Here is a 72,089-nt window from a genome sequence, read left to right on the forward strand (position 1 = left end):
TTGTCTGACATGGTTGTTACTACCCTATTGCTCTAATTGTGATCATGTTACTTAACCTGGATTTGACCTAGATTTGTAAGGCGGGTGTCGTCAGTGAAGAAGACGCTTACTCTCCGGAAACACGTGGTCGTACTCTCGTAGTACTCTACTGAAGTTTCTCATGCCCTCGTTTGATCGATTTTGAGATAGAATTATGGTTTCGTTAATATATCAGCATTCTTTGTTGTTCTTGAAACGTATTCATCTGAGTTAGATTTCATTTTAAACTCTCATAGACTGAAATCTACCTAGTTTATATCGTGGCTTTACATTACAGTAAAGGAAATATTTTGTTGTGTTTTCACGAAAAATTTAGAAAACGCAGCTAATATATCGTACACATTATAATTCTGAGAAGTCAACCCCTACACAAACACTAGTGTTATTTACCAAACATCATTTAGATAAAAAAAATAATTATCATTTGTGTGCTTTTTGTGATGTACACGAATGACTTATGGGGTGACAAACATTATACATCCCGTGAAAACTTTATTTATATATCTAAGATATAGTCATTTTGTTTTAGTGATGATGAAATATGATTTTATTTGAAACCTTGTGATCTTTATTGTAAAACTTGTGGATGGTATTCTTAAATATTGAAATTTTTGTTCATTATAATTTGTATGATGTAACGTCATTGTTGGTCGCTCATTGACTATAGACCTATATCAGACGGCCAACTCTTTCACTAATGTACTATTTCATATTTTGTATATCAGTAAATACACACACATGTATGACAGACGACTCGGTCGCTTCAGTCATGGCAGACGTAAAAAAACGGATAAATATAAGACAGCTTCCTACATTGGATTGCAAACCTGGAAAGTTTGAGACTCCAGATAGAAGTAGATAACTTCCACAATCATATGGCATGTGATCACGAATTGCATTTCTATGCAAAACTTTCAAAGGCAAGGTAAGAGTAAATATAACCATAGAACAAGGGTACATTATTTCGCACAGTACGTACATTCGCACACCTGACGATTTTTTGTTTTTTTTTCTCCCAAGTGGTCGAGGACTGTGTTTTTTTTGTTTATATGTTGACTAATGCCAAACTTTTGTGGAACTTTTGCCGTTTTAAATACTTCTTTACAGATTAAGTTCGTTTTGAAAACAAAATTTAACTTTAACGACTCTCCTCCGATAAAATGGATAACTTCGGGTGATTAAATATCTTATTTATAATAATCCCAGTTGTTGATTCGGATGTGAATATACAAAAATTTAAGGAAAATATCATTTGATCAGATCATAATCAAAACTGAATACAAACCTACTAAAGTATAACTAATAACAGCATTGACCTGCAGACATCCCGTCATTTTCACCGCCTTGTTTACATTACCTCCGAAGGGAGCGGTCATTATTCAAAGCAAAAATGGCGGTAAAATGACACTTTCTAATTTTACATTATTTTGATTTCAAAGATTAATTCAATCATGGCATTCGGCTGTATCTTAGTTTAGGATGTTGTTTGTCTACAAAATGGATGAAAACTATTTTTACCAACAAAATTAAAGAAGTTAGATGGGTGTGCGAAATTACGTTCCCGATCGTATTCAAACCCAGCAATAAACACAAGTTAACAACAGCTCCCACGCGCAGTGATACGTGTGCGCACATCAGGTTACTCACTTGTATGTTCCGAAGCATTTGTACATCTAACAATGTCAGGTATTCTTTCTCGATTTGAACTTAATTTAATGGAAATGTATTTAGATACATACCGAAAGTGTACGAAATTACGTACCCCCACTCTATGATTCTTACAAAAGGTGTCATGTAAACTTTTGCTTTAAAACAAGTAAAATGTCATTTAATAAAACAGTTATCAACCTTTTTTCAGTTGAATGCAAGGATTCATCAACCTTCGAAAGAGATATTTCCCTTAGCCTCTATTGTATAATGCCGATGGATTACACTATCCGAGCTGACTTGTACCATATCGATGAGATGTATACTCTCAAGATTAACAAAGGATTGGAATTAAAATATCGGACGACCAACTCTTTCGACCATGTACAGAAAATGTACTATGTTATATCAGACGGACAACTCCATGTACTTTGTAATATGGCTGGAGTGTTTGCTTAGTTTTCATTGGCCGATTTCCTGTTTTCCTCACAAGGACATATCAGTAAGTAGACGTGTTCGTGCTAAATATAACTCAGCTGGGAAATTCACCCAGGCATTGCGAACCTGTTCGTGCTATTTTTACCATGAACAGGTCGTCAATCTTTGTCTCCAATCACGCGACGCAACGTGTTACTTTGGACAACAGCCAATCAGAATGCTGGAAACAAAAATTCGGCATCACTTTGTTTAAAATATGGCAGACCAGATACCCCAACAACGTTTCGCTACAATAGACGAAGAGGAACTACAAGATGTTTTAAAGAAAAAAGACTTGTTGGACACCCGGAAAAATATTTCAGGTGCAACAAAACTATTCCGTATGGCAAGCCAAAGTGGAAAAAATCACTATTTACGGATATCCATAATTCGTCTTGAATCATAGATATCCATAATTCATTAATGGATATTAGCAAGAGATTTATGAACATTAAAAATGAATTATGGATATCCATATATCCAATATTTAAGTGCCAAATGTCAGTCTGCATGCAGACTTTGAAAAGCTAAATCAACATGATTTGGACAGGAGTCTGGGTTTTTTCTTTTTTTCTTTTGTTTTAGTTAGCCATATTACAAAAGAGTTATTGCCTTTTGTGTTCTGTGTAGACAAGACTACATCTCGCTCTACGTCTCCGATGACCAAACTCTTGACCAGGTTCTTATAGTCTCGTGTACACCTCAGCAAAATGCAATTCCTGTTTTCTAATATGGCCATCTAAAACAAAGGAATAAAAAAGATTGTAGAATAAATGTTATAGCAGACGGCCAACTGTTTCGACCATGTGCTCTGTTATATCAGACGGCCAACCCGTACGATTATATCGCACAACTGTGTGGTTTCTCAATATTGGAGAAACGACAAAATACGGAATGGGTCGTATCAAGGATATACATGCATATATATATATTAGAATCACAATTTAATTTGTGTATTAAATTTTAGTCCATATGAAATAGAAAATGAAGCTTTAATTATCTGCATAGACCTATACAAATATAACAGCCGCGGAAGTGTTTCCCCTACGTTTTAGAGAACAAAGAAATGCGACGGATTTGTAAGACTAATGTAAAGTAATTATACTCAGTTTCTTACTGGTCACAGGACAGGTAAACCCCTATAGGTGAACTCATTTACAGCCTACCGCGGGCCCGTCGTCAGCGAATCTAATGTTTATCATCATTTAGTTATCAACACAACATTTCGAGAATAATTTCATTTTTAGATCGTTCCTTCGAAGAAGAGGGAAAGCTAATGTCACTATGTATTGGTATCCTATTGATTTATTTAAGGAATCTTCTTTAACTGCGGGATTTGTATGTAGCTGGGCCAGGTATAAAAACATTCAACGAAGCCCGTCAAAAAGGGCGTTGTTGCCGGTATTGACTAAATCAAACCTTATCCAGTTACTGGTTCATTGTATTAGATTCTCTTACAAAACACTGCTGTAAGACACTTTTTACATTTTCTCCACTAAAATACTTCCTCTAACCAAAGAATCTCGTTAATTTGAATATCGCAAAAGAAAAATCCACAACCAACATTAGGACGAGCGTCAGAATGTTAATGAAAATGGGGAATTACTCTTTTTAGAATTTTACTAACGGACACAACACAAACTTATTCCATGTAATAAGTAAGCTTCAAAATTTTGTTTTTGGAAATAAATTTTAAAACGAACAAAATGCGACCAATTATCATTTTTCTGGTTGTTATTTAGCTGCAGTTTTTTTCTGTAATACTGCGATACGTGTTTGTGATGGTAGTAGGTGCATCGATAACTTCAACTGGTGCAATTTCTGTATAGAGGTTTATAATATCAGTTATTTTGAAACAAAATGCTGTAGAGTGACCAAAAACAAAAGAGGATATATAATGTATGTGATCTAGTGGGGTAAAACTGTGATATTTTTCACGAGTGCGAAACACGAGAAAAGAGAATATCAAATCAAATTCAATGTCGCCTATCCAACCATATAGATATACATAACATAGTCATTGAATGTTTTTCTTTATATTTAATTTTCTTCTCAACATGAATTTTTTTCGTATAATTATCACACAGTAAGCCGCTAATATAATTTTTCCTTCGGAAGATATTGTACAAGTAGATGACAAGCCAAACGTATTTGGTCACACTATCTTTTTACTGCATCATTTATTTTGACATTGAATCTATTTTGAGTTTTTGCCTGGATTGCCTCCCTTATTTCAATCGTAACTACATTTTAATTTGAGAGTTGCCTGGATCGCCTCCCTTACTCCAATCTCAGGGACGAATCTACACACTCCTATCACCTATCTAGCAGAGACCCTCCTATACACTGTACTTTTAGCCATTACTTAAACCTTGTTCCCCGTACAACTCGAAACTTAACACATTAATGTCAACTTTATTCATGATTAAACGTTTCAAACATAATGCCCCCTCCTTCTGTCTCATAACGCCCCCTCCTTCTGTCTCATCACGCCCCCTCCTTCTGTCTCATCACGCCCCCTCCTCCTGTCTCATCATGCCCCCTCCTCCTGTCTCATAACGCCCCCTCCTTCTGTCTCATCACGCCCCCTCCTCCTGTCTCATAACGCCCCCTCCTTCTGCATCATCATGCCCCTCCTTCTGTCTCATCATGCCCCCTCCTCCTGTCTCATCACGCCCCCTCCTCCTGTCTCATCACGCCCCCTCCTTCTGTCTCATCACGCCCCCTCCTTCTGTCTCATCATGCCCCCTCCTTCTGTCTCATCATGCCCCCTCCTTCTGTCTCATCATGCCCCCTTCTTCTGCATCATCATGCCCCCCTCCTTCTGTCTCATCATGCCCCCTCATTCTGTCACATCATGCCCCCTCCTTCTGTCTCATCATGCCCCCTCCTCCTGTCTCATAACGCCCCCTCCTTCTGTCTCATCACGCCCCCTCCTCCTGTCTCATCACGCCCCCTCCTTCTGTCTCATCACGCCCCCACCTTCTGCATCATCATGCCCCTCCTTCTGTCTCATCATGCCCCCTCCTCCTGTCTCATCACGCCCCTCTTTCTGTCTCATCACGCCCCCTCCTCCTGTCTCATCATGCCCCCTCCTCCTGTCTCATGTACCCCTCCTTCTGTCTCATCATGCCCCCTCCTCCTGTCTCATCATGCCCCCTTCTCCTGTCTCATCATGCCCCCTTCTCCTGTCTCATCATGCCCCCTCCCTCTGTATCCTCATGTCCCCTCCTCCTGTCTCCAAGTGTTGAATTTGATAATTAAATGCGTGCGAGAAAAGAAAGAAAACAGCAAAATACAAGTCTGATACAGTGTCTCGTTTTTTTAGTTTTACTAATAATAGCATCGTAGTTTACTATATATATACAAGTAACATGTATAAAAATAGATAAATGATGTAAATGAGGTTTCTATAGTTTGAATACACGAGAAAAAAATAAACACAAAAAATATTATGCTTTTCACGATTATGCATACATTGCAAGGTAAACATAAGATATTTCAACAATAACAAAAGCAACCGTCCGTGAATACAGTATTTCTAACGGGCGCCTCATGTGAACCAAGAATAACTGTATCTATCGGAAGCGCCCCGCGTGAATTTAGAATACAGTAACTGTATCTATCGGAGGCGCCCAGTATGAACTTAGAATACAGTAACTGTATCTATCGGAGGCGCCCAGTTTGAACTAAGAATACAGTAACTGTATCTATCGGAGGCGCCCTGTATGAATACGGTAACTGTATCTTTTTGAGGCGCCCCGCATGAACCTATACAGTAAATGTATCTCTAACGGAGGCGCCCCGTATAAACTAAGAATACAGTATTTGATTCCTCGCCATCATATAATATCAAATTGTAAATGAAATATACAAGATACATCTAACTATAAATTTGTATCTAAATTAGTGTCATCCTAACAATTGTTGACAAAATCACCAAGATAACTTTATTATAAAGGTAAATGCCAGATCACGTGTTCTAGCTACTAAACAAGGGACTGACGTAAATATATAAGCACTTGAGCCCTTCATTGTCTTACGCACGTTTTCTTTCTTATTACGATACATGTAGACATATGCATTTAAACAACCATTCCATTTTTCACGATACATGTGTACATATTTAAGTATTTAAACATCCATTTTTCAATATTACCTCTATTTCAGAATCTACAATTTCAATAATATTAGCTCTATTTCAGAATCTACATTTTCAATCTAAGATTTTTATTTAACGTTCTAAGGTATTTATTTAAGGTATTTTGATTTATTTTGCGTTATTTGGTTTACAAGACAAACTAAATATGCACACTTTTTACCTTAGTATTCCTCAGTGTACAAGTATACTAAACATATATACTGGGTATATTACGGTACATAGGGACGCGTGTCCGGGCTGTCGTACATCGGGTCTCCCATTTCACCGAATGGCTCGGAGTTGTACCCGAAAGGCATGGCCATTGCTGGTCCAGGGGTCATGAATGTACCCCCCATGGGTTGGCCCGCCATGTATGCTCCACCAACCACACGCTTGCTCCTCCTGGAAGTTCTCGGTTCTGTGACGATGTACGGGCGAGGTGAGCGGACGTAGACCGGGTCTGAGACAACCACTGGGGGAGGTGGAAGAGAAGGAAGACGGATGGGGATGGGCCGTCTAGCCACCATCATGGGAGCCTGTTGCTGTACGACGATTGGCTGGGGTTGTGGGACTGGTACGGGTACAGGCCGGTCGACATACTCCTTGATCACCTGGCGCTGTATGACAGGCTTCGGAACCTCGACGTACCTTACTTGTGGTGGCATCATTACCGGCTGTGGAACCATCACCGGTTGTGGCACCGGCACTTCTACAACTTGTGGTGGCGCTTGAATCATCCTCATCGGTTCCGGTCTGGCAACGGTATAGATGGGTTCGGGCAGTGCAAGAGGCTCTCGCTTGGAAAACTCGGATTGGATGGTCATCCGGTCGTCGATGTACTCGATTTCCTCTACACGTCTTTTCACCACGCTATCTCTGGTACCGATGAAGAAATTCCTTACCAGCAAAATGGACATAATTAGTGCAAAAAATATTGCTAGCACACAGGCAATGGCTACCAGTGCGAGGGAGTATTCGGCTACGATGGCACCGCCCACTGCAATCTGTCCCAATCCTTTCATATTCTGTATAACAGCCACGCCAAACCAGATCACGCATATCAGCAAAAACAGGCCTGAAAGATAAACCCTTTAATTACATAACGGCCACACATTTCTATTTCTAGTCCCGGTTTCATTAGTATTTTTTAACTAGGGGAAATCCCTTAATGTTTTCTTCTTCTTTTTTTTTCATATGAAAGCATTATTGGATTAAAGGAAAGTGTCTAAAGAAAAACTTTTCCTTAAATCAAAATAATGCTCTCACGCGGAAAGTTTTAAGATAAGGGATTTTCTTAAGTTTAAGGAACTTTGATGAAACCTGGGCGAAATCAACTGTATTATACTTGTTTGTTCCTTAAACAATAAAACTGTGTTACTTTTAGCTTATGTTTTTAAGTGGTTTTTTTGTGTTCGTATGATAGGCTATGATGGGACAGGTAAGTCGATAAATTTTACAATGATGGGACAGGTTAGTCGATAAACTTTACAATGGTGGGAGAGGATAGTCGATAAACTTTACAATGGTGGGACAGGTTAGTCGATAAACTTTACAATGGTGGGAGAGGATAGTCGATAAACTTTACATTGGTGGGACAGGTTAGTCGATAAACTTTACAATGATGGGACAGGTTAGTCGATAAACTTTACAATGGTGGGACAGGTTAGTCGATAAACTTTACAATGGTGGGAGAGGATAGTCGATAAACTTTACAATGGTGGGACAGGTTAGTCGATAAACTTTACAATGGTGGGAGAGGATAGTCGATAAACTTTACAATGATGGGACAAGTTAGTCGATAAACTTTACAATGATGGGACAGGTTTGCCGATAAACTTTACAATGATGGGACGGGTTAGTCGATAAGCTTTACGATAACGGGGCTGTATTACAAGACAGACTCTTACCTGCCATCAGAGTTAACCATGTGACATGGAGGAACTTTCGCTTGTCTGTAAAGCAAGCCACGCAGCCGCAGACGTCTGTTGGATCCCAGAGGGTGAATACACATGTCACTATGGCGGCCAAAAGGAACACAATGCCCAGGATATTAAATATCATACATCCAATAAAATTGCCTGAAAAAGATAGCAGAATAATAGAGACTGGTATATACAGGTGTACACAAATCATTATAAGAATACAGAGTCTGGAATATAAACAGGTGTACACAAGACATTATCAGGGACTGGTATGTACGGCACAGTATACTTTCCCAAAAACAAACCAAAAACTCCACTTGAGTACCTGCAGGTAGGGCGAGAGAATTGTTCCTTTTGCCCAAACTGCATGATCGTAAGAGGCGACTGAATTTGGGATATTATCGCTTCTCTTCCTTCTAAACGACTATTTTCTTCCTTATGTCTCCCTAGATACCGTCTCTTTTTTGACATTTGAATGCGCGTTCGTCCTTGTAATGGAGAGTTCGGGGTCTGTCCACGTGCTGAGATATACAGGGGTCTATAATTATAGTAGCCGACTAGCCGCTACACTCAATGTTTAGCCTTTTAGGACCGGGACGACTGATTCGCCAGTTGTCAGTATAATGTGACCGGGTGGAGTGGGACGACTGATTCGCCAGTTGTCAGTATAATGTGACCGGGTGGAGTGGGACGACTGATTCGCCAGCTGTCAGTATAATGTTACCGGGTGGAGTGGGACGACTGATTCGCCAGTTGTCAGTATAATGTGACCGGGTGGAGTGGGACGACTGATTCGCCAGTTGTCAGTATAATGTGACCGGGTGGAGTGGGACGACTGATTCGCCAGCTGTCAGTATAATGTGACCGGGTGGAGTGGGACGACTGATTCGCCAGTTGTCAGTATAATGTGACCGGGTGGAATGGGACGACTGATTCGCCAGTTGTCAGTATAATGTGACCGGGTGGAGTGGGACGACTGATTCGCCAGTTGTCAGTATAATGTGACCGGGTGGAGTGGGACGACTGATTCGCCAGTTGTCAGTATAATGTGACCGGGTGGAATGGGACGACTGATTCGCCAGCTGTCAGTATAATGTGACCGGGTGGAATGGGACGACTGATTCGCCAGTTGTCAGTATAATGTGACCGGGTGGAGTGGGACGACTGATTCGCCAGTTTTCAGTATAATGTGACCGGGTGGAGTGGGACGACTGATTCGCCAGTTTTCAGTATAATGTGACCGGGTGGAATGGGACGACTGATTCGCCAGTTTTCAATATAATGTGACCGGGTGGAGTGGGACGACTGATTCGCCAGTTTTCAATATAATGTGACCGGGTGGAGTGGGACGACTGATTCGCCAGCTATCAGTATAATGTGACCGGGTGGAATGGGACGACTGATTCGCCAGTTTTCAGTATAATGTGACCGGGTGGAGTGGGACGACTGATTCGCCAGCTATCAGTATAATGTGACCGGGTGGAATGGGACGACTGATTCGCCAGTTTTCAGTATAATGTGACCGGGTGGAATGGGACGACTGATTCGCCAGCTATCAGTATAATGTGACCGGGTGGAATGGGACGACTGATTCGCCAGTTTTCAGTATAATGTGACCGGGTGGAATGGGACGACTGATTCGCCAGTTTTCAGTATAATGTGACCGGGTGGAATGGGACGACTGATTCGCCAGTTTTCAGTATAATGTTACCGGGTGGAGTGGGGCGACTGATTCGCCAGTTTTCAGTATAATGTGACAGGGTGGAGTGGGACGACTGATTCGCCCGTTGTCAGTATAATGTGACCGGGTAGAGTGGGACGACTGATTCGCCAGTTGTCAGTATAATGTGACCGGGTGAGGTATATACGACAGTATAATGTGACCGGTTGAGATATATGGCAGTATAATGTGACCGGGTAAGGTATATACGGCAGTATAATGTGACCGGGTGAGGTATATACGGCAATATAATGTGACCGGGTGAGGTATATACGGCAGTATAATGTGACATGGTGAGGTATATACGGCAGTATAATGTGACCGGGTGAGGTATATACGGCAATATAATGTGACCTGGTGAGGTATATACGGCAGTATAATGTGACATGGTGAGGTATATACGGCATTCTAACACGATTCGTTTGCAACGCGTGTTTTGATTGGTTGCGGACCGACTTCTAATCTGCGATAGAACCATGACATATCGTGTTAAGCCACGCCCCGTTTCTAATCAAAACAATATGGCGTCAAGTTCGACTCGTAGCGAAATTCAACACTCTGCACCATTTATGATTGATGACCCGTGATATTGGAATCGAAAGTGAAGAAATCGAATAGAATGAATTAACTTAATAAATTTAACAAAAATCGTTAACTTCATTCTTACCGTCATTTATCGATTGAAACGTTCATTTCGTCCGTGTGTAAGCATCTAAGGTCAAGTAAAATCCGAAATGAAATGGAACAAGTGCACATAACTTTCACATAACGATTGAGCCTATAGAAACACATCAACTCTGACTTTGTCAAAACGCCCATGTCGTTATGCATACTGCATAAATCCAAATATGTCGTTAAATCTTCTGTAACAGGACTTTCACAACAATCCAAATACACCGCTTCGTCAACATACAGATCGAACTCTCGCCAGTATGGGCGTGGCCAATTGACCGACTTTGAAAGCTTCTCTCTGATTGGTCAATCCGCCACAGTATGACACGTAACTAGCGGAGGTCACAGAGTACTTAACAGCGTACTTGTAGCGATGTAAAACAATGTATCTAAATATATGCGATAGTAAACGTGTTAGAATTACCTATCGGTCTCGAGTTCAAACCAAATTTCATGTTCTAATCGCCAGTATAGCCACTCAAAACAACATACTATCCCCTAAGTATTATGTGACCGGGTGAGGTACATTGTATATACGGCAGTATAATGTGACCGGGTGAGGTATGTAATAGATACATAATGGGTACGAGTGATGTATCGGATATATCACACGAGTGCGTAGCACGAGTGTGATATATTCGATACGTCACGAGTACCCATTTTGTATCTGTTTTATCCAATGACAGCCGAGGTTTTGTCACCCACGTGCCTAGGGGTGGAGCTATAAAATTGATAAAAACATGTCACTGTGATATGTTTCCCGCCAATTTCTGACACGTTTCATTCTGTCACAGTAGCCTATTCATTTCTAGTGAGACTGTCAACCATGGCGGATCAGGTACTGATCATTGATGTCGATGTGTTTACCGACCTCGACCAAGTATGAGTAGGAACTGGAAGATAGTGACACGGTAGCTACTGACATTGGATTATTTGATACCAAGGAATTAACGCAACCAATTGTTGTAAATAAACTGAATGGTAATGTGAAAAACATGTGAAAGACTGCAGGATTCGAGGGAAATTACACAAACGGTAACTGCTCCGGAAAGAGGACCTGCGCTACTTCCCTTTACCAAAGCAGGTAAGTCTAAAATCATATTGTTTGAACAAATTATGAAATGAAATATTTTTCGTAAATTTCGACGTTCACGATGTCACGAATCTTACAAAGTCCATGAAATTGTTTAAATACATCGATGAATCGGTTAATCGGCATTTTTATCCACTCGTCCTGTTATCATTTTCATCACTATTTTGTTTATGATAAGATTTTTGTGCAACGAAAATGTATGATTACATTTGGCGTAATCTGCATAACCATTTTTTTTAAATGACTGAAATTGTATATGTAATCATGAATGCGGTTTTTTTTTACTGATCTGTTAAAATATATACTGAACAGGGTTTTATATTCTGTTTCGTCAGGTTATGATGAACAACTCAATATGGACAGGACGGAACATCGCAGCACGGCTGTACGTTCATACAAGGTGAAGAAAGAAGACAACAAAGAACATTTCTAAACGGCACTCGTATTTCATTAAATTTTGTTCAAAATGTATTTCCTGTCTTTGTTCATTTGTCACGCCCACATTTGAAATTGGCCCCGCCTCAAGACTGAGGCATGGACCAATCAGAAATGCCATGTGATATTTCAGATATCACATATGTGATATTTGAAATATCACATAGTATGCAATATATCGCCAACAAAAGATCAAAGAAAAACCGAGGCGTCATTGGATAAATACGGCAGTATAATGTGACCGGGTGAGGTATATACGGCAGTATAATGTGACCGGGTGAGATATACGGCAGTATAATGTGACCGGGTGAGGTATATACGGCAGTATAATGTGACCGGTTGAGATATATGGCAGTATAGTTTGACCGGGTGAGGTATATACGGCAGTATAATGTGACCGGTTGAGATATATGGCAGTATAATGTGACCGGGTGAGGTATATACGGCAGTATAATGTGACCGGTAAGTATATACGGCAGTATAATGTGACCGGGTGAGGTATATACGGCAGTATAATGTGACCGGGTGAGGTATATACGGCAGTATAATGTGACCGGGTGAGATATATACGGCAGTATAATGTGACCGGGTGAGGTATATACGGCAGTATAATGTGACCGGGTGAGATATATACGGCAGTATAATGTGACCGGGTGAGGTATATACGGCAGTATAATGTGACCGGGTGAGATATATACGGCAGTATAATGTGACCGGGTGAGGTATATACGGCAGTATAATGTGACCGGTTGAGATATATGGCAGTATAATGTGACCGGGTGAAGTATATACGGCAGTATACTTCAGTGGGATAGCACTATAAAGTTGACGTCAGTTTCGCGCTATGAGACAAACAAGAATATACCTCAGCCTCCCAAAACACACACAAATACATTACACGCATGAATCGTACACACAGAGGTGGCCGTCTTTGTATCGTACAAACAGAGGTGGCCGTCTTTAAATGACTATACCTATTGATAGGACGCTAAACATTACAAAACCAAACCATGAATTCTGGACGATATTCTTACTGTACACTAAGTTTGGTGAAAGTTAAACATAACACTTTTTGAGGCAAACCTTAAAGTGAAATATTTTCGACAGTACCACGATAGTCTCGGCGAGACAATACATCAATGGATGAAAAAGAGAAACGTGTTTTAGAATGATAAGGAAACCTACGTAATGTACTATTGGAAGGGATTGTTCCAAAGAAAATACTGGGAACTACTGCAACTTTATTGTTTAAGTAACGATACAAATTATAGATTCTGACACAAACAATACTGAATTATTCTTGATAATTTAAAGTTACGTTTCTAGTCGGATGACCAATCTTGTTAATGCATATTCCTTTCAAAACATTTAGTAACTTTCTACTTCGTCTAATAGGGCTCAGGGAACATTTCCACTAAAAACGAACGTATACCGATGAATGCATGATACATTGGAGGTCATTAAATGAAATAATACCTAATAACAGAAAATTTCTTTTGAAGCTAACAGTTCTGCATCAACATTGTTATATTATATAAAATGTACCAGACATTAGGATGTATTGCTTGACGGCAACGTTCAGGTGAGATTTGAGTGTCATAACCCTTCTTAAAATCAACAAGAGTAAGACACAACATTCCAAGCAATAAACAACAGTGTAACACAACCCTTCTTACAATTAACAATAGTGTAACACAACCTTCTTACAATTAACAGGAGTGTAACACAACCTTCCTACAATTAACAAGAGTGTAACACAACCTTCTTATAATTAACAGGAGTGTAACACAACCTTCTTACAATTAACAATAGTGTAACACAACCTTCCTACAATTAACAAGAGTGTAACACAACCTTCTTACAATTAACAACAGTGTAACACAACCTTCCTACAATTAACAACAGTGTAACACAACCTTCTTACAATTAACAGGAGTGTAACACAACCTTCTTACAATTAACAGGAGTGTAACACAACCTTCTTACAATTAACAAGAGTGTAACACAACCTTCTTACAATTAACAGGAGTGTAACACAACCTTCTTACAATTAACAGGAGTGTAACACAACCTTCTTACAATTAACAAGAGTGTAACACAACCTTCCTACAATTAACAAGAGTGTAACACAACCTTCCTACAATTAACAAGAGTGTAACACAACCTTCTTACAATTAACAGGAGTGTAACACAACCTTCTTACAATTAACAACAGTGTAACACAACCTTCTTACAATTAACAAGAGTGTAACACAACCTTCTTACAATTAACAACAGTGTAACACAACCTTCTTACAATTAACAACAGTGTAACACAACCTTCCTACAATTAACAAGAGTGTAACACAACCTTCCTACAATTAACAACAGTGTAACACAACCCTTCTTACAATTAACAGGAGTGTAACACAGCCTTCTTACAATTAACAAGAGTGTAACACAACCTTCCTACAATTAACAAGAGTGTAACACAACCTTCTTACAATTAACAAGAGTGTAACACAACCTTCTTACAATTAACAACAGTGTAACACAACCTTCCTACAATTAACAAGAGTGTAACACAACCTTCCTACAATTAACAACAGTGTAACACAACCTTCCTACAATTAACAAGAGTGTAACACAACCTTCTTACAATTAACAAGAGTGTAACAAAACCTTCCTACAATTAACAACAGTGTAACACAACCCTTCTTACAATTAACAGGAGTGTAACACAGCCTTCTTACAATTAACAAGAGTGTAACACAACCTTCTTACAATTAACAACAGTGTAACAAAACCTTCCTACAATTAACAAGAGTGTAACAAAACCTTCCTACAATTAACAATAGTGTAACACAACCTTCCTACAATTAACAGGAGTGTAACACAACCTTCTTACAATTAACAACAGTGTAACACGACCTTCTTACAATTAACAAGAGTGTAACACAACCTTCATACAATTAACAAGAGTGTAACACGACCTTCCTACAATTAACAAGAGTGTAACACAACCTTCATACAATTAACAAGAGTGTAACACAACCTTCTTACAATTAACAAGAGTGTAACACAACCTTCTTACAATTAACAAGAGTGTAACACAACCTTCTTACAATTAACAAGAGTGTAACACAACCTTCTTACAATTAACAAGAGTGTAACACGACCTTCTTACAATTAACAACAGTGTAACACAACCTTCTTACAATTAACAAGAGTGTAACACAACCTTCTTACAATTAACAAGAGTGTAACACAACCTTCTTACAATTAACAAGAGTGTAACACGACCTTCCTACAATTAACAACAGTGTAACACAACCTTCCTACAATTAACAAGAGTGTAACACAACCTTCTTACAATTAACAAGAGTGTAACACAACCTTCATACAATTAACAACAGTGTAACACAACCTTCTTACAATTAACAAGAGTGTAACACAACCTTCCTACAATTAACAAGAGTGTAACACAACCTTCATACAATTAACAACAGTGTAACACAACCTTCTTACAATTAACAAGAGTGTAACACAACCTTCTTACAATTAACAACAGTGTAACACAACCTTCTTACAATTAACAACAGTGTAACACAACCTTCCTACAATTAACAACAGTGTAACACAACCTTCTTACAATTAACAATAGTGTAACACAACCTTCCTACAATTAACAACAGTGTAACACAACCTTCTTACAATTAACAACAGTGTAACACAACCTTCTTATAATTAACAACAGTGTAACACAACCTTCCTACAATTAACAGGAGTGTAACACAACCTTCTTACAATTAACAAGAGTGTAACACAACCTTCATACAATTAACAGGAGTGTAACACAACCTTCATACAATTAACAGGAGTGTAACACAACCTTCTTACAATTAACAAGAGTGTAACACAACCTTCTTACAATTAACAACAGTGTAACACAACCTTCCTACAATTAACAGGAGTGTAACACAACCTTCTTACAATTAACAAGAGTGTAACACAACCTTCATACAATTAACAGGAGTGTAACACAACCTTCATACAATTAACAGGAGTGTAACACAACCTTCTTACAATTAACAAGAGTGTAACACAACCTTCATACAATTAACAGGAGTGTAACACAACCTTCTTACAATTAACAAGAGTGTAACACAACCTTCTTACAATTAACAATAGTGTAACACAACCTTCTTACAATTAACAACAGTGTAACACAACCTTCTTACAATTAACAACAGTGTAACACAACCTTCATACAATTAACAAGAGTGTAACAAAACCTTCCTACAATTAACAGGAGTGTAACACAACCTTCCTACAATTAACAAGTGTAACACGACCTTCTTACAATTAACAATAGTGTAACACAACCTTCTTACAATTAACAACAGTGTAACACAACCTTCCTACAATTAACAAGAGTGTAATACAACCTTCCTACAATTAACAACAGTGTAACACAACCTTCCTACAATTAACAAGAGTGTAACACAACCTTCTTACAATTAACAAGAGTGTAACACAACCTTCATACAATTAACAAGAGTGTAACACAACCCTTCTTACAATTAACAGGAGTGTAACACAACCTTCTTACAATTAACAAGAGTGTAACACAACCTTCATACAATTAACAAGAGTGTAACACAACCTTCATACAATTAACAAGAGTGTAACACAACCTTCCTACAATTAACAACAGTGTAACACAACCTTCTTACAATTAACAAGAGTGTAATACAACCTTCTTACAATTAACAGGAGTGTAACACAACCTTCCTACAATTAACAAGAGTGTAATACAACCTTCTTACAATTAACAACAGCAGATAGATATAATTATTGACCCTCTATTCTTAATTTGTCTCATTAAATTTTTGATGCTCCAATAATTCTATTGTCGAAACACCGAACATCATTGTTTAAACCACATATTATATCACACTTTCACCGTTCCTGGATCACAAAACTTTTGGACACATCCAATGCTGTTTATCCTTGACCGTTAACTCTATAACATTGTATTGTTCTAGAAACACAACTTATAACTCCAAATGAACTATATAACCTAAACCGATTTACAAAAACTCATTCAATATCGTATTTTCTGTTGCGCAATTCCACAGTATCACTCTCGTTTTAAGAAAGCAGTTTCCAGACAGAGTAATTTGATACATACTCGTTCTATCTACACCCTATGACATGCAGTGTACCATTACCTATGGACAGCGAACTCTACAATCTTTATCTGAAGAAAAGCTAATCCAGTGTCCCATCGATGTTAATAAACCATTGATCAACAATGTTGAAATTAAACACCGATTGCTCTCGTCACAACCAATGTCCAGACATGTATTATTCTATGTATGATACCGCCCAAACAATGTTTCATGTCATCGCTCTCGTCCAAATTTCTGTCCAAACAAATATCATTTTATGTAAGATACCGTCCAAACAATGTTGCATGTCATTGCAATCGTCTACCTTTAGGTCCAAACAGATAAAACTATGTAAAACATCGTCAAAACAGACCATGTGGCACGACGTCGCTCTCGCGTCTAAACTATTGTCAAACAGAAAATGTCATTCGTCTCTTCAAACTACCGCCCTAACAGGCATTTTAATGTTGTAATTAAGTTAGATATCTCTCCGTAAAAAAATAAGGTATATTATTTGGGCGACAACCTATTGCATATTAATGCTCTGTAACCATACAACCATTAAAGTACATAGTTTGTGAACATGTAAAAGAATTGTGCTGTCGGACGTGACGCGACTTCTCATACACATCACAGTTCACACAATTTAGTGGGGGTCTCAAAATTATGCACAATTTATTACACGTAATGATACAATTTAACCTACTTCTACTTGTTAGGTTTTAGTAAGTGGCAAAACACTGCCACATGTGGCGATCGCACCACACGACCTGGTGCTATATGTCACACCCTTGGAATATGTAGTGAAAGAATACATCAAGGCAAGTTCAGCAGCAGTAGCAGAAACAACAACAGCACAACCCCAACAACAACACACCAACAACAACACAACACCAACAACAACAGCACAACACCAACAACACACCAACAACAACACAACACGACACCAACAACACACCACCAACAACACAACACCAACAACACACACCAACAACAACACAACACCAACAACAACACAACACCAACAACAAAAACAACAACCAAAATAAGTTGAATTCTTCCAACGTAAGAGGACTGGGTGACGCAGCCGACGTGTTATCAGGAAAGAGGCATATTTTATCTGTTCAACCAGATAGTATTTTTAACACAACTCGATTTAACAAAGTATTTGTCAGACATGTATAAAGTACATGGCCGCTGTGTGTTTAGTGTGTGGTCAGCTGAACTGTAACAAACCCTCCCAAGGTCGCCGTGAACACTGGCTCAATACGGGTATCCACGATAATGGAGAGGGACTCTAATAATCCAGTGGTAATTACCAGTAAACTGTCGACTCACAAGTCCTTGTTACAAATAGAACCAATTAAGGTTTGGGTCAACTATGGTCAGTAGATATACATTGGTATAAGGCTATTGGTTAAATCTAGAAATCCCACAAGGGTATTTTGCACGACAGGTTGGTCTCGAAACTACCGTGTACAACCAATGGAAATATGTAGTATGTGTGTCTAGTATCATAGGTCACTAGGCAAAAAATAAGTTTCGTCTTATCTCGCTGCTATTACAAAGGTCACTTATTTTATTGCTCAAATGCACATTTGGTCAGTCACTTAATATGTGCGATACCATTGGTTCTCATACGTGCTTTGCTTTTACATATTATGTACAGTGTATACAGTAAATATTGAATTGTCGATACCAGAGGTAAACAGATAAAGTAACGTAGCATTTTCATGTTCGACAAACTATATGACGTCCGTGCGCATGCTAGTTTATAAAATATATCGATAAATATTTAAACACCACAACATCAACATCATCACAACTATCGAACCGACCTCCTGAATCCAAATTCTGAGGGATTCGGACTCCAAAATGAGGTCGTCACATGCTAAATATATTATTTAAGTATTTGACTTGGCGTTATATTAAACAATTTGTTGGAAACAAACCCTGGAGCCGGTAGAGTACGTGTGTCGTTGTGTGTGTGAATTATTTAAACTGCTAGTGTGTGGTAAAACACCAATCGAATTTTTCTATATTTGGCTATAAAGATCGCCAGTATTAGGCCTAAAAAAAGTTGTGTGTTTCTGGTTTCAGCTCCTCAAAAAGTTAGGGTCGGTAGGTAGGTAAAAGTTTTATTTTTATTAAATATTTTTAAACAGATTTTATGCTTTGAATTACATTATACTTTTAATACTGGAGTAAAAGATGTTTAAGTTGTAGGGCTATTTAATATGTGTTAACTGTAGACTTTTACCATCTGAATACTTGCAATTACACACAGATTTAATGTTCCGCTGAGGAGAGTAGCTTGCCAGAGTACAAAATATGTTGATGTCGATGATATTGCTATTTTATATTAAAACAGAAAATGGTTGTTTTCCAATAAACAGTTTTGAACCACTATTGTCTTTATAGTCGTTTTGAATATTCTGCTAAAAACAACAACTAAAAACGGTTATTTCAATGGTTTCCTGTTCATCACACGTAAATTCAATACATCTTACTCCGAATCGATCCTATAACATCAGATATTGTGAGACCTGCGCTCAGTTCAAACTTATGACTTTTTTAAGGACGTTTTTCCTTTCGCTATGCATCTCACTGCCTTCCCCGCTCCCTCATGGTAGCGGCGGAAGACGTCCTCAATAAGCATGTCGTTAGGAATGACTGCCATCAATGCTTTTTCTGAAGAATTACAGCATTTATTTATTGTTATTGCGATCACCGTTGATGCCTTACAGTTAGCGGTCGCCATGTTGCATCATATGGGAAACCCCAAATTCTGGGTCTTTCTAACGCTTGGGCGATCTCGTTGTGTAGGCAAACGTTTTGACGACAATGCTCGGTGACTCGAATAAAATCTTAAACGTTCATCGGGTCACGGAAAACCGAGAAAATTTCTGAAGAATGTCTAAAAACTTTTGGGTCGGCGTTGATTTGTTGGGGGCGGTCGGGAAACCGGAAACACACAACTTTTTTTTTTAGGCCTTAGTATCATCTCTTTAAATCGGTCAAGATCACCTTACCCATTTCTTAAGCTATTGACAATAGAGGCCTTTATGCGTGTTGCCGTGTGAAGTTATAACAAGTAAAACCCGTTTCTCTTCACAGCTGATTTACATATCTATATATATATATACCGTATCGTATGACACGCTTGTATGCTGATCTGCAAATATTATTTTAAGAAAAAATGGTTTCTTCGACGGAAGATTTTAAAAATCTTACCACTTTTACATCCAATCAAAAAGATTCTAAAGTTAGAGAAGGTCAATAGGTCAACATAACAGTTCCATCCCGTTATAACAAGTAGAGCTACAAATGTCCAAAAGTGCTAAGTGTCGGGGTGAAGGTAAAGGTCATTAGGTCAGCTGTCGAGTTTTTTTTTTTTAGTTTAAACATATTTTATTTGAAAACATTTCAAAAGGAATTGGACACAAGTTTTACAACTTATAATTGTCCTCTTCCATAAACATGAATATAATGGTATTAACAAATGGCAGCATTTACGATACAATATAATGATATTTTACACAGAACACAACATTAATATTTATTGGTTGAAACAACGACGTGTGCCATACCAGTTACCAAAATTACAATAGTGTTATGGCTATTAAGTAAATGATCATGACATAATATTAATAAGTAAACATAAAACAAAATGTACAATATGGTAATAAAAATGTTGGTTTACATGTACTATCAACAATATAGTTTCGATATATATAGTCTATCGATGTTATATATATCAGTATTTTGCATAATATATATGTCATATATAATTTATTTTGCACAAATTGATATAGGAGTTGTATAGTCTATTGTTCATGACTTACAATTATGACATAAATGACATCAGATTAATAAAAACGGTTAGTATTTTTTATACATTCTTGAACAATCAACCGTATATTGTCATTGTCAATTTGACTAAGTCTATCTGATCCAATTAAGTATCAGATTTAGATCTATATGGACATTAAATACAGACAATTTCCTCAAAAACATGACACGATGATCGTTATATTGGTGACATTGTAAAACATAATGTAGCGCATTTTCCAAGGGAAATGAACAATTACATGAAGGGTTCAGAGTTAAATTATCTTTAAAAAGGTCTGAATTTAATGAGCTACATCCATGTCGAAGTCTAGTGTGAATGACATCAAGTTTTCTGTCACCAACTCCTAGTCTTATTGCTACAGGTATTTTTCGTTTTATTTGTCTTTTACATTTTGCTATTGTTTCTGAAGATCTTACAGTGATGTCTAATGAATTCCATGTTTTTACTGTGCTGGGAAGAAATGATTTTTTCATATAGAGACAGACGACATCTAGGTGGTACATAATCTTGGTTATTTCTCAAGTTGTAAGTAGTGTTTTCATTAACTCTGTTGGGCAAAAGGTCGTTCAAATAAGATGGCGCCATATTATAGTGCATTTTATAGAATAATAAAAGTTTTTTCTGCTTTCGCCTTTCTAATAGTGTTTCCCACCCGGTTTCTATATATAACTGTCGAGACTGAAGGTCACTATACCGGGTGTCCAGGATGAAGGTCACCAAGATCAGTTAAATTCCATGATTCCACATGTCAATGTCAGAGTGAATATTAAACCAGTCGAACGCAAATAAATACTGGTATTCCCCGAAATTACCAAAAATTACTAGAAAGACTCTTCCATAATCGACGAGGTCTACACAATGTCACAGCTTATCTATTATAATTCATGGTACATGCAGTGATTTACGAAAGATCAAAGAATTTGTTATGTCTAACAGACACAACTGTCATCATTCTACAGGGTTCCGTGGATGTCTGATTTCCATATTGGTGGGTATTCGTTTTATTTTGAGGTACTGTATACAGATAATGTACAGAAACACATACCAGTCTAGCTAGTATACGTTTCTGGAAAAAAACGGGGATATTTATAGGTCAGTATTAATTTAAGGGTGACAGGCAAACTAAATTTTAATGAAAATGTCAACTCAAAAAGAAATTTCACCAAACGGCGTTATAGTAGGTGGGAATAAATAATGTTGATACTAGAATTTAAATACTTACTATCGTAGGCGTTTAGACTCGTATAGGTCAGGTACGCTGTACATTGGGACGATGTGCAGGCTTCGAAAAATCCAGCAGTGTACTCGTAGGGAGTGACACTAGCTACCCGGAGACGGTACCAGCCGGGGGTACCAAACCCCACCACTGCCAGAGCCAGGATCACCAGCAGTATACACAACACACACCATTTCTGTATCGCCTGCGACATGTTGGTTCCGTGTCCAAGCCGACCTTGATACGTTACGTTACACTAGGTCCGGACACACAGAGCACCTGTAATGAAACAAACAATTAGCGAATCGTCTGATGACAGTAAAATTAAAGAAATATTTATATTTAAGACTTAACAAGCCAGGCATAAGAGTGAAATAAACATGATCGAACGAACGATAAACTGTAAACAAACAGGGAAATTAATAAATATCACTTATTAGCATTTATTAACATCCATAATGGATGTAAGCGTGCAGGATGTATGTCCATATTAATAAACACAGTATAATGCGAATGTAGTTCGGGGTATTTGTTTAGAGCGTCCGTCTAGAGTTTGGAGGTCCCGGGTTCGAGTCCCGGTCTGGTCGTTGTATTTTGCCTTTCCTGTTATATCTGGCGCCTAACTAAATACCCGCTGGTGTGGTATAGAGCTCGGGTGTGTCATCGGGGGCGAAGATTTTGTTGAAAGAGGGAGGGATGTAAATGTGGTTGCCCAGACTAGGATAAATAAGGCCGGGCGCACTTTTGTTGCTCTTCTCCACTGAATCAACATAATTAATACCAGCATGCATCAACATGTATTTCGGTTAACTAAGAAAAACATTACAAGATCACGAACATTAAAGATAATACTAATTTACTAAACATCTGTCATCATTAATTTACTTAACTATGGCTGAGACTGAAAACCGGTATTCTACCCTAGTTACATTGTATAATAAACACACAAAATGCGCAATAATTTCATGGATAGTTATACATTAAAGTTGAAACAATGGACACCGTGGGAAATATTCCGCTTATAGAATCCATACAGTGCCCAGGAGTAATCGATGAAACCTGTATTGTGTTACATATGTGTGCGTGCACAATCACAGACACCCTGATCAATTCACTCACACTGTCAATAATATCGCGCATAGAAAACCGGTTAGTAAATTATTACCACTGATAAACAAAAAGCAAAATTATATAGACTGCAAAATAAAGATTTCCCGTAATTAAAAACTCACCTGTCTATAGTTTCCCCAAGACCTGTCCCGAACTTTCCGACATGGACACACCCTAGTACAACTCCCGCTACGATAGACACATGTGTGTTCTCTACCTATTCAATACACCCGTCTAACACCAGTCATTGTAGTAATAATCATTCTCCCGTGTACACATACCTGTTTGGAAACCTCGCCAACCCCACAGTGTAAATAAGTCTTCACATTTGTCGATCACTGATTACCAGTGAATGTTCTAAAATCTCCACGCCCCAATGAGTTTTGTGAATGACTACCCGGCTGGAGTGAGGGCGAAATAAGACAAACGCAACTGGTTTGGTGACTTAGTATTTGACCATCTTTTGTGTGGAGTTCGATTTTTGTTTTCTTTTCTTTTGAGCAATATAACAGGTTCTGCAAGGTTTATTTTTAGACAAGAATGTGGCACTTCACCTTTTACCAGTGACAATTAATATTCGTTGGAGTTACTCCCCCTCCATCGCACACTAAGAATAACTCTTTCTCTGCAACCGGGTCTATAGTGTTATTAACATCATATACACGATGTGTATATATTGGCCACTACAACTTTACACACTTGATACTTTTGCTCAATAAAATCATGATCCAAGTTTGCGCACAATTGTGCATGCAAGTTGTCATCATTCATTAACTCAACTAACATTCTAGCTGCATTTTTATGACCTATCCGTTTTACCCAGATTCCGTCCGTCACTCCACATATACAGATATACCGCTTAAATCTGGATAGGTTTCGCGACTCATCCGTGGAAATGTTTTCGTTGCCTACAGGAGTCGAAATTTAATGCAAATTTGTGTTTTTCTCCACAGCGCGCCTGTTTTTTTTAAAGCGACGGAATGAACGGAATAAAAGTGAAATTCGTATCAAAATTAACAAGAAATATCTTTAAAAAAGATAAACGGCATAGTTTTAATGCTGATGGTTATAATGTAAAACTGATGGTGTAATAAATTAATGAGCTAAAGCGTTTTAACACGAATAACAGAATTATATCAGTTTAAATCATTTTTGGTAATAATAAGGCTGCATTTGAATCTGCAATATGATTTTATTAGTGTGTCATTTAAAAAGATCTTACTTACATGTAGATCTACTTATTCAGCTTGCATTCAATCTGATCTTTGTTTCGTTTTTAACTGTATTCTGTATTTTGCATTTACCGCTACATTGACCAATCACATACTTCATCTTGACCAGTAATGCCACCTGTCGCGTCATATCCGGAGCCAAAAGAAAGTTATACGGCTATGCCGAAAAACTGTGCGTTGCACCTCACAAGTTATTGGACAAAAGAATGCGGCACACAATTAAAACGCGCCCGTACGTCCGCAATATGGTTACAGTTTTCGGCAAATTCTTCCCGATAGAGAAACCCGGACAGGGATTTTTTAAATTGTATTGTTGTAAGAGAAATGTTAATCTTTGCAACGAATATTCACACAAAGAAATTGACCAAGTATTGAACAAGTAGGTAGATTAGGCTCAACAGACATTGTCTGTCCGGTTGAATGCGAACCCGGTCGCTAATGAGTTACTAAGTATCAAGGGCAAATACGTGTACATGGGTTTCACGCTTTTTGCGCCGTTAATCATCTTCCTTACTGAGATATTGGTATGACCTGTCTGTGATATGTAAATCGGGTTGAAATCAAGAACAGGTTTTACTTATACCGCCATGTTGACTTTCTCTTCCAATTATGCAGTGGTGTCGGTTCAATAAGACAAATAAGACAAGAATAAGTATGTGCTAAAGCTTTGCAATTTATTTATAAAAGAAATATTTTGTACTGAATATAAAAAGATCCGACCACATAATTTAGAGAGAAATCCGATTTGAACTAAAATGCCCGGCAATTCTTCATGATAGCTGCCCGGCAGGTAGGGCGTAAGAATTGTACCTACTGCCCCCATTGCATGATCGAAGGAGGCGACTAAACTTGGGATCTTATCTTTTCTTTCTGAACAACTTTCTTCTTCGTTATGTCTCCCTTGACAATGCCTCACTTTTGGCCTTTAGCTGAGGGTTCGCCCCTGTGAGGAAGGCTTTGGGTTCTGTCCCCTGGCCGAGACATACCCACTGTGTATGACCGACACCGGAAATAGCTCCAGCCTGAAGCGAGAAAAGGCGAACATACAAACTGGCAGCAGTAAGTAATTTTGTAATATTTCTTGGTAAGCAACATTATATTTGCAAATTGATTGATCACATAATAGGACAGATGTTTGTGTTCTGGATACCAATAATGAACTTTATGAATGAATGGAAAATATATGTTAATTTAATTAAAATAAGGTGCTTATTACCGACGTTTTCGCTCGACCAAATATGTTTTTTAGCTGTTTAACATGTTTTGATATAAACATATTTTATTCTCAAAACACAAATGGGATTAGACACAAGTATGAAACTTATAATACGTCAACATATGTGTCTACCATATCTAAACGTTGTGTAAAACGGAAGATACAGATACAAAAAGTTGAAAACTTGTAATCATTAACATCTTATATCATAATTTATGGCCAAATATTGCTAATATGACAGTAAAATGACATGTATGTCTTTACTTATTGTACGGCGAATATCTTTTTTGTGTACGGCGTATAGATAAAAAAGAAAACTGATGTGTACGGTGTAAAGCGATACTTTGTTTTGGAAGTAAAGTTGCTATTTGTCTTATTTTTAGATATGGTATGGTTCAATTGCTTTTACTGTACTCAAAAAGGTCAAGACTTCGAAGATATAATTTCCCATCTGATAAGCAATCACGAGACAGTTGAAATAAAGCTTTTCCGAGTAGAGGAATCAACATGAAAGACCATTAACTATCGACTGATTCCAGAAATTTGTCGACAACAAGGGAGGGCAATTTCGGTGAAAGGTGATGTGGAAAAAGTTAATATTTCTAGACAAAATTTCACTCAAAAAGACAGTCCCTATAGCAAACAAGAGGACAACACAATGACTACTGACGATGTTTATTGTAGCATCGAATGTCCAACAGAGGACACCAAACAATCTGAATGTGATGTACTTGTGGGCCTTCTTCCTGGAACCCTGGAAGAAATGCGAAAAATAGGAAATATTGACGAATATGTATCGTTTCATAGACTGGCGTCAGAAGGGAGATCTCCTTTAAATATCATTGCATTTATGCTAATTTTAGATGTTGTTGGTTGGTTCGGTCTTGAAGGATCAACTTCTACAATGAGATACTCTGATGAAATCAAGATGTTCTGGCGCACTGGACTACGGTTATTTCACGGCAGATTCTTACGCGTTATGAGTGGACCGAAATGCACAGGAAATATCGTCCAGGGAGGCGCACTTGATGGTCTTACCAGAAAACTCGAATGTCAATTTCATCGTTCCTGATAGAAAACTACTTACAGATGAAAAACAGTTTGTGAAGGGAAATACTCCAGGTATTCTTTATGAAATGATAGATACTATCACCGATTGTAACCCTGAACAAACCAATACATTTAAACTTTGTGTGGACGGAAAGAAAATTAACCCTAGTTCAAAGGGCGAGGTACAATACATGGGGATATGAAGACAAACCAACATTTGCTGAAAAGCACGAAAGACTACAAAATGAATCCGACTTTCCTCAGTCTGTAAAGGATACACTAACCAAACTGGCGTCATTTGGTCACACAGAAATAGCAACATGTGACGACGAATACAAGACTTGCATAGCTGCTAACTGCAGAAAAATTGTTACTCTCCTTAGTGAACGACTTAAAGACGTACGACAGTTAAAAGTTAAGAAAGACATATTTCGGCAGATAATGTTGGAAAAGTGTGAAGCAGAAACATGATTACCAGCAGCATCAAAACCAGTGTTTACAGAATAAAAAAAAATGCTATCGAAGATCTACTCAGTATAAATGAGTTGCTATGTCGTCAGACCGCCTTCATCAACGAGGTATCTGCTTTCATGAGTCACACCAACCTTATTCCTCTCATTTCGCAAGGTAACTGTGTGTGCTTGGGAGAATCTGGTTCAATCGATTGTCCAGAACTGTTAAAACAACGATCAAAAGATTGGCACACTATGCGAAACAAAAGCGTCGTTACTGGAAGCAAAATAAATACTGCTTTGGGACTAGAAAGTTTGAAAAAATAGAAAGAGTACTTTTTAATACGATAGCCGATCTATTTAACGATTCATCCATCTGAAAGAAAAGGGATACATAAGTGTAATTATCATTGGAAAAATATCAACATCACATGGACCTGGCAAACTTAACATCTATACACCGTACACTTGTGAAACTATACGCCGTACAGCAGAAAAAGACATACCTACTATACGCCGTACACAAGTGCAAAATGTGTTTGTCATTTTTTTTTTACAATACAGGCTCGTCACAAATATTGATTCAACATATTACCTATGATATATTTATCAAATCTCGACCGATACTTTACATGTTAGCACCTTAGTTTTTGCGAATTCCAGGTTCATGTCCACGGAGCTCACAAAATTTACCGGTAGTACGTACATGTTTCACATGTTTATTTATTTCTGTGTACGTTATTTGAATCCCTTTGTGCGATGAAATGTCCACTGACATCTGTCCTACTATATGAACAATCAATTTGCAAATATAATGTTGCTTACCAAGAACTATTACAAAATTACTTATTGCTGCCAGTTTGTGTGTTCGCCTCTCCTCCCTTCAGGCTGGAGCTATTTCCGGTGTCGGTCATACACAGTGATACCAGAGTCTTTCAAAATGGTAGTGCTTCTCCTGCTTAGCGCTCAGCATATTTGGAGTGGGACGATTGCTTCCCCCGTTGTCAGTATAAAGTGACCGGGTGGGGTGAGCTGCTGGGTGTCTTCGGCAGTATGCTTCAGTGAGATAGCACTTTAAATCGACAAAAGTTCCGGACTATCAAAATAAACCAAACCAAACCAAACCAATCTTCATGATAGTGTGATCCTTTCGACGGAACAGACATTATACTGACAAATTGATTGTTTCATAGTTCGATAACTCTATATTACTGCTGTACGTTGGTTCTATTGCCAGGGTGGATTTTTCATTATTAGACCATACCCAAAAAGGTTCCCTTTCAGCAATGTCCCATCTCTTTGATAGATGTTCTTTATATAAATACTGTCGCAGAGTGTTGATGACAGTCTGTCAGAGTATGTTTCATCAGATAGATTTGTTTTCATTTGTTCGAGTTGCATCAGTAACAAGGCCAGAAAGGAGTTTTTTTCTGTCTTGCATGTAATCTTTTTTTCCTCAATGACATCTGAAAAAAGGTTATCGTGGTTTACAAATCGTTACGATTGTTGCTCCCGTGCCGTAGTAGACTTACCGATGGGAAGACGGACATTACATTTAATCACGTCATGCGGCGTCTGCCTCTTGTTACTATTTACAGAAACAAATAGAAGCCCTTAATTACTACTAATATATTAACATGGTGCTTGATACACTTGCAAAACCAAAAGTAGGGGATGAGCTTCGATTCAGTTTGAATTTCAGTTCAATCCTTATATTCATGGTCATCATACATGTAATTCGTCTGAGTGTTTGAACGTGTTGATGTGTCCATGTGTGTTGATGTAGTGTTATAGTCTGTCCGTGTGTGTTATAGTATGTCCGTGTGTGTTATAGTCTGTCCGTGTGTGTTGATGTAGTGTTATAGTCTGTCCGTGTGTGTTGATGTAGTGTAATAGTCTGTCCGTGTGTGTTGATGTAGTGTTATAGTCTGTCCGTGTGTGTTGATGTAGTGTTATAGTCTGTCCGTGTGTATTGATGTAGTGTAATAGTCTGTCCGTGTGTGTTGATGTGTAATAGTCTGTCCGTGTGTGTTGATGTAGTGTAATAGTCTGCCCGTGTGTGTTGATGTGTAATAGTCTGTCCGTGTGTATTGATGTAGTGTAATAGTCTGTCCGTGTGTGTTGATGTGTAATAGTCTGTCCGTGTGTGTTGATGTAGTGTTATAGTCTGTCCGTGTGTGTTGATGTAGTGTTATAGTCTGTCCGTGTGTGTTAATGTGATGTAGTGTTATAGTCTGTCGTGTGTGTGGATGTGATGTAGTGTTATAGTCTGTCCGTGTGTGTTGATGTAGTGTTATAGCCTGTCCATGTGTGTTGATGTAGTGTTATAGTCTGTCCGTGTGTGTTGATGTGTTATAGTCTGTCCGTGTGTGTTGATGTAGTGTTATAGTATGTCCGTGTGTGTTGATGTAGTGTTATAGTATGTCCGTGTGTGTTGATGTAGTGTTATAGTCTGTCCGTGTGTGTTGATGTGTTGTTATAGTCTGTCCGTGTGTGTTGATTTATTGTTATAGTCTGTCCGTGTGTTGATGTAGTGTTATAGTCCGTCCGTGTGTGATGATGTGTAATAGTCTGTCCGTGTGTGTTGATGTAGTTTTATAGTCTGTCCGTGTGTGTTGATGTAGTGTAATAGTCTGTCCGTGTGTGTTGATGTGTTGTTATAGTCTGTCCGTGTGTGTTGATGTGTTGTTATAGTCTGTCCGTTTGTGTTGATGTAGTGTTATAGTCTGTCCGTGGGTGTTGATGTGTTGTTATAGTCTGTCCGTGTGTGTTGATGTAGTGTTATAGTCTGTCCGTGTGTGTTGATGTTGTGTTATATTCTGTCCGTGTGTGTTGATGTAGTGTTATAGTCCGTCCGTGTGTGTTGATGTAATGTTAGTCTGTCCGTGTGTGTTATAGTCTGTCCGTGTGTTGATGTAGTGTTATAGTCTGTCCGTGTGTGTTGATGTAGTGTTATAGTCTGTCCGTGGGTGTTGATGTGTTGTTATAGTCTGTCCGTGTGTGTTGATGTAGTGTTATAGTCTGTCCGTGTGTGTTGATGTTGTGTTATATTCTGTCCGTGTGTGTTGATGTAGTGTTATAGTCTGTCCGTGTGTGTTGATGTAATGTTAGTCTGTCCGTGTGTGTTATAGTCTGTCCGTGTGTTGATGTAGTGTTATAGTCTGTCCGTGTGTGTTGATGTAGTGTTATAGTCTGTCCGTGTGTGTTGATATAGTGTTATAGCCTGTCCGTGTGTGTTGATATAGTGTTATAGTCTGTCCGTGTGTGTTGATGTAGTGTTGTAGTCTGTCCGTGTGTGTTGATGTAGTGTTATAGTCAGTCCCTAAGTTTTGATGTGGTGTTACAGACTGGCCGTGTGTTGATGTAGTGTTATAGTCTGTCCGTGTGTGTTGATGTAGTGTTATAGTCTGTCCGTGTGTGTTGATGTAGTGTAAGTCTGTCCGTGTGTGTTGATGTAGTGTAATAGTCTGTCCGTGTGTGTTGATGTGTTGTTATAGTCTGTCCGTGTGTGTTGATGTGTTGTTATAGTCTGTCCGTTTGTGTTGATGTAGTGTTATAGTCTGTCCGTGGGTGTTGATGTGTTGTTATAGTCTGTCCGTGTGTGTTGATGTAGTGTTATAGTCTGTCCGTGTGTGTTGATGTTGTGTTATATTCTGTCCGTGTGTGTTGATGTAGTGTTATAGTCTGTCCGTGTGTGTTGATGTAATGTTAGTCTGTCCGTGTGTGTTATAGTCTGTCCGTGTGTGTTGCTGTTGTGTTATATTCTGTCCGTGTGTGTTGATGTAGTGTTATAGTCTGTCCGTGTGTGTTGATGTAGTGTTATAGTCTGTCCGTGTGTGTTGATATAGTGTTATAGCCTGTCCGTGTGTGTTGATATAGTGTTATAGTCTGTCCGTGTGTGTTGATGTAGTGTTGTAGTCTGTCCGTGTGTGTTGATGTAGTGTTATAGTCTGTCCCTAAGTTTTGATGTGGTGTTACAGACTGGCCGTGTGTTGATGTAGTGTTTTAGTCTGTCCGTGTGTGTTATAGTATGTCCGTGTGTGTTGATGTAGTGAAATAGTCTGTCCGTGTATGTTGATGTAGTGTTATAGTCTGTCCGTGTGTGTTGGTGTAGTGTTATAGTCTGTCCGTGTGTGTTATAGTTTGTCCGTGTGTGTTGATGTAGTGTAATAGTCTGTCCGTGTGTGTTGATGTAGTGTAATAGTCTGTCCGTGTGTGTTGATATAGTGTTATAGTCTGTCCGTGTGTGCTACAGTATGTCCGTGTGTGTTGATGTAGTGTAATAGTATGTCCGTGTGTGTTGATGTAGTGTAATAGTCTGTCCGTGTGTGTTGATGTAGTGTTATAGTCTGTCCGTGTGTGTTGATGTATTGTTATAGTTTGTCCGTGTGTGTTGATGTGTTGTTATCGTCTGTCCGTGTGTGTTGATGTAGTGTTATAGTCTGTCCGTGTGTGTTATAGTATGTCCGTGTGTGTTGATGTAGTGTAATAGTCTGTCCGTGTGTGTTGATGTAGTGTAATAGTCTGTCCGTGTGTGTTGATGTAGTGTTATAGTCTGTCCGTGTGTGTTGATGTATTGTTATAGTTTGTCCGTGTGTGTTGATGTGTTGTTATAGTCTGTCCGTGTGTGTTGATGTAGTGTTATAGTCTGTCCGTGTGTGTTGATGTAGTGTTATAGTCTGTCCGTGTGTGTTGATGTAGTGTGATAGTCTGTCTGTAAGTTTTGATGTGGTGTTATAGCCTGTCCGTGTGTTGATGTAGTGTTATAGTCTGTCCGTTTGTGTTGATGTAGTGTTATAGTATGTCCGTGTGTGTTGATGAAGTGTTATAGTCTGTCCGTGTGTGTTGATGTAGTGTAATAGTCTGTCCGTGTGTGTTGATGTAGTGTTATAGTCTGTCCGTGTGTGTTGATGTGATGTAGGGTTATAGTCTGTCCGTGTGTTGATGTAGTGTTATAGTCTGTCCGTGTGTGTTGATGTGTTATAGTCTGTCCGTGTGTGTTGATGTAGTTTAATAGTCTGTCCGTGTGTGTTGGTGCAGTGTTATAGTATGTCCGTGTGTGTTGATGTAGTGTTATAGTCTGTCCGTGTGTGTTGATGTAGTGTTATAGTCTGTCCGTGTGTGTTAATGTGATGTAGTGTTATAGTCTGTCGTGTGTGTGGATGTGATGTAGTGTTATAGTCTGTCCGTGTGTGTTGATATAGTGTTATAGTCTGTCCGTGTGTGTTGATGTAATGTTATAGTCTGTCCGTGTGTGTTGATGTAGTGTTATGGTCTGTCCGTGTGTGTTATAGTATGTCCGTGTGTGTTGATGTAGTGTAATAGTCTGTCCGTGTGTGTTGATGTAGTGTTATAGTCTGTCCGTGTGTGTTGATGTATTGTTATAGTTTGTCCGTGTGTGTTGATGTGTTGTTATAGTCTGTCCGTGTGTGTTGATGTAGTGTTATAGTCTGTCCGTGTGTGTTGATGTAGTGTTATAGTCTGTCCGTGTGTGTTGATGTAGTGTGATAGTCTGTCTGTAAGTTTTGATGTGGTGTTATAGCCTGTCCGTGTGTTGATGTAGTGTTATAGTCTGTCCGTTTGTGTTGATGTAGTGTTATAGTATGTCCGTGTGTGTTGATGTAATATTATAGTCTGTCCGTGTGTGTTGATGTAGTGTAATAGTCTGTCAGTGTGTTGATGTAGTGTTATAGTCTGTCCGTGTGTGTTGATGTGATGTAGGGTTATAGTCTGTTCGTGTGTTGATGTAGTGTTATAGTATGTCCGTGTGTGTTGATGTGTTATAGTCTGTCCGTGTGTGTTGATGTAGTTTAATAGTCTGTCCGTGTGTGTTGGTGCAGTGTTATAGTATGTCCGTGTGTGTTGATGTAGTGTTATAGTCTGTCCGTGTGTGTTGATGTAGTGTAATAGTCTGTCCGTGTGTGTTGATGTGATGTAGTGTTATAGTCTGTCGTGTGTGTGGATGTGATTTAGTGTTATAGTCTGTCCGTGTGTGTTGATATAGTGTTATAGTCTGTCCGTGTGTGTTGATGTAGTGTTATAGTCTGTCCGTGTGTGTTGATGTAGTGTTATAGTCTGTCCGTGTGTGTTGATGTAGTGTTATAGTCTGTCCGTGTGTGTTGATGTAGTGTAAGTCTGTCCGTGTGTGTTGATGTAGTGTTATAGTCTGTCGGTGTGTGTTGATGTGATGTAGTGTTATAGTCTGTCCGTGTGTGTTGATGTAGTGTTATAGTCTGTCCGTGTGTGTTGATGTAGTGTTATAGTCTGTTCGTGTGTGTTGATGTGTTATAGTCTGTCCGTGTGTGTTGATGTAGTGTAATAGTCTGTCCGTGTGTGTTGATGTAATGTTATAGTTTGTCCGTGTGTGTTGATGGACAATATTTGTCCGGGCTTTGCTATGTTGGTTGACATTGAGATTATATTTTCTTATTTTGTGTTTTCGGCGTGCTGGGCTCATCACAAACGGGCATTTGAGTGTATCGGCTAACACAGAACTACTGATGTCTTTAAACAACTTAACGAACGAGAAGTATTGCTGCATGTGTACTGAACTCTAACCCTGACGATTGATGCGCTAATATTTTGAAACCTGGATTTTTAGGCACAAATAGAATGAAGATAAAGATAAAAACTAGATACTGATATAGGATTTGATTTAATAAGTGGTAAGCCAGTGATGCTGGATTCATTTCGTTTGCCTGTTGTAGTTAAATCCCACTTCTGGTACGACAATGATTTAAGCACAAAATAAGTTACTATTTATCTTAATTAACTAACTGAATCAATATCGAAAATGTATGCTATCTTTGTCATTTGCATGAATAGGAAACAAGTACCGACCCACCAAATTTATGGTGTGTTTCTGTGTTCAAAACCCATCAAAATCATTGATGAATTTAATTGACAAAATTCTCTTTATGTAATTATGCATAAGAATCCATTCTTCAAAATACGAACAAAGCCAGTACAAATAGAATTTAGTCTGTCTGCCGGACAAAGTCCGCGGTAAGTGTTAATTTGACCTCGATAATGCGACCCTGGTTTTGGTGACCCTGGCTGTTAATTGGACGAAATAAACCTAAACCAACCCTAGTTTTGGTCTTGTTTAGGAGGACGGCTAGGTGGTCACACATATTTTAATATGTTTTATTATAGAGAGTCAAAAGAAAAAAAGTGAATACCGTTTGAAATGTTTAATGTGTTCCAGTGTTATGAAAGAAAACGATGATATGAAAGTTCTGAATTAGCATGCACAATATATATATATAGATAGATATATGTATACGAGGAACATGGCTACATTGCCATTAGTAGTATTAAGATAGGCCAATATCCAACGGCCGATGATGACGTAAATATGTAAAGTTTCTTTGATTATTGTTTAATGTATCATGCTCTCCGTGGTCACTATAGTGGAGTTACCCAATGATATCACTAGATAGAGATCTAAACATACACTCATACAGGTGTAAAGATACACTTCATACATGTGTAACGACACACTTCATACAGGTGTGACGATACACTTCATAGAGGTGTAACATCCCACTTCATGCAGGTGTAACGATACACTTCATGGAGGTGTAACGATACACTTCATACAGGTGTAACGATACACTTCATACAGGTGTAACATCCCACTTAATGCAGGTGTAACGATACACTTCATACAGGTGTAACATCCCACTTCATGCAGGTGTTACGATACACTTCATACAGGTGTAACGATACAGTTACATACAGGTGTAACGATACACTTCATACAGGTGTAACGATACACTTCATACAGGTGTAACGATACACTTCATACAGGTGTAACATCCCACTTCATGCAGGTGTAACGATACACTTCATAGAGGTGTAACGATACACTTCATACAGGTGTAACGATACACTTCATACAGGTGTAACATCACATTTCATGCAGATGTAACTATACACTTCATGCAGGTGTAACATCACAATTCATACAGGTGTAACACTACAATGCATACAACTGTAACAATATACACGATACAGATCAGGTGTTACGTCACATCCGTTGCACGCATACGTCACATTCGAACCAGATTGGCCACTCTTCCTGCCGAGTTTGTCATGATTCCCCTTACACAATAAGGAAGAATACGGTACGTGTGTGTTATTTCTGCGTATAACCTCAAACCCCATTTTGTCAAAATATCGAGAGATCATCAAGAAATGTTCGTATATAGGGGATATATATAAAATGATCATTTCTTGTGAATCAAAAAAGGGAGATGGGGAGACGAAATATTCAACTTCTATTTGGGTCAAAATTGTCAGCATATAGGCGTCCTGTTAAAAGTACCATAGTATTGTGTTGTATTTCCTCTCCTCGTGTGATTATAAACGTCCTAATACTCTCCGTAAGTGATGTATTTTTTCTTCTCAGGGTATGCCACTCGCCTACTGCTGCCATACTCGACATATTGTGGTTCAGGCTTGTACGAGTACCTATAGGAGCTAGGGGGCGCCACCACATATGGCGGTGGTTCTGCTCGGGGCATCCTGGGAGGTTCTTGCATGTACATCACTGGAGGTGGTGCCCTTTTACGTGGACGGCGTTCATATTCATCATCATCGTGATAATCGTACATTCGTAGACGGATGAGGAAAATGATAACAGCTAGGATAACAGCGACACCTCCGGCGGCGGCCACCAAGGCCAGCGAGTAGTCGGCCTTGTTACTCACAGAGTTGGTAATATTGTAGAGGCCTCCTTGGTTACGAATTTGGCTGATGTAGAACCAAATCACCGTCGTTATCAGCAGTAGACCTGTAAACAATCGTAGCATACGTTAACAATAGGTTAACAATACATTAACTGAACTCGTTCGATGGCAATAAATATCAATTTTACCGAATCTACCTGTCACCTTAGTGCTATCATCAAATCTACATTGCTGTACGTGTATTTGTCAATCTGTTTTCCAGTCAATTTGGCCATGTAATATTTTTTTGTATATGTCACTAACATCATATACACTGATGTGTTTATCATTGGCTGCACCACTTAATAATTCAGTGTGAGGTCATGTGAGGGACAATGACATTACGTCATGAGTTCAAAAATGTAGGTTTTCTAAGCTACTTGCAAATAATGATCTTAGTGTTCGTATCCGTATGGCATTTGCTGAAACTCGTATTTCTTCTCTCTCAAAGTTTTATTTTTTTCTCACCAAGAGCCTAGAAATGGCTTGTTCAATAAAACTTCATATGAAATTAAACACCATTGAAGATCCTATTTATCTATACTGCCAACTATTCTAAGCTGGTGTTCTAAGGTGGCCATATCTGACTGTTTATGTACTGTTTTGTATTAACAGTGGTAGCAGAGATTATTAACGTGTAGAAATGTGACATTACTTACCTCCAATCAAGGTGAACCATGCCACATACAGGTAGCGCCTCCTGTCGGTACGACATCCTCCACAGTCTCCCTGGAGATCGTCACAGCGACAGACGGAACAGAAAGTGAAGAGCAGAGCGAGGCCGATAAAGAAGATTCCAAAGGCACAGAACACGATACAGCCAATGAGGTCATCTGTAAAATAAAGCCAGCAATAGTTTAGTAAACACTGTGTTTTGATTTCTTCTCACATAACTATATCCGGTCACATTGTAGTGGATGTGTCTCCAGCTGACTGGGTTTCCATCGTCTGTGCCTTCTTCAGTTATAATATCGATTTCACACTTTGATATTTTGAGGAATTTGTCGTTTACAAAGTCAACATAAAACAGATTGCAATTATAAGAATTATCATTAATGTCAACTTTCTAATAGCCATATACAAAATCGTCAGTTTGACAACATTAACATCCAATGCCACTGTCCGGGAGGATTATTTAGCATGCTTCTGGATAAAAAACCTACACCTATCAAAATAACCCAACCTATACATGCAATTTCAGCTGGCTATCTTTTTGAATGTTTTTTTTTCTACTGGACACTGAATTAAGCCACTTCCGGTTTACACAACTTTACAAAACACCAGGAGAATATCTATTCCAGTTTACAAAACGTCAGGAGCATATATATCTACTAGCTTTACAAACTTAGTATAACAAGTCTCTTTTTCAAGATATAAACCGATACACAACATTAATCTAAGGAAAATGATTGAAATACCGACTATTAAAATCACTGAACAGTAAATGCGTTCACGGATACCATGTACATGTACCTATACATGTACCTATATATAGAGTACATGTAGGTCTGGTTACTTATGTAGCCTAAAGAAAGGATAGGCCTAGTGAAAATTTAGAGAATTCAAGCACAAACGATGACACGTTCTACTTTCAGGCATGACTGAATACGGCGACATTACTGCACATCTAACCCAAGGCCCGCCATTGTTACACGGAATGTTGGGACATAATGCCATGTTCCGGTTGAGTTGCCGGCTTATATGTACGTGCTTTATACGTCAAATGATTGCCATGGTAACTGTGTTCGGGAGATCATTCGCGTCACTTTGACGTTTTATTTTCGCTGCTGTTACGTCACAATACATACAAAAAGGAGACATCAGTACGGTAATCGTTAATGGATTAGTGGCATAGTTCTGAGCTAATAATCGGATAAAAGAAACAACGACAGTAATGAACCCGTTTGATTTGTTTACACCTTTTAGACCTGGCAAACTAATGCTGTCCAAATGCACACACCTACACATCCACTTGTTGAAAAGATTCCACAAAGACCTAATTGTGGAAATCTCTGTGAAAGGCCCGTGACGACATACAAATATAGCCCTTGGCTGGGAACACCCTCTGAGACAGCTGAACTTGTATAAATATTGGGTTAGACTTGTTCGTGCCCGATGAATAGCGACTATTGTTGAACATATATATTGCCAGAGATGTCTAATTGTATATTCATTGTATTGATGTCAACGAGATTTCTACTTATATAACAATTTAAACCATTGTCTAAAATGTCATTATTATTCTATAAATTGTATCAATTCCTCACTCAAGTATTCCAAACAAGTATTTATAGTTAAAGTATATCTTATTTTTTATATGTACATGTTTTGCAAAACGAATTCCTGTCCGGCGTTCTTAACTGGGATAAAAACAATAATTGTATTTAGTTTATGTTAGGAGCAATATTCACGAATATTGTTCTGTGTTGAACTTTATTCCAGTAATAGTTCATGTCTTTTTTATGTTATACATCCTTGTCCTATTGATACGGTATTGCACAACATCGCATTTAAAAAACCACGAAACTGTTCAGACATCTGGCAATACATATATATTTGTTTATAGTTTTATCGATACGTCCTAACAGTTCTAGACTATGTTCGTGTGGTTTTAACCGACACACCCGGATAATGGGCTCCGTAAGATGTAGCTATCCGGTTAACGCTCCTAGTACACAAGATTTGTCATATATTTCTGGACAAAAGATACTATGGGCCATCTAATGGACACACCCATATAACAGACCTTCCCCTAACGCTCGCCACGACCTACTTACGGGTATTTATACGCGTATTTTCACTAAACTCGGCCACTATGACAGAAATTGGACACCTTATATGTAACTAGAGTACTGGGTAGGTACTAATCCGACACGACACCTTACAATCTCAGCCGTGGAAGACCACACTATTTTTTCATTGTAGTCTAAATACTTTCCATATTTTACATTTTTTTACGGTTCATGAACTAGTGTGCACGTCATTGAATGGGACGGAGACGGGATGGTGAGGCTACACATATACAGTTCACTCTACACAGAATACTGACTCTTAATTCACTCTACACAGAATACTGGCTCTTAGTTCACTCTACACAGAATACTGGCTCTTAGTTCACTCTACACAGAATACTGTCTCTTAGTTCACTCTACACAGAATACTGGCCCTTAATTCACTCTACACAGAATACTGTCTCTTAGTTCACTCTACACAGAATACTGGCTCTTAGTTCACTCTACACAGAATACTGACTCTTAATTCACTCTACACAGAATACTGGCTCTTAGTTCACTCTACACAGAATACTGGCCCTTAATTCACTCTACACAGAATACTGGCTCTTAGTTCACTCTACACAGAATACTGGCCCTTAATTCACTCTACACAGAATACTGGCTCTTAGTTCACTCTACACAGAATACTGGCTCTTAGTTCACTCTACACAGAATACTGGCTCTTAGTTCACTCTACACAGAATACTGGCCCTTAATTCACTCTACACAGAATACTGACCCTTAATTCACTCTACACAGAATACTGGCCGTTAGTTCACTCTTCACAGAGTACTGACCCTTAATTCACTCTACACAGAATACTGGCCGTTAGTTCACTCTACACAGAATACTGGCCCTTAATTCACACTACACAGAATACTGGCCCTTAATTCACTCTACACAGCCAGTTAGTTCACTCTACACAGAATACTGGCCTTTAATTCACTCTACACAGAATGCTGGCCCTTAATTCACTCTACACAGAATACTGGCCGTTAGTTCACTCTACACAGAATACTGGCCCTTAATTCCCTCTACACAGAATACTGGCCCTTAATTCACTCTACACAGAATACTGTCCGTTAGTTCACTCTACACAGAATACTGGCTCTTAATTCACTCTATCAGTTCGACATTTTACTAGTGTATCTTAAACAAACTAGAAATGTATAAATAAAGTGATGCAGTCAAATTTAAGAGCGCATTTCATTTGGTACATTTGATACAAAGGTAACGGTATGTACAAAAAAAAACAGCATATGGTATAAGGTCAATAACTTTGCTTAGCTAGATTGTTAACAGTACAGATTTAACAGCGGGAGTTCGAGAGACTTTATATGGCCCAAGTACTCTTAATTATAACACACACCAGTTGACGATTTCCCCCGCGGCATGTGCGATAAGTTTTTAAATTTTGTGTTACTTTAGTTTCCAAATCAGCAACGACAAGTGCTTTAAAAAGGCGACGTGTCTTTACAGTAAACAGGGAAACAGTGTGTACTAAATAATACCTTTCTTGTTTATGTAAACAATAACCGAGTGTCGAAAAAAGGATATTTCATTATCCCACACTAAAAATAGAAACTTGATTGTATTTGAATTGCTTTAAGAAACAATAGATATAACTTACCGCTGTATCGGTCTAGGGTGAAATATTCGAGGTAACGTCTACACGTGCTGGACACACACACGTCGAAAAATCCAGCCGTGATAGTAGGAACAGCTGTAGAGTTAGTGGAGACTCGGTACCAACTGGGCGTGGCAAACCCCACCAGTGATAACACAAACGCTATCAACAACACAAGTAGTACGAACCATTTCGTCTCCTCCCGAACCATGTTTAGCCTTGTCCGATAGTTCACTAGATCGTCCACCCGTGTCTACGACTCTACTAACCTGTCCCGTGCCCGCTCTCTCCTGTACTATCAACAGTCATCCGACAACGTCACGCTAGCCTGAACACCCGTGTACGTAAATATTGGGGCAGGGACCACTGTGTGAACGGGGTTACATGGTAATTCTAACCGCATCAATACCATTCCTTCACAATGTCAACTAAGAGAAATTTGACTACATAGTTGTGATCACTCAACCGAGACCCATATAATTAACTAACTCTCTACCCTATTCCTGACCTGGATATTTCGCGGTTGGTTGATTTAGGAAAAAGCTAAAAACATGCTATATTGTATAAAACTTATCTATACAATATAGAATTTAAATTTTATTACACCATGCTGTACTTTGACGACTAGTTTTGAGAGATCAATATTTACTTACTTAGATGCTTTTAATGAAATCGCAATCAAATGTTTATTGTACGGGTGATACAGGGCCACCCGAGTCAGTAGCGATATATATAGTAAGACCTGTAAATAAGTGACGAATCCGGCTTGTGATCACTAATCTAAACCATGACATATATTTTGACTCGTGTTGTACAGAGCCTGTTGTGTTGCGCCATTGACTGCCACTTTGTGCCGTATATGACAAATAAGACACGATCTGAAACATTAAACGATTTCTATGCAAATCACATGGTTGGTTTTTTTTTAGAAATAAGATATCAGACGTTGCAATGATACGTGTATATCGTCAGATCACGGAGTTGTTCCATCCGTAGTATATGTACGTGTCTGACGGTCTGCTACATGTATATATGTGTTGGAGAATTTCATTAATTAAGAGACTCTATACTAGACAGTAAACATCTATTTTAATGTTACACAACCTTAAATTATCGCTATTGTAATCAATGCAAGGGATAAATAAAATGTCACGAACAAATGCTTTGGGGCATTTGTGTAGTTGAATAATGTTTTACATTGTACGTACCCGAGTGGTTTGACCACTGGAAGCCACGAATAAACACTTTAATAGCGGAAGGTGAGTGACAACTCAATGTGGGCCCTGTTCTAAAACTGCCTACTGGTTTATTTGTATACCAATAACCACGGCTTTCTGTACAGAAAAAATCGTTTACATCAACATTGCTGTGTCTATTGTTTGCCTACAGTATAAACAGGACATATATACCTGGTTATTATAGGCCGCTAAAACAAGGTGTCTTGTGAGAGAAACTGGTTTGTTAATCGCTAGAATTAGTGAAGGTAATCGTGTTCTGTCCTGTACAAAGTCCTGATACCTGGGCGGAGTCGTTATTATTGATAATTACCTTCATTCAACTTTTGTTATACCGGGTGTGCCGACCCTTCTGAAGCTTACATTGATATATTTACTTTGTTCCACACACTACACACCCTAACACATACGAGTACACTCCAAACACCGGGCGATCATAACACCCACATACAGGTATATATATTTATATAGTATTATTAAGCTACTAATTTTTTTTTTATTTAATAACATTCAGTACCTTGAAATTTCGAGTAAATCTTCATATCTTAAATAATCATACTGTTCTTAGACGAAATGTGAACGCTCCTGACGTTACTGTCAATATATTGTGATCCAGTTGCGTCATACAGGGGTTTTAAGTTCGATGATTTAATAAGAGGTAATTGGCATGGCGCTGGTTCGTGCCCAACAGCCTGCAGATGTAAATGTGGTGATTTGATAGTGGCTTTATGTTCACACGGCAACGGAACACAACACAGCATTAAATTGCTGGATGACTCCGCTATTCAGCGAAGTCACTTTGTGAACATATTCGTGTCATTATTGTTACGTTTTAGAACTAATCTTATAAGATATATTTGAGCCATAAACGAACATATGTAAGCATGAACAAAGTAATCCTTTCCTTGGAGACAACCGAAAAGGTAGAATGTGACCCCGGGAGTATTGGAGTGTACACTTATCTAAAATAAGTAAATATATGTGAAATCTTTTGTATCACGTTTCCAAATTAAAAACCAGTAGTGACAACCGAGTCATCAGACACTTTAATGACTCAAAAACGTAAAATGCTACCCCGACTCCTTTTGGGGACATGACATTTCTAGGATTTGACTTGATGAACACGATACGCTTACTCTTCAGAAACACATGATACACTTACCTTTCATGAACACATGATACGCTTACTCTTCAGAAACACATGATATGTATACCTTGAGGAACACGTGGTACGCATACCCTTGAGAAACACGTGGTACGCTTAACATTCAGGAACACGTGGTACGCTTAACCTTCAGGAATACATGGTATTTTTTCCTATGTATATTCAGTGCCTCCATGCTCATTTTTTATAGTTGATGTAAATTTCTCTTTTGTTCTGTATATATAGATTCTAGATATGTTGTCCTCGTTTTATACATGTGGTTATTTTCGCCTGTTGTTTTCATAACGATCACACAAAGATATTGGGTATATGTGCTTTACAACGTGAGCATGATGTCTACAGCAAACCTTGAGTAAAGGTGTCCATCAGCTTGCACGTTTAGAAACTCTCTATTGTATTTCACCGAAATCGTTATATTAGAAAAGAATAATTGGTTATCGTATCAACTGTATGAGAATACCGTTGGTAGGGCCCCGGGATTTCACTCTGAAACAAACAATTCGTATAATATTCTCAATAGGTAAACTGAAAGTATGATTGCTTTTGGGTATCCCGTTCCTGTTTGGTACATTAATGATCAAATTAAACTGGTATGTAGAAGCGTAGGTAGTGTCATCGATTTCGAATCCAGGAAGATTTTAAGGATTGACTTGGTCAACACTATTCTGGTTATTGTTATCAGAAGACAATACATTACGGACATGTCTGGAAATGAAATCGATGGATTGGTCAATGTCTGTTTCATAATGTCTCCGATGGCAGTTCTGTCAAGAGAGCGACTTCGTTTGGTGAATAACCGACATCAAAACTGTTGCACCAGAAAAAATCAGCTGTTCAACAATTCTCCTGATGTCATTTCCAGGATTTACACAAAATAATCCCCAAAACAATTCACAACAATAGTTGAAGTGACCCTTTTGAAAACAAACACATAGATTTACCATAAAATCGCTATTGAGGATGATGTGTAAGGTTTCACAAAAACCATAAGCCATTCATTCCACGTGTGCAGTATACAGCGCCACAATACAACCATAACACTTATTTACTCTCGGGAGGAAGGGGAGTGCCCAATCACCTACCTGTAGTCGAGCCGGCGATAGAACATTTTTATAACTATATTAACTATATGGATCCAGTATAAACGAGGCAGGTCTGTTGAGTATTATTTAATATTCCTATCATTAACGGATATTCTGCATTTTTTAATGGAAACACGACTGTAGCTGGTCACAGCTATTTTCTTAAATTAATATTAGGAAAGCATTACACAATTTAAGTACAGTTCCTTAAGATATAATGATGCTTTTATGGCGAAGATATGTAGGGGCCTGGTATTTGGTTTGGTTTGTTTTTGTTTAACGTCCTATTAACAGCCAGGGCCATTTAAGGACGTGCCAGGTTTAGAGGTGGAGGAAAGCCGGAGTACCCGGAGAAAAACCACCGGCCTACAGTCAGTACCTGGCAACTGCCCCACGTAGGTTTCGAACTTGCAACCCAGAGGTGGAGGGCTAGTGATAAAGTGTCGGGACACCTTAACCACTCGGCCACCGCGGCCCCGGGGGCTGGTATAGGGTTTACTTTGTTATCAAACAAGTTAGGTTCATTTTATAATCAAAAGCTGTAATAGACTAAGCGAGGTTTTGACATCGGGATAAAGGAATATATTGTACCTTTAATTTCGATCTTAAGCTGCAAATTCCGTTTGAAATGTTAAATCCACTAAATTCAACCCTTTTGACATTTTTGCAATTGTGTCAACCCTATGGTGAAGATTTTACTAATGCATATTTCCCGTCTTTAAACTTTAAGTTTGTCCCTAACTCCACAGATCATGGCTAGGACTGGTCTCTAGTTAAACCATCTCCATCGAAATCAGTCGTAATTAGTTATAGTTTGATTTGTTTGGGATGAACTGTCCTCTAAACAGCCCTTTATAATATGAAGGCTGAGGGGTTAGAGGCGTTCACACAATCCAGGATCACGAGGATAGTCAATATGGGGATCGATCATTGATTAAACTGCAAAAACAAATCCGAATGGACATCGAGAATAAGTACAGTGAATGGTATGATAGTACATATACAGTACATGGTGTATGAAAATACAGTAAGCGGTGTGCTTCCCCGGCCTATCACACCATTCTCCTAAATCGACTACACAAAATTTGTTCAAATTATATAGGATTTTAATGTATACATTTACATGTTCACACCTGGTATAAGTCTTTTATACATTGTATTCTCTTATCAAACAATCGAGACAAGTATTATATATAGTGTTGTATATAATCATACTATGTAACAGGCAATGAGACATGTGATCATACGTATATATCAATTCTAAATGACCGGGCAGGTAGCAATGTTAATCGTGTAATTTACACTTGAACATTAACAATGATCAACTGTATTATGATATAGACGATATGTTAGTGAGTACAGAGTGTTTGATTGGGTGGCGCACCATACCCAAAGAAACGAATAAATTGACATACAGGTAGCTATAGCAACCGGTGCGGCACTTATAGTGTATTCCGTATATCTATTTATAGTATTAAAAAGGCATTGTTTACATTGATAAGTACAGGTATCTATCTATGGAATACCATTACAATGATTAGACGTTTACCAAGGACAATGACCGAGATGATCAAACAACAACCTTGTTTATTTCATTGCTATCACAGGTAATTCGGCCGGGAGTCGTCGTATTGAATTTGAATCCCAACTGAAGTTCCGGATGCGTGTATTTGCATCCTAATTTTTCTTGAGGGCCTGGAGGAAACTTTTATTCTGTCGACTGGTACAACTGGAAACATGCTATCAGATGTATGTACATCACAAAACTCAATTTAAAGTTATATATATATCAGCGACCTTAGTTAGCACTGCCAATGATCGCTTTTCATGTTTCTTTAGTACCTATTCAAATATGACGAAATCAGAATGACCCCCCTGTGGTTGGTTTTGCCAGTTTTCCAGTGTTTGACTAGTGATTCTTCGTTGATATTGTCCAGTTTCAGGCTAGAGATTCTCCGTTGATGCTTTAGATATCGCCCTCCTTAAGATTTGTTTTACCGGTTGATACTGTTCAGTTTCAGGCTGCAGATTCCAGATTCTCCGTTGATATAGCCCTCCTTAAGATTTGTTTTACCAGTTCTTTGTTGATGCTGTTTCTGGCTAGATATTCCTCAGTACTAGTAGCGGTTTCCACGATCCCCACTGTACAGTCGATAGCTATCAGGGCGTGTGTCCGGTTTGTCCGACTCATAACGCCAGAAATCTTCGTCGTTCTTGAAGCTGTATCTATACACCTGGGGTGCCTGGTTTCCGTACTTTTGTCGGTATTCAGAAGGAGCCATACTAACTGGCTGGTCCGGAAGTCGGATTGGATCCGGCATTATGTAAGAAGATCCCATTTTAGGCGGGGGGCGAGAGGCAGGTGGGGGCGGTGGTGCATACCGGCGGACAGTTTCTGGGGAAGGTCTTACAGGCTTTCTCGGGTAATCATCATAGTACTCGTCATCGTCATCGTACATCATATATCGGTATAAAAATAGGAGGAAGGCAATGACGATGGCGAGTCCACCGCTTACTGAGGCAAGGATGAGCGAGTACTCGGCTCTTGTTGAGGCCACCAGGAACCGAAATGTGTTGATAGCGTTGTAGTTCTGGATTGTGTTGACGTAAAACCAAACAACGGTCACCAGTTCACAGAAACCTGAAATGTAAGTAACAACAATCACGTTAAATAGCTGATAGGAAGCATTGCAAAATATTCTATTGAACAATGAATAAACAAATAAACGCACAAAAAATATCAATGCATCATCATGTTCACTCAAGACGATTCTATGGGTATAAAAAACAGATATCTCAGATATCAAAAATCTTCAGATAACTAAATAAAAGGAGATTGGCAACTTGGAAACATCTTGCCTTATTAACGACAACTACTTTTAGTTATTAGAGGTACAGTTAAGTATGTAAAACATCAATAACAAGCATGACTGGGAACTATTTAATACAATTACAGCAAACCATGTTATAGTACAGCAGGACCCACTAATGTGATCCATGACTCAGGGCATCCATTAACCCGAGACCTCGGGTCAATGACGCAGCAAAATTTCATTTGACGCACGACTTTTGCATGCCGTGCGTCAATCTGACGCTTCACATTTTGACCACCACTGGTAATTAGTCTATGTGTTGTCCAATACCCAGGCTCATCAAAGGGTATATCTGCTATGGTCAGTGACACTAATTAGTAGAATACCCCTAGCAGTCAATTAAAATAGCCACTCAACTGTGCTAATTCAACGGTCGCTGCCGATTGCCAAATTGGGGCACAGGTGAAGTATCCACTGTACCTACCTGTAGTGGCCGATCTGCACTTTGTTCTAAGCAATAACATTTAAATATTTGAAATAAGTAAGCTATAGAAGATTCCCATCTCAACAAATAAATGTAACATATGTTTTTGATAACTTTCAAGTATGTACATAACAAGAATGAGATCGTTAGTAAGCCAAGTTTGCAGCATGCCAACACAGGCGGCAGCCATTTTGTTGTTAACCTGAATAACCTTACATGACCTCGATCTGCAGTGCATTTGACAGGGTGGGGAGCGTAAATCATTCATGTTACATTTTGGCGGCAAATATGATAACAGGATTAGCATACAAAAATTACCTCTAGAGGCTGAGCAGATTAAAAAAAAGATAAAAAATAAAAAGATGGTTTTACAAATTATGTTTAACCAATGTAACACATTTAAACATAATTTCAGCAAGAAAACTGTGAAACAAGTTTTTTTGTTAAAAGGTTTACAAGAAATTTATTTCAGTTCTACAAATTACAAATTGTAAATAAAAAAATTAATTATGTTTTAATTGTACTTAATTCAAACAAAAAATATACGTTGTATAATTAAAAGAAAAGTGTAAATTTTAAAAATTCTTTTATTTATTTAATAAAAACAAATACATTGTATTAGATAATAAATTAAGATGAATTAAATTCTTTTGAATATAATTCAATTAATTATAATTTTTGAAAAAAAAGACATTTTCATTAGTTTACATTTGGAAACGATTAACCGTCAAGTTTGAGAATTTTATATTTTTACTCTCAGGATTTTGATTTGACTCTCAGGATTTCAGAGGTAAGGGTCACTGACTCTTGAGATTTTAATCCTACTGGATGCCCTGCATGTTATAGTACAGAAATACCCATTAATGTGATCCATGTTATAGTACAGAAATAGCCACTAATGTGATCCATGTTATAGCACAGAAATACCCACTAATGTGATCCATGTTATAGTACAGAAATACCCACTAATGTGATCCATGTTATAGTACAGAAATACGCACTAATGTGATCCATGTTATAGTACAGTAATACCCACTAATGTGATCCATGTTATAGTACAGAAATACCCACTAATGTGATCCATGTTATAGTACAGAAATACGCGCTAATGTGATCCATGTTATAGTACAGAAATACGCACTAATGTGATCCATGTTATAGTACAGTAATACCCACTAATGTGATCCATGTTATAGTACAGAAATACCCACTTATGTGATCCATGTTATAGTACAGAAATACCCACTAATGTGATCCATGTTATAGTACACAAATACCCACTCATGTGATCCATGTTATAGTACACAAATACCCACTAATGTGATCCATGTTATAGTACACAAATACCCACTTATGTGATCCATGTTAGAGTACAGAAATATCCACTGATGTGATCCATTTTATAGTACAGAAATACCCACTTATGTGATCCATTTTATAGTACAGAAATACCCACCAATGTGATCAATGTTATAGTACAGAAATACCCACTTATGTGATCCATTTTATACTACAGAAATACCCACTAATGTGATCCATGTTATAGTACAGAAATATCCACTTATGTGATCCATGCTATAGTACAGAAATACCCACTTATGTGATCCATGTTATAGTACAGAAATACCCACTAATGTGATCCATGTTATAGTACAGAAAAATACCCACTAATGTGATCCATGTTATAGTACAGAAATATCCACTTATGTGATCCATATTATAGTACAGAAATATCCACTAATGTGATCCATGTTATAGTACAGAAATACCCACTAATGTGATCCATGTTATTGTACAGAAATACCCACTAATGTGATCCATGTTATAGTACAGAAATACCCACTAATGTGATCCATGTTATAGTACAGAAATACCCACCAATGTGATCCATGTTATAGTACAGAAATACCCACTAATGTGATCCATGTTATAGCACAGAAATACCCACTTTTCCTGAGTTTGATCACCTTATAGTCTTTGTTTAATGGGTGGTTTTGTTCAATGCCACGACTTTTATTTTTTAATTGAAACTTCATGTTTTGTAATAAAATCATTTTATTAATATTTTTTATCCATTATTGGCGTGTAAATTGATAAAGCTATTTTAAGTGAAGCAGGTTATATAATGAGTGCGCTATGTTGAAATATCCGTAACAGAAATATGCAGTTTATACAACAGTAAACGATAAAAAAGGAATTATAACTTATATTTATATTTCAACCATTTGTTTTTCATCTCCACATTAAATTTATTCTATCAAATTCAATTCATATTTTCTTGAAAAAAACCACCACAGAGTCAAAACAGAAACGATAATATCATTGCGTTTTCATACTAATTACACATGTGTTCAACGGTCCTGCTATGAACAATATATTCCTACGCGTGTAATTTGATGTTTACACACTTGTAAATTATGTTTTCCTTAGTAAGGTTATAGAACGAACACACATCGGAATTGCAAATGTATATATACATTTATACGTATATCATAATCGCATATTTAACCAGTTCGTCTATTTAGAGAGTTAATGTTTAAATACTGAGATGTGAAGGACTGGAATACGAGATTTATTACAGTTTGATAGAAGGTGAGAAACGATTAATAATGCTGAAATAAATTCCCTTTTTTTTTGTCAATGGTTCGTTTTCAATCCAAAAACGTACCCGTACATACAGGCTTTGGTTCTGTATTACTTTATTAACTCTATGGAATCACAGGGAATGTGTGTTGATTCTAGGTGCAATAATGTTGCGAGGTTTTAGTGAAATGAGTCACCTAAACAGTGACGTTAGTTACCATTTATATGGTACTAGTACATGTATATTGTGCATGTATTGTCAATGATACGCATTTTATATTGTAATATTCGTTTATGATATATGTATATCATATATGCTGATATATATGTTATTGTTCATATCAATTTTATTCTGGGGCTTATAACAAGGATATTCATGAGGAATTTCTCAGGAGTTATTATAGTAGTTACTGGAATGAATGTATCAGTGCATAAACACTATGATAATTATTTTTTGATATGAATGACATCATTTAAGTAAATGTATTGCTTTCTGCTATTTTTTAATGATATAAGCCTACCATGCAATGTGTAGAACGATAATATATATAACCGGTTTATTGATACAATGGTATGGTTGTCCAACACTATCTGTAGTGTTGTTAATATTATATATGTCTACTCCCCGATGTGTCTTGTAACACAAGGAAATAAAAGAATTTGAATTACCTTAGTTTGGTTTCTTTTTCCTGGGGTCAGTACCGCCAGGTAGGATTTACATGTTACATAATAAGAGAGTCGGTAAGCTGGACAAAGGTGATTGGACAATTGAGTTACCCTCCCTAGACGTGTTAAAGATTTGTTGATCGTGCTAAAGACTCGCGGTCCCATCGAATATATATATATTTTACTTAAACAGAAATAAATTAAAGATACAGGCTTGATATTCGGAAAGTTAGTAATGTGTGTTTTTAAACATGAAACGCAATCACTGTAATTAACGAGTTAAAAAAAAAAAATAAGAATGATCATAAATACAAGTCAAAGTGACGATATAAAGATAATAAAAAAACAACAACTTGTAATCGTTAAGTTTAACGCTAAAATTTACCACAAAATTTCCTTCTGATAGCGTCATACGAAGGATCATTAAAAGGAAATTAACATCAGGAAATGTTTTCAGCTGTTTATAATGATACTGTGCATTTGATTCTAATTTGATTTTTGATCTGTGCATTTTGTCGTAAGCAAATATCGTTTTAAGATATCAGGTTCTCCGAGATTTGTGTTATGATACTGTATATTGGCGTCCTCCTACTACAGAAAACCTGTATAACATCATGTTTGGTGCGTCCTTGGACATGTCTACAGTATAAGAAAGCCATGCTTCAGTCGGCAAGGATATAGAATCAGCGGATTTGTGACTATACTATTTAAGATTCTGAATTAATCTTATTTTTGTCGATCTCATGTGAGTGAAAAAGTATACCCAAACCAACTCAATTCACCACCAGATTAAAACCGATCAAATCAATATTCGTTCATTTTAGTATTTACCAATGACTGAAACTGAAAAGTCCTCCACTAGGTACTAAACAGTGGTGCTGGAATATAACATGGTTATCTTGGGCGATGATAAATCATTAGGATTATAACATGGTTGTCATGGGCGATGATAAACCAGTAGGATTATAACATGGTTATCTTGGGCGATGATACATCAGTAGGGTTATAACATGGTTGTCATGGGCGATGATAAATCAGTAGGATTATAACATGGTTGTCATGGGCGATGATACATCAGTAGGATTATAACATGGTTGTCATGGGCGATGATAAATCAGTAGGAATATAACATGGTTGTCATGGGCGATGATAAATCAGTAGGAATATAACATGGTTGTCATGGGCGATGATAAATCAGTAGGAATATAACATGGTTGTCATGGGCGATGATAAATCAGTAGGATTATAACATGGTTGTCATGGGCGATGATAAATTCAGTAGGATTATAACATGGTTGTCATGGGCGATGATAAATCAGTAGGAATATAACATGGTTGTCATGGGCGATGATAAATCAGTAGGAATATAACATGGTTGTCATGGGCGATGATAAATCAGTAGGAATATAACATGGTTGTCATGGGCGATGATAAATCAGTAGGAAAATAACATGGTTGTCATGGGCGATGATAAATCAGAGGGATTATAACATGGTTGTCATGGGCGATGATAAATCAGTAGGAATATAGCATGGTTCCATGTATTTAAAATGAAAATATAATGAAAGTATTTATTTTCTCTGTACTTGAGGAATTCAATAAGTACTTAATTTTACTAAGGTTGAAGCATATACATGTACAAATTAATCACATCCCTACGATAAAGAGCAATGACAATCTGACCTGTCCTCCGAATTAATGAAACACACTGACTTACTTATATAGTAGATTATTTTGTGTATTAAGTTTTGCGGTTTTATCAAAATCAAGAAAATAAAAACTTAGTAAGGACATTATACAGTTATATTTCGTCATTAGAACACGATCTTCCTCGGTAATATTCACGAGGATATAGATACTGGTTACATACAAATTAAACTTTGTTTAATGTCATTTATATATGTTCCACTTTATCATGTCATTTATATTATGGATTATTCCATTCGTAATTATTTCAATGTCATTTATATATGTTCCACTTTATCATGTCATTTATATTATGGATTATTCCATTCGTAATTATTTCAAGTTTTTGTGCATCATATGGATGCTGACCATTTTAGAATTTGAAGTGAGGTGATTGGCTAAGGATGCAGAGTTAGTCTGCTTCTATTTATAGCTCCTATATAAGTACAGGGCCACTGGTCGCAGAGGTCAGAGGCCGCTGAGATATGGAGGAACAAGGTCTGTACACGTTTGTTTATTTTTATAATTAGTGTACATGTTTACTAATTATAGTTTAGCTGGAAGCTCTATATCTTTTCCCACCACCTCCCCTTCAATCCACCTAGATCCATGGGGCGTTTTGCATATCCCCATCTTAGACTTTATATTTGTAACAATGTATGTAAACATATTTTTTGATGGGTGTTTTGCATATCCCCATCTTAGACTTGATGTAACAATGTATGTAAAATGTCTATATACATTATTGATATCCTTACGTCGTTAATAAAACGGCCTTATTTCAATTCAATTTGGTGTTTGTTAATTTATTATGTGTTACAAGTCTAACAAGCTTGCCATGGGAATAGAGGAATCATCTATAAATGATACTTAATGTGTGCTATTAACATTATAAAGGCACAAATATGAGGTGACTTTACCTCCGAGTAAAGCGAAGCATGCGCATGCGAGAATCTTCTGTTTGTCCGAGCCACATCCTCCTCGGCAGCACTCCCGGAGTACATCCACACATACAGACGAGAAACAGAAGAACAGCGCCATAGTCAGACTGAGGATGGCCAGCAACAGGAATAGTATACAGCCAACCATCTCACCTGGAAATACAAACAAGATTGTCGGTAGGACAGAGGTCAGGAAAATACGTATCATCATTGTTACGTGGTACCATCCATTGTAAATTGGTACAATCCATTGTTACGTGGTACCATCCATTGTTACGTGGTACCATCGATTGTTACATGGTACTATCCATTGTTACATGGTACCATCCATTGTTACATGGTACCATCCATTGTTACATGGTACCGTCCATTGTTACATGGTACCGTCCATTATTACATGGTACCGTCCATTGTTACATGGTACCATCCATTGTTACGTGTTACAATGCATACAATTTGTTTTGTTTAGAGAAAAAAGAGAGATGACTGTCATCATCAGTTACGATTTAGAGTCAAGAAAATCAAAATAACAAAAACCTAATATAAGTATTCTGTGATTCCCCAACATATCACATAATGGTCTCGGTAAAACAGTCGTCCATATATTCGAAGAAGCAGAAAGGGGTAATTTCATGAAGGTATCTTTACACAACATTTTGTCAAAATAATGTTAGACGTACGTGTTATATATTATTTCTTGAGGTCTTAGTTGGTAAAGTAGAGTGAATGGTTTGGTGCGAGTTGGGTAAAGTAGACAGAGTATAATGTGACTGGCTTTAAGAAGAGAGAAGGTTGGTGTGACTGGCGTTAAGAAGAGAGAAGGTTGGTGTGACTGGCGTTAAGAAGAGAGAAGGTTGGTGTGACTGGCGTTAAGAAGAGAGAAGGTTGGTGTGACTGGCGTTAAGAAGAGAGAAGGTTGGTGTGACTGGCGTTAAGAAGAGAGAAGGTTGGTGTGACTGGCGTTAAGAAGAGAGAGGGTTGGTGTGACTGGCGTTAAGAAGAGAGAAGGTTGGTGTGACTGGCGTTAAGAAGAGAGAGGGTTGGTGTGACTGGCGTTAAGAAGAGAGAGGGTTGGTGTGACTGGCGTTAAATAGAGAAGGTTGGTGTGACTGCGATTAAGAAGATAGAGTTGTTGTACTGCGTTAGAAGAAGAAGGTTGGTGACTGGCGTTAAGAAGAGATAGGTTGGTGTTACTGGCGTAAAGAAAAGAGGGTTGGTGTGACTGCGTTAAGAAGCGAGGTTTGTGTGACTGGCGTTAAGAAGATAGAGGTTTGTGTGACTGGCGTTAAGAAGAGAGAGTGTTGGTGTGACTGGCGTTAAGAATAGAGAGGTGGTGTGACTGGCGTTTAAGATAAGAGAAGGTTGGTGTGACTGGCGTTAAAGAGAGAGGGTTTGGTGTGACTGGCGTAGAAGAGAGAGGGTTGGTGTGACTGGCGTTTAAGAAGAGAGAGGGTTGGTGTTATCGGGCGGTTAAGAATGAGAGAGTGTTGGTGTGACTGGCGTTAAAGAGAAAGGGTTGGTGTGACTGGCGTTAAGAAGAGAGAGGGTTGGTGTGACTGGCGTTAAGAAGAGAGAGGGTTGGTGTGACTGGCGTTAAGAAGAGAGAGGGTTGGTGTGACTGGCGTTAAGAAGAGAGAGGGTTGGTGTAAGCCAGACAAAGTAGAGTTTATTATATTTGGATAATGTAAAGAGAGAATGGGAGATGAAATAAGAGGTTGATGGAAGTTGGGAAATTAATTAATTTATCATTGTTTCCACCTCAAAGATAGATTTTTTTGCTGCAAAACTATTTACATATACCTTTCAATATATCATAGAAGGAATAGAACACAGCAATATTAACATAAATTCATACACAGCTATACATGTCAAGGCTTTAGGTATTACTAGTATCGATTTAAGAGGAATTCCTTTGACTTATAAAGCGTGTTCTCCACAATTCATTTGTGATAATGTCGAGTTGTTATGCTTTCTCGTCGATGTAAAGTACAAATAACACGGATTATACACATGACACAATAGAATTGATAAAATTCCCTAAGCCTTTAAGCCTACCGCTGTTTTCACGGTACATGTGTGTATCGCTATTTTAATCTCGACATTTTCTCGCCATTATGAATGTAGGTAATGACACACACGTACAAAGAATTAACATAATGTGTAACCATTCGACTCCGCTGCTCTTTGTAGTGTTTTATCTATATAAAGGCCAGGCTGTGAAGGAGAATCTGGAGCCAAATACCAGGACCTGTATGACAAAAGATCTGGCAAGGCTCAGGAATGCACCGTTGCCCAACCTTGCTATCGCCTACACGGATGACTACAGAAAAACCTGACCTAAAACCTAGTTTTATTGTATCTCCCTTTCTGTCACAACGTTCACTCAAACGAAATTAACTTGATAGCCATGGCCAACTTTTATCCTGTTTTACAGTTTGCGTTAAAGGATATTCGTTCTACAATCGCCTTAATCTATAAAATTTACATGTAAAATCACAGGTGTTTTGATGATGTAGTACTAACATTATACACCTGGATTCGGCTATTGATGCTCAAATATTTCCCTCAACAAAACATACGAAAGCCGGATGTTTCCTTTTACCACGTTGATATATTGATGCCTATTGCTTCAATGCCTTCAGAGTCGTTAGCGTTAGCGTTTATATCAATATTTTATAGGAAATAATATATACAAATTAGTGGTAAAAACATATTATACAGACAATAATATTTAAACTGGTAGTGGTAACATAGAACCACTTCCACATGTGGAATAGACACATACTATATCCCACACACTTACCACTGTATCGGTCCAGCCGGAAGAAAGTCAAATATGTTGCACAAGTGCTCGATTGGCAGACATCGAAAAAACCAAAAGTAAAGGCTGCTGTGTTGCCAGTCAACGAAATGTAGGCCCAATTAGGTGTGGCAAAAGCCACAATGGCCAAAACTAGCACCGCTAGTAGGAGCAACAGCAACACCCATTGGCACGGACCGTTCGCCATCCTAAAATCGCGGCGTCCACGTTCGGTCCGGTGTGGACGTTCAGAGTGATATCCCCTCATAGTTTGTTTGTCATTCCCAGCTTATTGTCCAGTGGTGACGTCACCTATCTGCTGCCTACTACTGTTCCTAGTGGTAGTCATTCCTACCAACTTACCCTAGCTTTATCGCTGTCTACTCAGGTATATACACCCTCTGTCTAATCACCAACAACAACAACTAGTGTCATGAACACAGGGTCATTGAAGCATTGCAAAACATTAAATAAGAATTGTTGGACGGGCGTGTGTATAATATAAATGGATAGCCTACGTTAGAATACTTCGTCAAAAACCAGTTTCTGTTAACTTCCATTGATGTAATACCTATTCGCCGTGTCACGTGAGACCCATTTACATGTACATTCTGAAAGAGGGCGTGGCAGTCGGTGACAGTGAACCACCGCTCAATCCCATATATATGTGCTTTGTAGAGTACGTATTGCAGAGTCATATACCCATATTTATTGTTTAATGAAACTTTCCAATAAATGACCTTACGGTCGATTCGTATTCACCAAGATTAGCATTGTTTTCTTACAGATATGTTATTCTACACATATAGCCATAATTATCTGGAATAAAAAAAAACGTTTATTTTCAGACATATACAAAAATGTACCTAGAGAAAAGCGATGATTTTTAGACCGTTTTGTTTCACTCTAATTATTAATAATAATCCCTACTGATTGACTAATATGTTGATGTTAAGGAATTCCTTTCCAAGATGGTACTTTTAACAGAAGAAATAAAATCCCATTAACTTATTTCTACTAACGGCTCATTTGAACATCTAGGACAATATATAAATATACATTATATTTAGATACAATGCATTAATTTTGAAGAATTATTCTATAACAGATTTTAACTAGAAAGACTGGACAAATGCGACCATGTATCTCTACATATTGTAGACGTAACATTGTCCACTTGTATTGTATCGATGAAATCTTGCATGAAATCTTTTATCAAATACTACACATCTATAGAGAGTATATAGCACCGTTGTTGTTTATTCTTGAAATAATTTTGACAAACTCGTACTTTTATTCCATTTTATTGTTTAATCATCTCGGTGATAGGATATATTTTATAAAATCAAACACAAGCATCATACTGATAATTATGGTCCATTTTATAGTTTCTATGAAAGCTTATACCTTTGTTTTAACCGTGGATAGTTGTATCTTTACAGTAACTGAAATATTTGCATATAGACTCCTTAAATCATTTTAATTGTTTATTCAGCGCACTACCCGAACCTGGTAGGTAGAATCACTTCAGCTCTCACTTTTACAACGGGAAAATAAGTGTCTTGTACTGTACATGTAGCAAAATTACACTGAAAAATACATGCATGTTTCATTTTAAGTTTTCAGCATATCTTATTGTTCAAACAGCAGTTAGCTCGTACATCAGAGAGTTGCCTACAGTAACTGTATATAAAAGTACTCTCCACAACATAATATATAGATAAAGTCAGACATGACAAAGGGTTGGTACAGTACATACATGGTAATCTTCAGTCTTTTATGGTCATTGTCTCATTTTGTTATAGCAAAATTTTAAAATTCAAATACAGAATATATCAGTGGTTGATATCTATACTTTCTATACTGAAGAAGGATAATTGCTCATCAGTACAGACTTCAATGTCAACCTGTACCTAATAGTTTTTTGCTCATAAAGCAATAAACATTCCCTTTCAGCCGTTTTAGGAAAATATCATTAGTCATACAAGTGAACTTATTTATATGTCCCTCAAGAGAAGACAAATGGACACGGTTGCTAAAATATTGGTCTGCACTTTCGACTTGATCCATCTATGGTAGCATTATGATTGGCATTTAAACGGACACACATGTTTTAATGTAGAAAGGTCAAGGTTATGGTTGAGTGTCCTTTGTGTCCTAATGCAGGAAGGTCAAGGTAATGACTGAGTGTCATGTGGATGTTAATGACTGCGTCCTTGACATTTGAACAAATGGAAAGACCAAGGTTATGGGTGAGTGTCCTGTGGGTTTTAATGTAGAAAGGTCAAGGTTAACGTTAAAGGCCCTGTGGGTTTTAATGAGTGCATTTTATACACTAATTATTAATAGAAGGTAATAAAAGCCAATGGACTGTTAGGGTAAGATATCATGTTTAAGGCATAGCGTATCAGTACATCCAGGTATGGCGAAGTGATCCAGCAGTTTCCAGAAGTTTCCAGAGATCGTCAATGCAATAACAAATATTTAAATCGCAAATCATATAATCATTCTAATGTTAAAAAGATATGTTTTTATAGATAAATATGAGTAAAAAAAAAGTACACTCTGTGCAATTTCCCTATTTATGGCCGAGACATTTTTATACTAGAAATGTTTTCTTCATTATAAATGAACGCGTACTCGCGTAGATACATATATCCTTTCTGTATGTAACACTTGTAACATTATATCATGTAATTTGAGGCGCATCAGAATGATTGTTTTTGCATTTTTCTGCGCTATAGATGTGTACTGTTATTACTATTATTATCATTTGGCTTTTATCATGTACTTACTGTTAAGTGTATAACAATTTATTGTATTTGATAATATAAGGTTTACGTAAGGGCATGTGCAGTTCAATATTCATGATCTGTCTAGTCGTTATCTATACTGTACTCTTATTTATCTACCAGTATCCTTCTTCCCTACTGTTTTCTCATCCCTCTTCTTCTTACCTGTCCTTTTTGTTATATCTGAATACTATGTAAGCTATATTATCTACTGATTATTTTAGGCCATTACTAAGTTTTGCATACTTATGTCATGTGAAGGACATTCATAAGTTGCGATAATCTGAGTAAAAATGATTTAAAGTGGTTTGTCCTTAAGGATACTATAAATTAACATGTAGATTATAATTTAATATTCGTTTCAGTGTAGATTGATCAATTATATTTCTCCAAATTAGTCCAGAGACAGAACGTTTCATTATCTCCTATATATACCAGTGTGTAACAGTCATTTGCGTTTTTTTCAGTGTGTAAGGTATACCATGTAATATAAAAACAGATTTTAAAGATTTAAATAAATAGGACTATTTGAATACTTATATGTCAAAATGTATAATAATAACAACCTTATAAATAGCCTAACACTCACTGTGTAAATGTCGACTGCCCTGGCCTTGGGCTTTATACGGTCACCTGAACGACAAAGGAATACATTATACAGTAGATATACAATACGACAGCAGATCAATTCATTTTATGGCAGTGTAGCTTGGTACCAAGAAACTCGGAGATATGAAGGTCAGTACAACAGCTACCCTACTTCAATAATAACACGACTTTGAACCCGTATATGTATATTGTACTAGTCGCTTTAAAATAATCATTTTGAAGAAAATACACAAAAGTTGAATAAAAAAAAGTATGTAGAAATTTGTCCAACCCACCCGGCAAAGTTTCGAATGCTTACATAGTCTGCAATATAAACAATATTTGCTTGGTGTTTATCTAAGAGTTTAGAGGAAACAGCAAATCAGATCAAGCGAAACAATATTTCTAGCTCAAAATCGTATAAAAGACCTTCGTATGCGAGGAAGATAAGATCAGGTGTTTCGGGAGAGCAAGCGTCTTCTGCTTCACTGACGACACCAGTCATGCAAATAGCAAATCTATGTCAAAAGCTAAGTTAAGTTTCACCCCCAAAATGATAACGAAGTTAACAATAACGAGCATATCAAAGAACAATGAACGAGTCTTTCTCCTGTAGCGGTTAGTTGTAAGCTTTTTCTGCCCGATAATTTAAGTCAACATGATCGAGGTAAGCGGCTGATGCTGGAGAATCTGTCCTTGATTTCAAATTCTTTAGAGTTTATCCAACCGACATGGATAATAACACCCATAAACGTATTATGTCGAACATTTAGTGTACAGCGTGTATTTCCAATTTCGGGTTCAATATAAAATACGTTTTGATTTCGTTTTAGATAACCTGATAATTCTTTTTAGAAATGGGTAAGCATGGGATAAGGATTATTAGTGTGACTCATATTTCATAGTAAGGATGAAATGATACAGGTGATAGCATAATCTCCGAGCTATATACTGGCCTTCCGATGATATACAGCCTTTTTACGAAGCTACATTCATCAAAGTGCTGACCAAAACAGGTAAAAAGCCTTCAAACATAATTTTATATACATGTATATCGATACCTATATATTATGAAACGTTCGGTGTGTATAAACTGACCTTGTTTTCGTTGTTACTATGGAAACACATATAGATACAACGAATACTGTTGTATGCATTGTATTATTGTTGCGCGGACTAACAAAGGACATTTCATTCTATACAGTTATTGACCATATCGACAATATATATTCGCATGAACTTGAAACCAAGAACACGATAGTTTTATTTGGTATATTTTGGTTAACGTCCTATTAGCAGCAAGGGTCATTCAAGGACATGCCAGGTTTTGGAGGTGGATGAAAGTCTGAGTACCCGGAGTAACACCACCGGCCTAAGGTCAGTATCAGGCAGCTGTCCCACGTAGGTTTCGAACTCGCAACCCAGAGGTGGAGGGGTATTGATGATGTCTCAAGATACCTTAAACACTCGGCCACCGCGGCTGCACCACAGACTATTCTGCATCGTCTGCATATATCGATCAGAAGGTACACATCAACATACATGGTCATCAATATGCATTTTTGTAACTAACCAAATTCTGCTTCTGGGCCCTAGCATCACTAAAACATCACAAAGGGGTGTTTTATTGAATATTTGACCTGACCTGAAATGCTTGTCTTATTGCCTTTGTACCTTTTAGGGGTAAATATTTCTTTGTTCTTTTTTAGAAGTGGGTAATTTTTTTGTACTGTTTTAGGGGTAGATATTTCTTTGTATTTTTAAGGGGTAGGTATTTCTTTGTATTTTTCAAGGGTAGATATTTCTTTCGTTCTTTTGATGCCTTTCTGTCCTTATTTCAGTGATTTTGAGATAACATCACAGTTTTCAAAACAACACATCTTTGTAGTCCTAAAATTTATGCTTCTTCCAAAAAAGCAAAGAAATCGACAATTTGTAACGGGATATGTTGGTTTATTTGAAAAGGGAGATGTTTCAGTCTTAATTCTGTTCTTACTGAGGGTGACAGATGTATGTGTCCATCCACTGAACGTTGTAAGAGTTGGTAATTTATTGTTCTTTTTGAGGGTAACAGAGATATGTGTTCAAACATTGAACTTTGTGGGAGTGGATAATTTATTGTTCTGTCTGAGGGTAACAGAGATATGTGTTCAAACATTGAACTTTGTGGGAGTGGATAATTTATTGTTCTTTCTGAGTGAAACAGAGTTATGTGTTCAAACATTGAACTTTGTGGGAGTGGATAATTTATTGTTCTGTCTGAGGGTAACAGAGATATGTGTTCAAACATTGAACTTTGTGGGAGTTTGTTTTTATTGTTCTTTCTGAGGGTTAGCGAGATATGTGTTCAAACATTGAACTTTGTGGGAGTTGGTGATTTATTCTGTTCCTACTGAGTGTGACAGATATATGTTGTTCCACCATCGAACGCTGTGGGAGCTGCTGACCTTCTCTGTTTTTAATTGTTCTGAATCTGTTGATATTGTTATATTTACATATGTTATATTGATGACCGATCATATTTTTTACATTGATATATCATTGCCTTTAATAAGTAATGACTTGACCTAACCGTGGAGCGTTTGGTAGCTATAGGGGTATAATGTGCTCGGTATTGTAAGGGCGATAACCCACTTTGTTAGAAATGTAAATGCTATGTTGAGGACTGGCCAAGTTTATCTATGCACACCGGTAAGGTGTTGTGTACAGCTAAAGTATTGACGAATCATTTTTGAAGATTTCTGTTAAATCGAAATTACACGGGATCATGCATCGCTCAGAAAAAAAGCTAAACGTCACCATTTAACGAAAATGCTTCATGAATATTATTTTTTAATAGATATTTTTTCATATACATTGGTGAGAATAACAGATACAATTGTATTTTTTGTTCAGATACATGTACGGTTAATAATGTTTAAACATTGTTTTCAAAGAACCCATGTGTGGACACGCGTTACTAGGACTAGCTAGAAAAAACTTTTAATGGTAGCCATTTCGATTGTGCCCATAGTGGACATTTTCTTACCTAACACAGATGAAACATTCTATTCATCTTTATTTCCGAGTGTTACTCAAAATAAGCAGGATAATTAAAGTCATTGGACTATTTGAGGTGGCGTGGGCACCTAGGTCACAAGGCTTATTGAGGTCATTGGACTTTTTAGGTTGGCGTGGTTACCTAGGTCATCAAGGTAATTAAGGCCATGGGACTATTTGAGGTGGCGTGTTACCTCAGGTCACCGGGCTAATTGAGGTCATGGCACTATTTAAGCTAGTGTGGTTACCTAGGTCATTAGGTTAACTGAGGTCATGGGACTATTTAAAATGGCGTTTTTATCTCAGGTCACCAGTCTTATAGATGTCACCAGCCATTCTAAGGTGGCAGGACACCCTTGGTCTAATCTACTGGGTTATCATGGTTATAGATTTGTCGTAAGGTACGGAAATCTGGCAATCATTCGGAATTGTGACATATACCCATAAAAACTGACTTACTGTCCATCTAAAATTCGTTCGCAAGTAAATTATAAATCTCACGAAGACGAAAAGGAAACGTAGACTCACAAACAACCAATCTTTCACATTGTTATACAGAGAAGTGTTTCATGGTAAACCAGTAAATACAGTTTAATAATATAAAATAATGAATGTGAATACAGTTGATTTGGCTGCAATTTTCAACATCTTTATGAAGACTTTTGGCACATCTTTAATACCGGCGTTCTGCGTATGTAGCTCTGGTAGCGTAGGCCGGTTCCTCGCCAGTGGCGTATCTGTAAGTTTTAGGCGATGAGACATAGCTTGGGGATGGAGGTCGAACAGACGACGCAATACGGACCGGAGCAGGTCTTTCTATGGCGTATTTAGGTTTGGGTGGTTCCACTCTGTAAGAAATCGGTTCCGGTGTGATAGTTCTGGAATAAACAGGTTTCTCATAAGGCATTACTCGGACAGCTTCAGGGGTAGGAGGACGATACACCGGCTCCAGTACCATTTTAGGGCGTTGATGGTAATGTTCCCTTTCGTCATCATAAAACTTGTACCGAAAGAAAACCAGGAATAGAGCAATGATGATGAGAAGTGCGCCGGCAGCGGCCGTGAGACCGAGTGAATAGTCAGCCTGTAAATCAAATGTCCCAGCTAGGTTTCCAGTTCCGAGTCCATCCCTTATAAAGGCCACATAGAACCAAATCACCGAGACCAGCAGACAGATACCTGTAGATAAAGACAATGCTTTACAGAACATAGTATGACGTTGCGACACGATAAAAAATTATAAAGATAATAGAGATTCAGAAATCTATTTGGGTTTGATTTAAAATAACTGGCATAGAGAATATTGTTTAGATGTCCAGATGGATGATATATGTTGATTCTATAATTTAAGAATACTGATATACTGATGTATCTTACCGCCTAGCAGAGTCATCCAAGTGATATACATGAACCGCCGACGGATTGAGTGGCACCTGGGTCCTACACAGTCATCTTCACAATTAAACACTAAACACATCACCAGGAGGACGGCCAAAGCTGTCAGGGCTATACCGAACACGTGGAACACTATACAGCCGACATGGTCACCTGTCAATACAAAATAACAATGCATCTAGATTAAATACATAACACATGGAACACTATACAGCAGACATGGTCACCTGTCAATACAAAATAACAATATATTTAGATTTTATACCGAACACATGGAACACTATACAGCCGACATGGTCACCTGTCAATGCAAAATAACAATATATTTAGATTTTATACCCAACACATGGAACACTACACAGCTGACATTGTCACTTGTAAATACAAAATAACAATGTATTTAGATTTTATACCGAACACATGGAACACTATACAGCCGACATGGTCACCTGTCAATACAAAATAACAATATATTTAGATTTTATACCGAACACATGGAACACTATACAGCCGACATGGTCACCTGTAAATGCAAAATAACAATATATTTAGATTTTAAACCGAACACATGGAACACTATAAAGCCGACATTGTCAACTGTAAATGCAAAATAACAATATATTTAGATTTTAAACCGAACACATGGAACACTATAAAGCCGACATTGTCAACTGTAAATACAAAATAACAATGTATCTAGATTCTATAAAGTTTGCTATTTGTCAAGTTTGACTGTGGTCTTGTAGTACACAATAAGTCTATCTCCTTCACTAGTAAATTTACCTTTAGTCCAGTTTGACTGTGGCCTTGTAGTACACAATAAGTCTATCTCCTTCACTAGTAAATTTACCTTTAGTCCAGTTTGACTGTGACCGTGTAGTACACAATAAGTCTATCTCCTTCTCTATAAATTTACCTTTAGTCCAGTTTGACTGTTGCCTTTTAGTACACAATAAGTCTATCTCCTTCTCTAGTAAAACATTTAGTCCAGTTTAACTGTTGCCTTTTAGTACACAATAAGTCTATCTCCTTCTCTAGTAAATTTACCTTTAGTCCAGTTTGACTGTGGTCTTGTAGTACACAATAAGTCTATCTCCTTCACTAGTAAATTTACCTTTAGTCCAGTTTGACTGTGGTCTTGTACTACACAATAAGTCTATCTCCTTCTCTAGTAAATTTACTTTTTTTTGTCCAGTTTGACTGTGACCGTGTAGTACACAACAGGTCTATCTCCTTCACTAGTAAAACATTTAGTCCAGTTTGACTGTGGTCTTGTACTATACAATAAGTCTATCTCCTTCTCTAGTAAATTTACTTTTTTTTGTCCAGTTTGACTGTGACCGTGTAGTACACAACAGGTCTATCTCCTTCACTAGTAAATTTACCTTTAGTCCAGTTTGACTGTGGCCTTGTAGTACACAATAAGTCTATCTCCTTCACTAGTAAATTTACCTTTAGTCCAGTTTGACTGTGACCGTGTAGTACACAATAAGTCTATCTCCTTCTCTATAAATTTACCTTTAGTCCAGTTTGACTGTGGTCTTGTAGTACACAATAAGTCTATCTCCTTCACTAGTAAATTTACCTTTAGTCCAGTTTGACTGTGGTCTTGTACTACACAATAAGTCTATCTCCTTCACTAGTAAATTTACCTTTAGTCCAGTTTGACTGTGGTCTTGTACTACACAATAAGTCTATCTCCTTCTCTAGTAAATTTACTTTTTTTGTCCAGTTTGACTGTGACCGTGTAGTACACAATAAGGTCTATCTCCTTCACTAGTAAAACATTTAGTCCAGTTTAACTGTTGCCTTTTAGTACACAATAAGTCTATCTCCTTCACTAGTAAAGTTTACCTTTAGTCCAGTTTGACTGTGACCGTGTAGTACACAATAAGTCTATCTCCTTCACTAGTAAATTTACCTTTAGTCCAGTTTGACTCTGACCTTGTAGCACATAATAAGTCTATCTCCTTAAATACTCTACTAAATTCATTTTTGTCCACTTTGATTATCCTTAGCCCCCCTCTGGATGTCCACACTGTTGGCCCCTATCTACAGTGTTGTATATACTAAGATCAAATGTTACATGCTTTTCATTTGCTTGCCTTCCTCATATGACCCTGACTGTTGGTCAATTCATTAAAACTATTTAAATGTAAGTTGAAGGACTGTTCAAATGACATACAAGATATAAGCACCCTTTAAAACAAGTTGGGAGTTACATGTAGATACAGTAGAGCAAAACTGAATTGTGTTGCACCATTACTGCTGGTTCGGCTATCTAGACTCCTCAGTGATGCTAAGGGCCCAACGTGTTGATGAGAGGAGGCGACAAAAAAGAAAAAAACTCGAAATAGATCAAAAGTAATGTCAAAATGTGAATGGGAGAGTTACAAAAGACCATTGTAGCTGATGTTAAGGTCAGTGTTATCATAACATCACAGGTTAGTTAGAGGATTACCTCTGTCTAATGGCTTATCCTATATTTATCAATTTCATCATACTGTATGTTAGATGTAGGGAATGTCTATTTTGGTATCTATATTTTAGGGTTATATCGATAAATGGGGAGTGCTTCACCACTTCCCATTTATTTTATGTTTTGTTTATATTAGCAATACTCGGAAAAGCCACAGCTGTTCCGAATGTTAGAGTTATCCCCCATTATTTGACGCTCCCATATAGTAGGAATCTATTATAGGCGTGAACACCTCAACCTTTTGTAATTCTACCAAATCTGTATTTCCTCAAGTAAGTCTTTATTGATGAAATGTTAATTTCATACTTGTTTGAATCCAATCTATAACAAAGCTCCTACTAACAGACGTTCCGCCCATATAACGTCTGTTGATAATACTGTCACCGCCCTATCTATTTTTATCATATCCTTAACGACACGGTTAGATGGTCGGTAAAATGTTGTTTGGCAACTCCGCCAACAAATTCTTATACTGATCAATTTTCAGCATGGCCTACCGATTTCTGGTACAACTGTGTGGCTTACACTGTATTTTAATGACTATGCTGCACCACCTCTACACATATAATAAAAAGATTCTAATCTTATGTCAGTGTATGGTATGAAGGCATATAAAGTACACCTTACGACGAAAATATCGTGATAACGAGTAACTCAGCCAAAGCTTGACCCTTTACCAGTGAGTTCCTGCCTTCACGGAACAGTGCCCTGATAATACTACCAGGCTTCAAAACACTACTGAAACCATCAATGTTTTCATAGTGGCCAATGACAATCCGAGAGTAATTCAAAGTATAATAAAATCATACGTTTTGTTTACCATATCTGATTGTTTGTAAAGAAACAATCAATAAATATACATAGGTAAACTTCACACTGCTTTAATATACAAGGACCAAATTCGATTACAAGGTAAGTAATTAGCGATCATGATATACTGATACATGTATCTAAAAATGTCTGTGTTTTTCTTAGTATAAAGTGTAAATAGCTAATGGTATATTCTAATTCCATTAATAAAATAGATATCATTAAAATGTGTTGAACGTTTATTGCTACAACATTAATGTCTTTTTTACTTTCATTTTTATCATTTTACGTTTCTTTATATAAAATCCATGACATATCATATGATGGTGCAAATTATCATGCAAATCTTACCGCTGTATCGTGATAGTTTGAAGTAGTTTAAGTAGGTGAAGCATGTCGTCGAAACACAGGCATCGAAGAGACCCGCGGTAAATGACACATAATTTGCCACAACAGCTCTGTACCAATTTGGGGTACCAAATCCTACCACGGACAGGATGAGAGCGACGAAAAGGGCGAGAAGTAGGATCCAACGTGTGGAACTGTCTCGTGCCATGTTGTCTGTGTCCCTTCTCTCAATCTATCTACATAGATCTGGGTTTACACTCGTGTATGTAACACACAGGTAGGGAAAACACGCTCTATTTACGTGACAATCTGTATTTTCTGGTAAAATTATGTTTTCTATATCCGCTGTCATTGAAGCGTGTCGGCCACATAATAGTGTCTGTACGGTGTCTTTGTAGTCATATTTGTCCTACATGTTTAGTATCCCGTATTTTTTTGTTCCGAGAATTTTCACTTTGTCATTCGATAAGTTTCATTTTCTGTCGGGTATACGTTTGTATTTAAAAGGACACAGTTTACACAGATGTTTTTGCCATGATGTTGGGCGGAAAAGACTAAAGATTAGTGTTACTTAGGATATTCTAAATTGAAAATAGGGCATCACTTGTATGTAATTAACAACAATATCAACAAAACGTAATAAATTAAATTGAAGTTTATTCTTAAATGAAACCGGGGTCAGCCTGATGAATTTTTTTGCTTGTTTTTTGTTTCTTTTTGTTTTGTTTTGTTTTTATATGTTCATATAATTATACATTTTCCCAAGAATATTTCTATTTTTTTCCTTACTGATTGAATACACTTTCTTTATGATCCTTTAGATGCTTAGAATTTGATTAAACTTATGAAAAATATCATTTGTACACATTGTAAAAATTGACAGCTTTCAGTAAGCAGATATACATATGGTACATCGATACAAACTAGTTTTCTGTTACAATGTGTACAGCGCTATAATACTATGTAGTCTTGTGTACAAACCTATAATACTAGTAGTCATGTGTACAAACCTATAATACTAGTAGTCTTCTGTACAGACCTATAATACTGGTAGTCTTGTGTACAAACCTATAATACTGGTAGTCTTGTGTACAAACCTATAATACTGGTAGTATTGTGTACAAACCTATAATACTGGTAGTCTTGTGTACAAACCTATAATACTGGTAGTCTTGTGTACAAACCTATAATACTGGTAGTCTTGTGTACAAACCTATAATACTGGTAGTCTTGTGTACAAACCTATAATACTGGTAGTCTTGTGTACAAACCTATAATACTGGTAGTCTTGTGTACAAGCCTATAATACTGGTAGTCTTGTGTACATACCTTTAATACTGGTAGTCTTATGTACAAACCTATAATACTGGTAGTATTGTGTACAAACCTATAATACTGGTAGTCTTGTGTACAAACCTATAATACTGGTAGTCTTGTGTACAAACCTATAATACTGGTAGTCTTGTGTACAAACCTATAATACTGGTAGTCTTGTGTACAAATCTATAATACTGGTAGTCTTCTGTACAGACCTATAATACTGGTAGTCTTATGTACAAACCTATAATACTGGTAGTCTTGTGTACAAACCTATAATACTGGTAGTCTTGTGTACAAGCCTATAATACTGATAGTCTTGTGTACAAGCCTATAATACTGATAGTCTTGTGTACAAACCTATAATACTGATAGTCTTGTGTACAAACCTATAATACTAGTAGTCTTGTGTACAAACCTATAATACTAGTAGTCTTGTGTACAAACCTATAATACTGGTAGTCTTGTGTACAAACCTATAATACTGGTAGTCTTGTGTACAAACCTATAATACTGGTGTGTTGTGTATAAACCTATAATACTGGTAGTCTTGTGTACAAATCTATAATACTGGTAGTCTTGTGTACAAATCTATAATACTGGTAGTCTTGTGTACAAACCTATAATACTGATAGTCTTGTGTACAAACCTATTATACTGGTGTCTTGTGTACAAACCTATAATACTGGTAGTCTTGTGTACAAATCTATAATACTGGTAGTCTTGTGTACAAATCTATAATACTGGTAGTCTTGTGTACAAACCTATAATACTGGTGTCTTGTGTACAAGCCTATAATACTGGTAGTCGTGTGTACAAACCTATAATACTGGTAGTCTTGTGTACAAACCTATAATACTGGTAGTCTTGTGTACAAACCTATAATACTGGTAGTCTTGTGTACAAACCTATAATACTGGTGTCTTGTGTACAAACCTATAATACTGGTAGTCTTGTGTACAAACCTATAATACTAGTAGTCTTGTGTACAAACCTATAATACTGGTAGTCTTGTGTACAAACCTATAATACTGGTAGTCTTGTGTACATACCTATAATACTGGTAGTCTTGTGTACAAACATATAATACTGGTAGTCTTGTGTACAAATCTATAATACTGGTAGTCTTGTGTACAGACCTATAATACTGGTAGTCTTATGTACAAACCTATAATACTGGTAGTCTTGTGTACAAACCTATAATACTGGTAGTCTTGTGTACAAACCTATAATACTGGTATTCTTGTGTACAAACATATACTACTGGTAGGCTTGTGTACAAACCTATACTACTGGTGTCTTGTGTACAAACCTATAATACTGGTAGTCTTGTGTACAAACCTATAATACTGGTGTCTTGTGTACAAACCTATACTACTGGTAGTCTTGTGTACAAACCTATAATACTGGTAGTATTGTGTACAAACCTATAATACTGGTAGTCTTGTGTACAAACCTATAATACTGGTAGTCTTGTGTGCAAACCTATAATACTGGTAGTCTTGTGTACAAATCTATAATACTGGTAGTCTTGTGTACAGACCTATAATACTGGTAGTCTTGTGTACAAACCTATAATACTGGTAGTCTTGTGTACAAACCTATAATACTGGTAGTCTTGTGTACAAACCTATAATACTGATAGTCTTGTGTACAAACCTATAATACTGGTAGTCTTGTGTACAAACCTATAATACTGGTAGTCTTGTGTACAAACCTATAATACTGGTAGTCTTGTGTACAAACCTATAATACTGGTGTCTTGTGTACAAACCTATAATACTGGTAGTCTTGTGTACAAACCTATAATACTAGTAGTCTTGTGTACAAACATATAATACTGGTAGTCTTGTGTACAAACCTATAATACTAGTAGTCTTGTGTACATACCTATAATACTGGTAGTCTTGTGTACAAACATATAATACTGGTAGTCTTGTGTACAAATCTATAATACTGGTAGTCTTGTGTACAGACCTATAATACTGGTAGTCTTATGTACAAACCTATAATACTGGTAGTCTTGTGTACAAACCTATAATACTGGTAGTCTTGTGTACAAACCTATAATACTGGTATTCTTGTGTACAAACATATATTACTGGTAGGCTTGTGTACAAACCTATACTACTGGTGTCTTGTGTACAAACCTATAATACTGGTAGTCTTGTGTACAAACCTATAATACTGGTGTCTTGTGTACAAACCTATAATACTGGTAGTCTTGTGTACAAACCTATAATACTGGTAGTCTTGTGTACAAACCTATAATACTGGTAGTCTTGTGTACAAACCTATAATACTGGTAGTCTTGTGTACAAACCTATAATACTGGTAGTCTTGTGTACAAATCTATAATACTGGTAGTCTTGTGTACAGACCTATAATACTGGTAGTCTTGTGTACAAACCTATAATACTGGTAGTCTTGTGTACAAACCTATAATACTGGTAGTCTTGTGTACAAACCTATAATACTGATAGTCTTGTGTACAAACCTATAATACTGGTAGTCTTGTGTACATACCTATAATACTGGTAGTCTTGTGTACAAACCTATAATACTGGTAGTCTTGTGTACAAACCTATAATACTGGTGTCTTGTGTACAAACCTTTTATACTGGTAGTCTTGTGTACAAACCTATAATACTGGTAGTCTTGTGTACAAACCTATAATACTGGTAGTCTTGTGTACAAACCTATAATACTGGTAGTCTTGTGTATAAACCTATAATACTGGTGTCTTGTGTACAAACCTATAATACTGGTGTCTTGTGTACAAACCTATAATACTGGTAGTCTTGTGTACAAACCTATAATACTAGTAGTCTTGTGTACAAACATATAATACTGGTAGTCTTGTGTACAAACCTATAATACTAGTAGTCTTGTGTACATACCTATAATACTGGTAGTCTTGTGTACAAACCTATAATACTGGTAGTCTTATGTACAAACCTATAATACTGGTAGTCTTGTGTACAAACCTATAATACTGGTAGTCTTGTGTACAAACCTATAATACTGGTAGTCTTGTGTACAAACCTATAATACTGATAGTCTTGTGTACAAACCTATAATACTAGTAGGCTTGTGTATAAACCTATAATACTGGTGTCTTGTGTACAAACCTATAATACTGGTAGTCTTGTGTACATACCTATAATACTGGTAGTCTTATGTACAAACCTATAATACTGGTAGTCTTGTGTACAAACCTATAATACTGGTAGTCTTGTGTACAAACCTATAATACTGGTAATCTTGTGTACAAACCTATAATACTGGTAGTCCTGTGTACAAAC

General features: G+C 37.5%; 5 protein-coding genes across 7 annotated transcripts; 1 reads left to right on the forward strand and 4 right to left on the reverse strand.

Annotated features, from left to right (window-relative positions):
- The first annotated feature begins 4,790 nt into the window (after window positions 1-4,790).
- LOC117322738 (extensin-1-like) lies at window positions 4,791-5,414 on the forward strand. The gene has a single exon (XM_033877677.1). The coding sequence runs from the start codon at window positions 4,791-4,793 to the stop codon at window positions 5,412-5,414; it is 624 nt and encodes a 207-aa protein (XP_033733568.1).
- Window positions 5,415-5,477: 63 nt separating this feature from the next.
- On the reverse strand, window positions 5,478-23,949 carry LOC117324043. 2 transcript variants are annotated; one of them, XM_033879654.1, is made up of 4 exons: window positions 23,760-23,949; window positions 22,375-22,647; window positions 8,212-8,382; window positions 5,478-7,379 (listed from the first exon to the last, which is right to left on the reverse strand). In XM_033879654.1, the coding sequence occupies exons 2-4, from the start codon at window positions 22,580-22,582 to the stop codon at window positions 6,535-6,537; spliced, it is 1,224 nt and encodes a 407-aa protein (XP_033735545.1). In that variant the 5' UTR covers window positions 22,583-22,647; window positions 23,760-23,949; the 3' UTR covers window positions 5,478-6,534. The 2 variants fall into 2 exon arrangements, with proteins under 2 accessions (XP_033735545.1, XP_033735544.1); XM_033879653.1 differs by having other exon boundaries at window positions 23,601-23,860.
- Window positions 23,950-34,606: 10,657 nt separating this feature from the next.
- On the reverse strand, window positions 34,607-40,961 carry LOC117324044. The gene is made up of 3 exons (XM_033879656.1): window positions 40,565-40,961; window positions 36,820-36,993; window positions 34,607-36,225 (listed from the first exon to the last, which is right to left on the reverse strand). The coding sequence occupies exons 1-3, from the start codon at window positions 40,770-40,772 to the stop codon at window positions 35,804-35,806; spliced, it is 804 nt and encodes a 267-aa protein (XP_033735547.1). The 5' UTR covers window positions 40,773-40,961; the 3' UTR covers window positions 34,607-35,803.
- A 4,170-nt stretch (window positions 40,962-45,131) lies between these two features.
- On the reverse strand, window positions 45,132-56,422 carry LOC117324045. 2 transcript variants are annotated; one of them, XR_004531885.1, is made up of 4 exons: window positions 56,020-56,422; window positions 53,196-53,369; window positions 46,094-46,684; window positions 45,132-46,017 (listed from the first exon to the last, which is right to left on the reverse strand). XR_004531885.1 is itself a non-coding variant. In XM_033879657.1 (3 exons), exons 1-3 carry the CDS (start codon window positions 56,282-56,284, stop codon window positions 46,161-46,163), a joined length of 963 nt encoding a protein of 320 aa, XP_033735548.1. In that variant the 5' UTR covers window positions 56,285-56,422; the 3' UTR covers window positions 45,132-46,160. The 2 variants fall into 2 exon arrangements, 1 of the variants encoding a protein (XP_033735548.1); XM_033879657.1 differs by having other exon boundaries at window positions 45,132-46,684.
- Window positions 56,423-62,197: 5,775 nt separating this feature from the next.
- Window positions 62,198-67,789, reverse strand: LOC117324046. Its single transcript, XM_033879658.1, has 3 exons — window positions 67,471-67,789; window positions 63,813-63,983; window positions 62,198-63,614 (listed from the first exon to the last, which is right to left on the reverse strand). The coding sequence occupies exons 1-3, from the start codon at window positions 67,673-67,675 to the stop codon at window positions 63,109-63,111; spliced, it is 882 nt and encodes a 293-aa protein (XP_033735549.1). The 5' UTR covers window positions 67,676-67,789; the 3' UTR covers window positions 62,198-63,108.
- Between the last annotated feature and the right edge of the window lie 4,300 nt (window positions 67,790-72,089).

This window comes from Pecten maximus, chromosome 3 (genome assembly GCF_902652985.1).
Source record: "Pecten maximus chromosome 3, xPecMax1.1, whole genome shotgun sequence".
NCBI classification, from domain to species: domain Eukaryota; kingdom Metazoa; phylum Mollusca; class Bivalvia; order Pectinida; family Pectinidae; genus Pecten; species Pecten maximus.

Excerpts from the sequence above, each read along its gene's own strand:
- LOC117322738 (XM_033877677.1), top strand. The coding sequence starts at position 4,791 with ATGCCCCTCCTTCTGTCTCATCATGCCCCCTCCTCCTGTCTCATCACG.
- LOC117324043 (XM_033879654.1), bottom strand. The coding sequence starts at position 22,582 with ATGTCGCAGGCGATACAGAAATGGTGTGTGTTGTGTATACTGCTGGTG. Across the intron at positions 8,383-22,374 it reads GAGTCTAAACGCCTACGATA|GCAATTTTATTGGATGTATG; the intron begins GTAAGTATTTAA and ends TATCTTTTTCAG. Across the intron at positions 7,380-8,211 it reads ATGGTTAACTCTGATGGCAG|GCCTGTTTTTGCTGATATGC; the intron begins GTAAGAGTCTGT and ends TTTATCTTTCAG.
- LOC117324044 (XM_033879656.1), bottom strand. The coding sequence starts at position 40,772 with ATGGTTCGGGAGGAGACGAAATGGTTCGTACTACTTGTGTTGTTGATA. Across the intron at positions 36,994-40,564 it reads CACCCTAGACCGATACAGCG|ATGACCTCATTGGCTGTATC; the intron begins GTAAGTTATATC and ends TTTATTTTACAG. Across the intron at positions 36,226-36,819 it reads ATGGTTCACCTTGATTGGAG|GTCTACTGCTGATAACGACG; the intron begins GTAAGTAATGTC and ends GATTGTTTACAG.
- LOC117324045 (XM_033879657.1), bottom strand. The coding sequence starts at position 56,284 with ATGAGGGGATATCACTCTGAACGTCCACACCGGACCGAACGTGGACGC. Across the intron at positions 53,370-56,019 it reads CCGGCTGGACCGATACAGTG|GTGAGATGGTTGGCTGTATA; the intron begins GTAAGTGTGTGG and ends TTGTATTTCCAG. Across the intron at positions 46,685-53,195 it reads ATGCTTCGCTTTACTCGGAG|GTTTCTGTGAACTGGTGACC; the intron begins GTAAAGTCACCT and ends CTTACATTTCAG.
- LOC117324046 (XM_033879658.1), bottom strand. The coding sequence starts at position 67,675 with ATGGCACGAGACAGTTCCACACGTTGGATCCTACTTCTCGCCCTTTTC. Across the intron at positions 63,984-67,470 it reads CAAACTATCACGATACAGCG|GTGACCATGTCGGCTGTATA; the intron begins GTAAGATTTGCA and ends TTGTATTGACAG. Across the intron at positions 63,615-63,812 it reads TTGGATGACTCTGCTAGGCG|GTATCTGTCTGCTGGTCTCG; the intron begins GTAAGATACATC and ends CTTTATCTACAG.